This window comes from Camellia sinensis, chromosome 5, assembly GCF_055761805.1.
Source record: "Camellia sinensis isolate YWXY chromosome 5, ASM5576180v1, whole genome shotgun sequence".
Lineage (NCBI taxonomy): Eukaryota > Viridiplantae > Streptophyta > Magnoliopsida > Ericales > Theaceae > Camellia > Camellia sinensis.
In genome coordinates this window covers 216,129,913-216,202,001 of record NC_138965.1, presented here as the reverse complement: position 1 = coordinate 216,202,001, position 72,089 = coordinate 216,129,913, and the positions used below count along the sequence as shown (strand labels likewise).

The 72,089-nt window shown below is 37.5% G+C and overlaps 1 protein-coding gene and 1 long non-coding RNA gene across 4 annotated transcripts; one reads left to right on the top strand and one right to left on the bottom strand.

The window, feature by feature from the left end:
- The first annotated feature begins 27,078 nt into the window (after positions 1-27,078).
- Positions 27,079-32,128, top strand: LOC114265708 (uncharacterized). 3 transcript variants are annotated; one of them, XR_014331048.1, is made up of 6 exons: positions 27,079-27,318; positions 28,256-28,324; positions 30,337-30,618; positions 30,731-30,893; positions 30,979-31,214; positions 31,346-32,128. It is a non-coding gene; the product is annotated as an uncharacterized LOC114265708 (long non-coding RNA). The 3 variants fall into 3 exon arrangements; XR_014331047.1 differs by having other exon boundaries at positions 27,079-27,310; positions 30,731-31,214; XR_014331046.1 differs by having other exon boundaries at positions 30,731-31,214.
- A 21,793-nt stretch (positions 32,129-53,921) lies between these two features.
- LOC114265707 (uncharacterized) lies at positions 53,922-57,168 on the bottom strand. Its single transcript, XM_028206518.2, has 4 exons — positions 55,724-57,168; positions 55,464-55,565; positions 54,927-55,382; positions 53,922-54,476 (listed from the first exon to the last, which is right to left on the bottom strand). Exons 1-3 carry the CDS (start codon positions 55,805-55,807, stop codon positions 55,119-55,121), a joined length of 450 nt encoding a protein of 149 aa, XP_028062319.2. The 5' UTR covers positions 55,808-57,168; the 3' UTR covers positions 53,922-54,476; positions 54,927-55,118.
- Positions 57,169-72,089: the final 14,921 nt, after the last annotated feature.

Here is a 72,089-nt window from a genome sequence, read left to right as displayed (position 1 = left end):
CATTTGCATACATTGTTTTGTGTGGGAGGAGATAGGGGATGTACTCCACGGTTTAGGGGAAGATAGGGGATGGACCTCTAAACCGGATTTTTGTTTGGGAGGAGATAGGGGATGGACTCCATTAGCACCATTTTTATGTGTGCTTATTATATTGAAGTGTTTTTACATGATTATTGATACAGCACTAAAATGTGTATCAAATGGGAAGTATGAAGTATTTTGATATGAGCATGAGTCTCGTTTGTTTTGTTGATATTGGAAGTAATGTGAATATGATATACAATTCACTGTTGTAAGTTGGCCAGGTTCTGAGCCATGTTGATAATAATGGAAAGTGAAATGTGTCTTAGACATTAGTGTCATGAGACTGTTTAATGATAAAATTGATTATCTTAGTTAACCATCTATTGAATGCTATAGCTTTATTCAATGCTTATATTTGGTTTAGTATTTTTCTACTGGGCTGTGGCTCACCCTTTATGGGAACATCATTTTCAGGTTCAGGTGATAAGCTACCTCCACGGACTTAGCCTGGAAGGATTTGATGTTTGGGATTTTGAAGACTTGTCTTTAGTTATATGTTTTATTTTGTTATTTTTGAGATTTCATGTAAACATTCAAGCCTAGGGCTTAACTTGTAAATGAGTTAGTACTCATCCTTTTTGTGTCCAAGTGTTAGCTTGGAAAGATGTAAGCCCTTAGGGCATTTATTTTGATGTTGCAGGATGTTACATGTGATGTCTTTCAATAAGAATACTCTGATGAATAACTCAAATGATTCATTTTCTTTTATAAATGCATGTTAATGTTATGGTTATTATGGGTTTATTTTGAGGGCGTTACAACTTGGTATCAGAGCGTACCGGGTTCGAATACTTTGGGTACGTGGGAAGTGATTAGTATCACAATGGGTTCGTCTCGCTTGATAGAGACTTAGATGTACTGTTATGTGCTTATATGATAGCATGTTTATGTGATTATGTGGGTATGGAACGTAGTTTCTAGGATGTTAATTGGACCCTTGAGTTTCTAGTAGTCTTGTTGGAAAGGCACTTGATCAATGCTGTTTCCAACCGGAACTATAGTAACGCTTCGGGACTATTATTATCCAGGAATGAAATTCGTAGGTGCTTATGTGATTATGTGCTTACGTGGAATGAATTATTTTTGTCCAATGCATTAGGACGCGAGTGTTTAGTTTCGGCACATTTATTAATGTGCTAACGTCTTTGTTTGTTTCCTTTATTAGGATGTCAGGGCGAGGACGAGGACGCGGTAGGCGTGGTAGGCCGGGTAGGCAGGAGGTACCGGTGCCAGAGGAGATTCCGGCAGTTCATGAGGGAATTGGCCAGGCCAATGTGGCCGAGCCAGTAGGCCAGCAGGCTATGGGCGCTTTAGCCCGAGAGATAGCAGGGGCATTCAGGGAGTCAGTAGGCATTCTTAGGGCTGAGAATCAAGCCCAGGTTGTTGTTGCGGATGCAGGACCTTCCTTTCTGAAGAGGGAGTTCTTCCGGTCTAATCCGGATGAATTTGTGGGTGATCCTAAAGAGCCGCTTAAGGCAGACGAATGGCTTGAACAGACAACGAAGACGTTTGAGATGCTTGGCATCGAAGACGAGGGGTTGAAGGTGACCTTGGCATCATTCCAGTGAAGGGGGATGCGGGTCAGTGGTGGAAGTTCACTAAGGGGCCTATAGGAGGTACATGGGAGGCTTTTGTGAATGCTTTCCAGGAGAAGTTCTTATCTCCAGCAGTTAGGGAGAAGCTGAGAGACCAGTTCTGCCAGCTTAAGCAGTCGAGTTCTTCAGTGGCCGAGTTTGAGGCTGCATTTACTAGTTTATCCAGGTTTGCACCTGAATTGGTGGCGTCTGAGGAACGCCGTTGTATTGAGTTTGAGAGGAAGTTGAGGCGTGGCCTCAAGCTGAGAGTTGGGGGAACTATGATTCGGGATTATGGGCGTTTGGTTGATGCTGCAGTCCACATGGAAATCATGATGCAGGAGGAGGAGGAAGGACAGAAGGGCTCCCAAGAGGAGTCAGGATGGTCAGAGTGATGGTAGGAGACAGAAGGGTTTTAATCCCCAACAGTCTCAGAGTAGCTTTTCTAGATCGACTTTTCCTGTGCCGAGTGCTAGTTCGGGGAAAGGCAGTCAAGGAGGCATTACCTGCTTCAAGTGTGGCCAGCTGGGCCACAAGTCTCCAGTTTGTCCTCAGAGGGGAGGAGTGCAGAGAGCAGCATCATCTTCGGCTCGATCTCAGAGCCAGAGTCAGGGTAGAGGCCAGCCACTCTCGTGTTATCAGTGTGGTCAGCCAGGGCATATGAAGAGGTATTGCCCGCAGTTGGGTGGCACACCTGGTGCATCTGGTTTGAGGCAGATTCAGGGTCAACAGCCAGCTCAGTCGGGTCAGGCCTTGAGGGCCAATCAGGGGGCTTCATCGTCTCAGTCGGTGCAACAATCTTATGCTCCTAGGGGTGAGCAGGTTGATCAGAGGTCATTTGGGCGCGTGTATGCTGTTACCGCGCAGGATCTTGTACCGGCTCCATCTGTTGTGAGAGGTACTTTCTTGTTTTGCAACTCGGTTGCTAATGTTTTGATTGATACGGGTGCATCTCATTCCTTTGTGTCTGCTGCATTTGCATCTGTTTTGGAGTTGGAGTTAGCACAGTTAGCATCTCCTATTTGTGTAGTGTCGCCTCTTGGGGGTGAATTGATTTTGAAACACGGTGTTAGGGGTTGTGATATAGAGGTTGATTACCATAGAATCCCATTTTCCTTTGTAGTTATGCCTATGAGAGGTTTCGATGTTATTTTGGGTATGGACTGGTTATCATCATACCGGGCAGTTATTGATTGCTACCGCCAGAGAGTCACTTGTTGTACCGTGAATGGTGAGTGTTTTCATTTTCTGGGGGACCGTGTTGGTAGTGTTTTGCCACCGGGGTATGTTCCGCGAGGACGGAGTGAGCTTAGTGGTCTACTTGCTAACCTTTCGATTAGTGAGGACGGTGAGACTCAGATTGTGTTGCCAAGGGTGGTGTGTGAGTACTCGGACGTTTTTCCCGAGGATCTTGTTGGTTTGCCACCGCATCGAGAGATTGAATTCTCTATTGACTTAGTGCCCGGCACGGCGCCGATTTCTATGGCACCCTATCTTTTTGCCCCAGCTGAGTTAGTTGAGTTGAAGATCCAACTCCAGGAGTTGCTAGATAAAGGCTTTATACGTCCTAGTGTTTCGCCTTGGGGAGCACCGGCCCTCTTTGTTAAAAAGAAAGGTGGTGCTTTGAGACTTTGTATAGATTACCGGAAATTGAATCGGGCTACGGTTAAGAATAAGTACCCTATGCCCCGTATAGATGATCTGTTCGATCAGTTGAAAGGTTCCCGTTGTTTCTCGAAGATAGACTTGAGATCAGGTTATCATCAGTTGAGAGTCAGGGAGGAGGATATTCCAAAGACGGCATTCCGTACGCGGTATGGCCACTATGAGTTTTTGGTGATGCCATTTGGGCTCACCAATGCACCGGCAGTATTTATGGATTTGATGAACCGGATATTCCGGGAATTTCTAGATCGTTTTGTAGTCGTCTTCGTGGACGACATCCTTATCTATTCACCTTCAGAGGAAGAGCACGAGGAACACTTGAGGGTGGTGCTTGATTTACTTAGAGCCCATCAGCTTTATGCTAAGTTTGGGAAGTGTGAGTTCTGGCTAGAGGAGGTGAAGTTCTTAGGCCATGTAGTTTCTAGGGAAGGGGTGTCTGTTGATACATCCAAGACAGAGGCAGTGCAAGATTGGGTACAGCCTAAGAGTGTGTTTGAGATCCGCAGTTTTCTGGGATTAGCTGGGTATTATCGCCGGTTTGTAAGAGATTTCTCCAGATTAGCTTCGCCTTTGACTAGATTGACTCGGAAGGGAGTCAAATTTGCTTGGAGTGAGACTTGTGAAAAGTCGTTCCAGGAGTTGAAAGTTAGACTGACCACTGCTCCAGTCTTGATTATTCCGGAGAGAGGGTTGGGTTATGCAGTCTATTGTGACGCCTCACGAGAGGGTCTTGGTTGTGTGTTGATGCAAGAGGGGAAAGTGGTTGCCTATGGCTCACGTCAGTTGAAAGTTCACGAGAAGAATTACCCTACGCATGATTTAGAGTTAGCAGCTGTGATATTTGCCTTGAAGATTTGGAGACATTATCTTTACGGTGAGAGGTTCGAGGTATTCTCGGATCATAAGAGTCTGAAATATCTGTTCACATAGAAAGACTTGAACTTGAGGCAGAGGAGGTGGATGGAATTTATTGAGGATTATGACTTTGAATTGCATTATCATCCGGGAAAGGCCAATGTGGTGGCCGACGCCCTTAGCAGGAAACCTGTTGGTGACATAGCTAGTATAGCCATCCGAGAGTGGGAGATGTTAGGTGCACTTGGAGAGTTTGATTTGCTTCTGGGCGAATCCGTTGAGGCTGCGGCCTTGTTTTCTGTTGTTGCGCAACCTACACTTGTGACTCGAGTGTTAGAGGCTCAGAGGGGCGACCTTGAGGTAGAATCCCTCCGTGAGAAGATTTCTGGTGGGAAGGTTGAGAAAGGTTTGACGGTGTATCCCGACCTGAGTGTGAGATACCGAGACCGTCTGTTTGTGCCGGAGTCTCATCGAGAGGAGGTACTCTGAGAGTTTCATCATTCACGCCTTGCGGTGCATCCGGGAGGTACTAAGATGCATCGGGATTTGGGTCGCCAGTTTTGGTGGCGGGGTATGAAGAGAGATGTGGCAGCTTTCGTATCTAAGTGCCTTACTTGTCAGCAAGTGAAGGCCGAACATCAGAGGCCAGCGGGTTTGTTGCAACCCTTGCCTATTGCCGAGTGGAAGTGGGAGCATGTCACTATGGACTTCGTTGTAGGTCTTCCGAGGACTCAGCGGGGCAGTGATGCTATTTGGGTGGTTGTAGACCGGTTGACTAAGTCGGCGCACTTCATTCCTATGCGCGTTAGAGATTCAGTAGATCATCTTGCCGACTTGTATATTCGGGACATAGTGAGGTTGCACGGGGTTCCAGTGACGATCGTCTCCAATAGGGACCCTCGTTTTACTGCCAAATTATGGCAGAGCTTGCAGAGCGCCTTAGGTACTAAGTTGACCTTTAGCACAGCTTATCATCCTCAGACTGATGGGCAGTCCGAGCGTACTATTCAGATCCTTGAAGATATGCTTCGGGGTTGTGTTCTTGACTTTAGCGGGTCGTGGGAGAGGCACTTGCCATTAGTGGAGTTTGCCTACAACAACAGCTTCCAGTCTAGTATCGGTATGGCACCGTTTGAGGCCTTATACGGCCGACCGTGTAGGTCTCCTGTTTGTTGGGCCAAGGTGGGTGATGCACCTCTGTTGGGTCCGGAGTTAGTGAGGGAAACGACGGAGAAGGTTGAGCTTATCCGTAAGAGGCTTGTTACAGCCCAGAGTCGTCAGAAATCTTATGCCGACCGTAGGAGGAGACCTTTGGTGTTTGAGGTGAGTGATCATGTCTTTTTGAAGATATCACCAAGACGGGGATTGATGAGGTTTGGGAAGAGCGGGAAGTTGTCCCCTCGATTCATTGGTCCTTTTGAGATCCTTGAGAGGATTGGCGAGACTGCTTATCGTTTAGCTTTGCCGCCGCAGTTGTCCGGAGTACATGACGTGTTTCATGTGAGTATGCTTCGGAAGTATGAGCCGGATCCATCACATGTATTGGATTGGACCGATTTAGTAGTTGATGAGGATGTCTCGTATGAGGAGAGACCGGTTCGGGTCTTGGATAAACGGGATCAAGTCTTGCGAGGCAAGACCATTCCTTTGGTGAAAGTTTTGTGGAAACATCACGGGGTGGAGGAAGCCACATGGGAACGTGAGTTGGAAGTCCGCGAGAAATATCCGGACATGTTTATTGATTTGTAATCTTGTAGTTAGATTTTGTAATATTGTCAAACTTTAAAGCTTTTTATATATGTCTTAAGCTGTAAAACATTTAGAATGTTTTGGTTAATGGAAATATTTTGGAACTTGCCTCGAAATGGAAGTTTAATGGAACATTGTATATATTGAATATATTGAAAATTGTTGAAATTGAAAGAAAATTGCATAGTGTTAATGCAGGTTGAAATATATGGTTGTTTTGCATATTGTGGCATGCCTCTTTGTTAAGAGATGGAATGGCCGGTGTTGGGTCAAGTTGTTTATTAGTGAGTTATCATATTGTTGGAATTTGAGAAAAACTTGTTTTCGAAACCTTGTGCTAAATTTCGGGGACGAAATTCTTTTAAGGAGGGGAGGTTATAGCGACCCCGGTCTTTTCTCTTTAAATTATTGTATCCGGACTTAGGTTCCGTGGATCCTGTCATTACTTATTGGTTGTTGTTGTCCTTTAATCTCTTTGTATTTGAAGTATAGGTTGTGTTGGACGGGTCTGTTACAGGTTGGTTGATTTTAGATGCCGATAGGTGATGCCCAGATTTTGGCCTTCACGCTCGAGCGGAAGTTTTAACGCTCGAGCGGTCCCTTCGTTGTTGCTTCTCCGCTCGAGCGGGATTTTTGACGCTCGAGCGGGATTTTCCATCTCCCAGTATTTTGCTCTGCAGTTCTTCCGCTCGAGCGGTAGTTTTTACGCTCGAGCGTGATCCCTTGTTTTTGTTCCTCCGCTCGAGCGGGGAGTTTGACGCTCGAGCGGGTGCAGCGCCTGCAAAACTTCTGGAAGGGTGCAATCGACGCTCGAGCGGCTTTCTTCACGCTCGAGCATGATTCTGTGTCTTACGCTCGAGCGGGGCTTTCTACGCTCGAGCGTAGAGTCGATTATATCAGTCCGTGATTCCACTTTTTGGATCACTTTTTGACCTACTTTTCCTTCATAACCTTCTAAAAACCGCCCCTGGAGTGTTTTTATCTCTCTCTCTCCCTCTACACACCTTCTCTCTTACGATTGATCTACTTAGAGTGAGTTTCTACCTTAGATCCTTTATTAAAAAGTTAGAGTAAGTTGAGGGCTTCGTTTTAATCTGAGAAACTTGGGATTTGGAGCACGTTGGTCTTTGGTCTTCATCTCCATCTTCTCTATACGGATTATTTTCTTCGAGGTAGGGATTTCCTACTCCATTCTATAAGTTTTGTTCTAAGTTTTGGTATTTTGATATGTTGGGGATACTTTGGTAATTTTGGGAAAAACCCTAGTTGTATTAATAAATTAATTTGTATAATTAGTTTAAGGGAATTTGGTTAAATTCATGAAATTGAGGAATTCATTGATTAAATGGTGTGGTGGGATAATTTAAACCACTCGCCTAGTGAATTGTTGTTATATTTATTTCCAGTCTAGAAATAACTGTTTTGGGCTATCGGTGGAGGATAGTCGTGATTGTTGTAGACATTGCATGTGGATTAGGAATAACTGAAACTAATCACATTGGTTAAGTCATTAATTTTGACTATTGCATTAATACAGAAAATACGTGTATTGATTGAGCATTGCATTTGCATACATTGTTTTGTGTGGGAGGAGATAGGGGATGTACTCCACGGTTTAGGGGAAGATAGGGGATGGACCTCTAAACCGGATTTTTGTTTGGGAGGAGATAGGGGATGGACTCCATTAGCACCATTTTTATGTGTGCTTATTATATTGAAGTGTTTTTACATGATTATTGATACAACACTAAAATGTGTATCAAATGGGAAGTATGAAGTGTTTTGATATGAGCATGAGTCTCGTTTGTTTTGTTGATATTGGAAGTAATGTGAATATGATATACAATTCACTGTTGTAAGTTGGCCAGGTTCTGAGCCATGTTGATAATAATGGAAAGTGAAATGTGTCTTAGACATTAGTGTCATGAGACTGTTTAATGATAAAATTGATTATCTTAGTTAACCATCTATTGAATGCTATAGCTTTATTCAATGCTTATATTTGGTTTAGTATTTTTCTACTGGGCTGTGGCTCACCCTTTATGGGAACATCATTTTCAGGTTCAGGTGATAAGCTACCTCCACGGACTTAGCCTGGAAGGATTTGATGTTTGGGATTTTGAAGACTTGTCTTTAGTTATATGTTTTATTTTGTTATTTTTGAGATTTCATGTAAACATTCAAGCCTAGGGCTTAACTTGTAAATGAGTTAGTACTCATCCTTTTTGTGTCCAAGTGTTAGCTTGGAAAGATGTAAGCCCTTAGGCATTTATTTTGATGTTGCAGGATGTTACATGTGATGTCTTTCAATAAGAATACTCTGATGAATAACTCAAATGATTCATTTTCTTTTATAAATGCATGTTAATGTTATGGTTATTATGGGTTTATTTTGAGGGCGTTACATTAATGGTGCATTATGTACAGCCATAAAGGCTGAAGGCTCTTCCTCTCTCCCCTATACATGTATAAATTGAGACCTTCCTGTCAAGTCTCAAACACAGAAATTTTTACTTCCATTTCATAAGTCAGTTTGCCTGAAAGTTCCTACAGTGAGAGAGTGCTGCCACTGTTTTGTTCGCTAAGTTAGACAGAGAGTGCTTCTGCCGTAGCTGGTTTTGACCGTCGTATCCTGGGAGACAGACGCCAGGATTCCTCAAGCACTCGACCAGTGAGGCGGCGAAATCTGTTTTAAGGAAACTGCTTCCGTGCAGGCTTCGGTTTCGTGTCTTTACCCTTTTATTGTTTTGTGTATTTCTGTTGAAATTTAGTTGTAATTATTAGCATGTGTTCTTAGTATATATATAATTTGATTTCTTCATAAATCTATTTATTTAATTTCAAAATTTGAACAACAGTTTTTTCCTACAAATATTTGCCTATAAATAGCCATTCATGGCTACATTGTAAAGGATCCAGAACTCAAATCAAAGACACTTGATTTCAATATTTCTTGTCATTTTCCTTATCTTAGGAGTAGTTTAATATAGATTTATATTTCGAAGCATTTATTTTTAGCATTTTCTTTTCAAAGCATTTTATGCACTTCCTTTCGAAGCATAGGAGTAGAGGTAAGTAATTATTACTTTGATTGTTCACTCAATCGTCTTTCTCCATCTTCCTCATTCTTCTTTTAATTTTTCTTTTCTCTACACTTGGAAATTTTGAAGTCCTCTTTGTTGAGGCAAAAGAACCGTCAACACAATCGCTTGATAATTGACTTGAATTTAATCTGTAAGGATTTTTCAGTCCTTGCTGGCACGCTCGCATTTATGATATTTTCCTTCGTAGGAAAAATAGGCCAACAATTTTTGGCACACCCAGTGGGACAGCCAAGTGTAAGAAATGACAAACGATTTGGATTTCGCCATTCGAACTTGTCAATATGAAATATATTGGCGTGAAAGAAAAATTTTAGATCTTCAAGAAATGATCCATTTTCTTGATGAAAAAAATTTCCAAGTTGTTTATTCATTACCATATTATTTGGTAAAAGAAAAAATACACCACTTAGTTGGAATGACTCATCAACTTGATGTGGAAATTTGCCAATGGAGACATGAGTTATTAACCTTTTTTGTCAAGTCTTTAATGACTAAATTTTGTGGGGTTTTACAAAATGTTTTGAAGTCATTTGTGACTGAAATTAGTGAAAATATAATTTCATCAATGGCTCGGGGGGTCAAAAAACCCATTTTTGAAAAGCCAACTTATGAAAATAACTTTGATAAAAAGTATGTTGTTGAGCCAAGCATGGTTAAAAATAATGTTCTATATAAGGCTCGGGGAGTTGAAAAATTGATTCTTAGAAAGTAAGCCATGGAAAAAACATGTCTATGGAGGATTTTCATAAGCCATTAATGGCTAAAATAAAAAAACAGCCCCATTTGTCTATGAATGAAAAAGTTATTTGGCCAAAGAACATATTCTCAACCCAAACATGGCTAAGAATGATGAACAATTTAATATTCATGAATTTGAATTTTTTGAAATTGTTCAAAATGTCAAGTTGTTTGAATTTTTAAGGCCATCTTGTACTGTGGTTCTTGGTGTTCAAAACCTACTTTGGATTTGTGGATCACACCAAAATATAATTTTGATGATGTGGCTAATAAAATTAACAAATTGTTCTTATGAGTTCGAAGCACTAAGAACAGGTGATGACCATTTAAAATGCATGAACTTGGCTAGGAAAAGCCTATGCTCTTAAATAAGTGGTTGAGAATGGCTTATCTTTTCAAATTGATGGCCAGTTATTTGTATGTACACAATCAAAGCATCGAAGATACATTCGAAGCATCAAAAGTTGTTTCGAAGGTTGATTACTTCACCTTCGAAGCTGTATAAAACTTTGAAGATACATTCGAAGCATCAAGAGTTGTTTCGAAGGTTGATTACTTCACCTTCGAAGTTGTATAAAGCTTCGAAGATACATTTGAAGCGTCAAGCCTAACCTTGAAATTTCATTGTAAGTATTATCATCCTATATCAATGCTTCCAACCTTCGAGGGGTGATGTTGTTCCTTCAAAACTGTGCCGCAAGACCTTCGAACGATGAATTTGGTCTTTTATACCACCTTCGAAGCTTGTTATTGATCATCTAGTCATAATTTCATACTTATTCGAAGCACATTATTAGTGCTATTATATCATTCGAAGCACGTTATTGGTGCTATTATATCATTCGAAGCACTTTGTTGATATTATTCGAAGCATTTTACTGCTTAGATTAGTCATGTGCTTGGTTCGGCTCTTCAAAAATTCAAGTAAACATCATTTTTAAGGGCCGCGGGGGGTAATGTTGGCACCATAAATCTCCAATTTTTATTATTATTTATTATTTATATAATTACAGGACATGTGGCATCCTTCTACTCATTTGGAGGTTTTGAGAAGTTATGAAATGTGAAAAAGATGATGGAGAATAAAGTGGAGAACATGGAGCATGAATTGGAGGTTAAAGAAAGTTATGAAGACATGGAGAGATATGTGGCATTGTGGGAATGAATATGGAAGAATGGGTAGTTTTAGGTGATTATTGGGTAGTTATTGTTGAAATTTTTTTCCTACAAATATTTGCCTATAAATAGCCATTCATGGCTACATTGTAAAGGATCCAGAACTCAAAACAAAGACACTTGATTTCAATATTTCTTGTCATTTTCCTTATCTTAGGAGTAGTTTAACATAGATTTATATTTCGAAGCATTTATTTTCAGCATTTCCTTTTCAAAGCATTTTATGCACTTCCTTTCGAAGCATAAGAGTAGAGGTAAGTAATTATTACTTTGATTGTTCACTCAATCGTCTTTCTCCGTCTCCCTCATTCTTCTTTTAATTTTTCTTTTCTCTACACTTGGCAATTTTGAAGTCCTCTTTGTTGAGGCAAAAGAACCGTCAACACAATCGCTTGATAATTGGCTTGAATTTAATCTGTAAGGATTTTTTAGTCCTTGCTGGCACGCTCGCATTTATGATATTTTTCTTCATAGGAAAAATAAGCCAACAGTTTCATTATGTCTAAATGTAGACCAGGTCTGTTGGTTGAACTGTCTTGACAGTGAACCAGTGCCATCGACGGAGAGCCCATTGTACTCATCAATGGTGAGAGTCATCTGGGAATGAAAGTTTTGAATGAAGGATAAGATTTTATCAAAGAGCTGTGGCGGTATAAGCGTTTTGGAGATGGCCAGGAGTTCATGGAGCAGTGTCCTGACCAGCATTGCTAAGGTAGTCAATAAAATTGATGGCATTGATATTGAAGGGATCATTCTTACACAAAAGGGAAGATATTGTCGCAAGTTTGATAGAGAAAACATGGTTCAAACTTGTTGTGTTTCATAGGATTTGTGTACTTGGTTTTGATTGGAGTTGGGTTTTATAGAACATTTTGCAGGTCAGGTATGAGCTTCCTATTTACAAACATGCTTGCAACACCTTCCTCTCTCTCTCTCTCTCTCTCTCTCTCTCTCTTTGTGATGAACTTTGTTTCATTAGGGGAAAAATAAAAGAAATAATTATACTTTCTTAGATTATCTCCAATCATTTATCAATTTTATTATGATTATTTAATTTGAATTTAAATTTGAATAAAAAGCTTGATTTGATATCAATTCCTCCAATCTTTTCATTAAATTTTTTATCAAAATCATTTAAAAACTTACATTATTGTCCCAAATTTTACTTTTCATCAAAATTGGTAAACTAAACCAGCTGCTCTAATCCTTTAACTTTTAACAAATTTATCAAACTTAGTGGAAAAAAGCTTTTGAAAAATTTGATGAAAAAAATTTGATTTATCCTTGATTTGATACAAGTTTAATGAAAAGATTGAATCTCATTTTAACTAAAATTTTAATCAAATTAAAATTTAATGAAAGATTTAGTGAAGGATTAAAGATACCCTCTATGAGGAATCAATAAAAATAAATAAAAATATGTGAGGGACGGATATGATTGAATTTTTTTTCTTTATAGATTTTATAACCAATTAACATATTTTACAGAGAAATAAAAAAATTTCTTTTTTCACCCAACTTATAAACTAAATATAAAAATAAGGGGAAATTACAAAAAAAAAAAAAAAACCCAGGGTTTAGTGCCTTTATCAAATTAAACCCCAAGTTTCCAATTTTGACAATTTGTACCCCACCATTCCACCCGTGTTGCAATCCGATTCCCCTGTCTATCTTCGCTTCTATTTGTTAGCAAAAGACTAATTTGGGCACCAAAATTGCCCTAATCTTCACGATTTAGGGCAAAAGACACCCTTCCATTGCGATTTACGGCTCCATGTAACCCACCTGGTGCGATCGGTGATTCAACCAGCAATTGAAGCCATGCATCGAAGGAAGACAACAATTTCATAGTTGACTTTCCAAAAAGCTTTGGACTCTGAGATAGAGGTAAGAAATGAGTTGATTTTTGGTTGTTTTATACGGGTATTTTGATTTCTTTTTTCTCCATTGCTTCTTTTTGTCTTTCATTTTTAATCTTCTTTTTCTTTCTATTGTTGACTTTGTTTTTGTCTGCATTGGTGACACTTCTTTTTCTCTTCATAGTCGTGCAAACTGTTTTCTATTCCATCAAAGTGAAAGACAAAAATGAGTGAAGGTAATAGCTGGGGTGAGAATAATTGGGGTGAGTTGACTCGTTGCAACTGTGGGTTAAGAGCGTAGATTAGAACTTCATGGACTCATGCTAATCTTTCTAGGAGGTTTTTGGGTTGTCCTAGTTATGGAGTAAGTGTATACAATTTTTTAGTAAAGTCAGTTAGCAATTTTTCAGTATTTATAGAAAAATTTTCAAATATTTTTCAGTAATGACATGAACATTTGCTCAACTTTGTTTATGTTTGATTGCAATTACAGAAAATGGGTCTTGTGGTTTCTTTTCCTAGTACAATCCACCCACATGTGCGCATAGTAGACAAGTTTTGTCGAAGTTGGTGGATAAGGTTGCAACACTAGAAGAATTTGTCAATGAGGTTGCACAATTAGAGGATGTTGTTCAACGTTATCGTGCACGACATAAGTGGCATGTTATTGCCTTGATTGCTACATTGCTTATGAATGGACTGTTTGTACTCCAAAATAGTTGAAGGAAAACTTGTCTTTAGGCTTGCTATGTAATTGATAATATCTATTTTGGTTGGGTACATTACTTCCACAATGTGTTTTGTAATTGCAATGCTTTTGTTGAACAATGGCAATGTCAATTGTGTTTGGTTTGAAATGGTGAAATTGTTTGTTATCAATTGCAATTGCAATTGTAATGCTTTTGTTTTGTAATGGGGAAGGTTTGTGCAATGCTTTTGTTTTGTGATGGTGAAATGTAAATAAAATGTTTGGTTGGAAATGGTTTGTGCAATGCTTTTGTTTTGTAATTACAATGCTTTTGTTATCAATTGGTGAAATTGTTTTGTTTTGTAATGGTGAAATGGTTTGGATGTGTTTGTCCCTAGTTTTAGCATGCTGTCCCTACATTCATGTATAATGATAATAACCATACATGCATGGTTAAAATTGAAGCCAACCAATTGAAGCAAAAACTTGGTTTTACATAACCATAACAACCACAACAAAGCAAGCATAAAAACTTGTTATTTTCCCACATGAACTTAGAACATAATTCAAGCCAACTAAATATTACGGTTTCAATGATTCAACCATTAAAGGATAATAACCATACAATCATTGTTCAAGGTTTCATAACCCATATGTATAGCATAAGTGTTGAAAAAGCCTATTTTAATTACAAAAGTGGTGAGTAAGGTAATATAAACCATGAACATTGCAAAACCCCATGGAACATTACAAAACCCCCATGAATATTGCGAAAACCCTATTTTAATTACAAAAGTGTTCAAAATCACTTGTTCACACTAGTCTGGTTGGCCATTTCTTGCTTCTTGCCTATGTCTATTGCTACTAATCTTGTCCTCTTCCTTGGTTGCCCATCAGTTGATTCTTCAACACCATTTACTGCTGCTGGCCTCTTCCTAGATTGGCAACCATCAACTTGTGCTTGGCTGCTCCCCTCTTCCCCAAATAATGTAGCTGTCCTAAAGCCCATAAATGTCTGCAAAAGAAGTTTGTAATTAGTAACATGTATTATTTATTACTAAAATAATGTTTATTTACTTTCATTTAATGGAATACTTACACTACTATTGGATTTCCCAGAAGGTCTACTTTTCTTTCATTTCAATGGACCCATGTAAGTTCTTTGATTGTGACCATAACAACCATATTTAGAGCATTTTAGGGTAGACTACCTCTTCTGCAATTTGTATGGATTCTTAGATTCATCTGGGTCCCTAACTCTATGTCTGGAAGGCGTACTAGTTGGTTTTTTAAGCTTGAGAGGTAGAAGATGGTTATAGACTGCCCCGAACTCGCTCCGTGCGCCCCCCTTTCGGAGAGGGGGCAGATTTGGGTTCATAGCTACTACAGTTCGGACTCCTATCACGGTTTTGAATATAATCTCACAAAGTGCAATGTAAGACTGATAAATCACCAAAGAGTCCAAATCCGGCAAATCATTTTGAAAAATCGATTTTAATCAAAAAGCGCCAAACATGGACTGCTTTGCCAGATTTCAGAGTTGCTACCTAAATATTTTATTTTGGTAAATTTAGGAAACCCTGACTCGTGCCTAAGGCCACGTGTCCGTCATCACCAAAGTTCCCTCGGCTCGGGAACTTGGGTACGAGAGGGAAAGGTCTTGAAATGAGCACCACCGCTTACTCGATCAAAGATCGGCGTCTACTAACATGATATATTATTTTTGAAAACACATGTGTTCTTTTTCCGGTTATTAGCTAGCTTACTATGTGATGCGCACAACATACGAGTATAGACTAAATCGCTCGATTTGGAACAAAACATCTCATGTTTGTTTTTCGAAAATGGTTTGAAGATGCTACTCGCAAGTAGGCTAAAACGTGGAGTTGCCACCCTCAAGTGGGCTTAAGAAAACACGATGATTTGCCACTTCAAGTGGACTTAAAACTCGCAATCAATGAATTGTTCCAATGCAAGTAATGAAGCCTTCATCCACAGGCATTCATGTAGGTTATCAACTAAGCAAATAGCCTCATGGCAAGCATGCTAACATGGCAACATACACATCTCATGCAGTACGCTAAAGCGTAAACACTCATAGTGTACTCCGAGCCAAAACAGAAACTAGTTAGTAATCAATGCATGATCCTAGCTATGTCAACGATGCCTAATGCAACACATGCAAAAATGCAACTAAAATAGGCTCGGCTATCTAGAATGGCATATGAATGCAACACTTGGTAACATGCTTTGAAACATGTATTCAAGTAAGTATTAAAATTCAATGCAGTTTGAATGATGCGCCGAGCCCGGTGCATGCAATACGAATGAATGATGCACGCATGCAAAGCATAAGTATGCTAATTGAAACATGCCCTAAAACTAACCATCAGAAGCTGATAAGTAAAAGGGAGAAAGACGTGGGGTTGGAAGACATGCATCACACACACGCACACTTATTACAACATTTGCCCTCTCGACGGATGGTCCGAATAAAATGAAAGCTAACTAGCTACGCTAATTAAGCTAATTATTACAAGCCAACTAGTTAACTAACTATTCTAGCTAATTAATTATTACAAACCAAATTGAATAACTAGCTAATCGAAGTTAATTAAAATATTACAAAGCACTAAGCTAAATTAATTACAGCACAGGTAATTCACTACAACTAGCTAACAAAAGCGAGAAATGGCCTTGCGGGAGAGGGAGATATGCATGCTCGGTTGCGTCCTCCAGGAAATCCACCACCTTGCCTCAAGACGCCTCTGTTTGCACTCTTTTGAACCTTTGAAAATTACACCGATTTCCATATTGCTTCTTTCTAATCTCAAGAACACCTTGAGGGCTGAAATTCCTCCTGTTGCTGTAACAGAGCATAGACAGAGGCAAGACAGTGTATTTGCAAGGAAATGTATGCACTTCCACACTCCTTATCATATCTCAAGCTCAAATGAGTATGGCACTTGACTCTCGAGACGCCAACCGAGCATTTTCAATGCATGGTGGCCAAAGAATCAAGCTTGTGCAAGCTTAGTAAATGCACACATAACACACAAGACTCAAGAGGCCTCCACTCTATCATGCACAATCAAGGGGCACGACGACCGAGAAATGAGGCACGTTTCATCACTTCAAGTATGAAACGTCTCTCATTTCTTGTGTTTGGACTAACGTCTGATCCAAACACAATGCAATGCAAACAACATATGCTCATCTTTCAATGCTAAAGTGGCATGCACAAGCCTCTATCATGCAAGCAATGCATGTATGGCATGTTTAAAGGCTAAGGCATCAAAACTAGTGAAGTGTATTACACATGAGGCATGCAATATCAAGCTTAAACAACCAAACCAGCCCAAAATAGAGCTACAACATGGCAAATTAGTGGCAAGAACTTGCTCAAACCAAGGCTCAAAAGAGTAGAAAATCATGCTTCTTTGGTAGCTCACAAATAAAGCACAAAGACACAACTCTCAAAAGCTTTCAAGGAGTGAAAGAAGTGAGAACATGACACATGTATATGCTCTGAAATTACATGCTAAATGATACCAAAACATGCAACCATCACAAATATAGCATGCTAAGGTGCTCAAAACTCAAGACTAGCTAAAGCACTTGCACCATAGCCATATCAAGCAAGCCCCAAAGGACCAAGATCACTCAAAACAGTCCTAAGGCATGTCAAAACAATGCTAGAAACATGATGGAGTGTAGTCAAAACAAGCTAGAATGGTAAGCTAAAACACTAAGCATTCAAGGCTAATGAGTGAGATTACACTACAAGTACCAAAACCAAGCAAGAGGTGACTCCATCAACCAAAATCAGAGTTGTAATATGGCAAAATAAGGCCAAAAACATGCTGAGATGGTAGCCCAAAAGCGTAGACAAGCATGCATACGTATTGGCTCATAAACAAGGCATGAAGCACAACTCTTAATCACAATTAAAGAGCGATATATATGAGTGTATGATGGAAGTATATGCTCTGAAATTACATGCTAAAGGATGCTAAGACATGTAAACATCACAAGCCAAGCATGCTAGGGGCCTTAAGACACAAGGCTAGCAAAGGCACTTGCGCTATAGCTATGCAATACAATCCTCAAAGGCCTAAAACCTTTCAAAACAGTCCTAAAACATGTCAAAACAAGGCCAAAAACATGCTTGAACATAGCCAACATATGCTAGAATAAAAGGCCAAAACACCAAGTAGGCTAGGCCAATTATTGAGATTGCACTACAAGTACAAAAAGCAAACAAGAAGAGGCCAAACCAACTCAAAACAGAGTTATATCAGGTCCTAAAAGTCACAAAAACAAGCTCAAACTAAGCCTCAAGAAGGGAGAAATACATGCTCATTTGATAGGCCAATAACACATGCAAACAAGAAATAAGGAGGGGAGGCCAACCCCTCCTATTTTGGACCTCAAAACATGGTGTCCACCACTGAAATACCTCTGATTTTCAGTTGTAAAAAGGCCAAAAAAAAAATTGGATTTGAAGGTGGTGGGAAGTTGCACAAAAGGCCTCACAAGCCAAGGAAAAAAAAGGGAGAACAACCCCCAAACTCACCAAGCCTTAAACTACCATTTTTACACCTTAAAAATAGAGTTTTTGACAGTCCAAAAATAGCCCCAAAATAGTCCAAAACAATGGAAAAAGGATGGTGAAGCAAGTATGCAAAACAAGCTTAAACAAGGAAAATATTATACCTTTGAAGCAATGAGCACTTTAGGCACCAAGGAGGCAACAAACCAAGCTCAATCCTTCTTCTAGAGCTCAAATAAGGCTCCAAGTAATCTTAGCCCAAATATGGTCAAGTTTGGTTAAGGATGCCTTTGCAAAAGTGTAGAGAATTCTAAGCTTAAGGCTCAAAAACAAGAGGAGAATGAGAGAATTCTAGAGAGAGAGAGAGTTTGCTCACAAATCTTCTAGAGAGAGAGGATTCTAGAGTGAGAAGCTTCCCCAATTTTTCTAACCCTTGCAATATATGAGATATGGCTCAATATATAGCAATATATGAGCATTTGGTCGAAATATCTCAATTCAGAAATATCTGGGACAGTCTGGAACAACTAGAGCAAAATTCTACAATTTCTGAGCTTTCTGGGCACAAGTGGTCGACCGACCACCTCAACTGGTCGACCGACCACTTTTTCTGGTCATCAAGGATCATTTTTGGTCGGCACCCTCCATTTGTGGTCGGCACACTCCCTTAGTGGTCGGCAACAAAAATCAGTTTTGGTCCCCGACTTGAAGCAAGCATAACTCCTTCATCTGGATGCCTTTTCAGGTCATTCTTGAGCCTAAACTGAAGCCCCGGAAGTATTCTTTCCAATAGTAGAACCCTCACATAAAAATTCCAAGTGTGCTAAGAGATATCCCTCTTTTAGTGAAGCCTGCTCAGTTTCGGTCCAACCGGATTGATGCCTAACTTCCAACAACCATATCTCTCCCATCCGGACTCGGCTAGAGGAGGTTCTTGAATAAAAAATGAAGCCCCGGAAGTCTTATTTCCAACTGTGGTGGCCTCATAGCTGAAATTCAAGTGTGCAAATGGATAGGCCCAATTTAGTGAGGGCTGCTCGACTCTCTCTTAACGGTTCATGCCCATCTTCTTTCCCAACTTAGTTTCTTCCCTCTTCTCCTCTTTTGTTCAACTCCAAACCCATAAGAAAGGTGTTTTGAAAGATTTTTCAAAGATTTCATCTCTCTTTCATTCATTTCCACTTTGTCCTTGCTCGGTTTACCGAAAAGCGCAACATTTGACGAAATGCGAGCCTCAGAACATCGTAGAAGCATTTTCAAAAATGTTTTGAAAGAGAGGGTTTTAAGGTCTAAAATCTTTGGTCAAAAGGCTTTGGTCCACAACTAGGGTGTGAGGTTGGGATTTGACTCTCTCTCCTTGTCGAAGAAACCGAACCTTTGCACTACATAGCCTACACCATCAGGTAAGCCATCAGTAGTGACGCTCAAGTCTTAAGGGCGGTCAAAAATGGGGTGTCTACAATGGTCACACCCTATTTTAGGCCACAAATCTGGCCCATTCCTCGGATTAATCAATGGCTCATAAGTCCTCAAAAAAGTTTCCTTCTTGAATATATGAACATAATCTTTAACCCTCTCATTCTGAAAAGCTATAGCAGTTACCCCTTGGGGACAAGGGATTCCAGTGAGGTCCCACTTAAAGCATGTGCATGTTTTATTCTCTAAGTTCACTACATACCCATCCCCTCCATGTCTTACTTCAAACTCAGCACCTCCTGACCATGTAGGTATTCATACTCTGGACTTCAGCTTCCTCTTTTCAACTTTGCATCGTATCTTTCCACAAATGGGCCCTTTGTACTTCAGCATGTTGTCCCTACATTAATGTATTCTCACCATCAAAGCCCTCCTAATCATCTCTATCATGGTAAGGATGTGTTTGTCTCTAGCTTGTATCACCCATGAGTTAAAGCATTCAGAGATGTTGTTTAGGAGCCTATTGGATTTGGTTCTTGGACTAAACCCAAACCTAGACTATTGGACTGGGTTCACTCTCATCATCTAGTCATATGCCTTACTATCTACTTCCTGCAGTTTAGTCATGTGCCTCTCCCATTCAACCATTGTGTATTCTTTTGTTGCCTTCCAAACACAATCCTTCAACTCTTTTCCTTTAAACAACTTCTTGAAGTGTGCATACAAATGTTTGAAACAGAACCTATGATTGGCTTCAGGGCATACCAATCGCAAGCTTAGAACAAGTCCTTGTAAGAAAAACAGATAGCATAGCCAAACAATTAATTGACAACATTATTCTAGGAATGAAATAATGATAAGAGTATGTCAAAACATAAGGAATACATAAAAATATTTACCTTCTGTTGATCAGTCATAAATGTCCATCCCTGTTCTTCAATTGAGCCAATATCTTGTAACAAATTGTGCAAAAACCAAGTCCAGCTCTCCTTACACTCTGCCTTAGCTACAACATAAGTTATTGGATACATTTGATTGTTTCCATCCCATCCAACTGTTGTAAATAACTGCCTTTGGCAAGGTCCTTTCAAAAAACAAGCATCCAACCCAATTAATGGTCTCACACCAGATAGAAATCCTCTCCTAATTGCACCAAGGCATACATAAATTCTCTGAAACCTAGGTTTAACTTCCAATTGAGGCCTCCACACATTTATGTCAACATTAGTACCCTCATTGGTTCTTCTCAACTCAGCTGCTTTATCCCATACCCTACTATATTGTTCAATATTCCCTCAATCTTCCGAATTGCTGTATTTTTGGCTCTATAAGCTGTCATTGTTGACACACTTACAACAAAATCCTTTTTGATAGTTTCTTGAAACTCGTTCACTTTCAATGTTGGGGTGGTCCTAAATTTCTGGACATATTTCTTTGCCAACCAAGAACTAGTAATTTCTCTATTCTTGTAAGTTCTATAGCAAGAGTGTTTAGGTTGATATGTTTTTATCTACAAAGTGTTCTCTCCAGTCATCTTGGATGCATGCGGTCTCCATTTACACCCAGCACTACAATTCACTTGAACCTTCAATTTTTCACTTTTAGTAAACTTCACATCATACCCCCCTTTCACTGCATATTCCTTGACAACATCTTTGAACTCATTTGCAGTACTAAACAACATTCTTATTTTGAATTCTGTGTTCTGCATATCAACCTCAGGCCTAAATTCAGGGTACTTAGGCCTATTGTTATTGTCCTCATCATCAGAGCCTGTAGGGGTAACCAGTTCTTCCTTAGATGAATCTCTATCATTCACTTCACACTCATGACCTTCTTTAAGCCCGTCTTCATTGATATCTCTCTCAACATTACTATCAAACATAATGTCATCAAGCTCAGGATCATCATCATCACTACTATCTAAGAAATCCCTGTTTGATGGGTCATCATTGCCATCACTGTCACTGTTTGAGTCCTCTTAACAGTGATCATTGTTGTAATTTTCATCATTTTCCACATCCTTTACAGGCACATCAGTAAGGAATAACACAGGATGAGCAATATCTATATTATGTGGCTTATGATGCTCAATAGACAGCTCTATGGTATTTCTATTTTCCAACAAAGAATACATTTCTCTAATATCATCATCGTTAGCCAACACTCTTAACCCTAGGACCAAATTTTTGTTGGGAACTATAGAAAATATGCTTGTAATAAAAAACACGTAATTTCTTCAACATGTAGGTAATCTTTGGGACAGATAATTTATCAACATCAACTGTATCAAATACATCAACATTACCCCCAACATAACTCCTTTCATCATTCTCAATAAAATAGCCACTGTGATGTATCAGAACTTTAACAAAAGTTGTCATTACTGCATCCGTACATAAACAAAACAATGACAATAACTATGGGTCCACTTGCAAAACAAAGCATATTAAAAAAACAAAACCCTCATATGAAGCAACTTGGCCCACATTTCTCCATTATGGAGACAAAATATGACAGAAGGCAGACACACAAGAACCTAAAAAAATAATGGAGACCCTGGGACCGTAATGTATTCAGTGATACATAGGCATGTATACAGTCGGAGACAACAACAATGTCACAAAACAATAAACAAGAAGTGTGCATCGACAATGGAGAGAAAAACAATGTCATAAAAAAATAATAAAAAAAGAATGTCAACAATGGAGACAAAACGAAGGTCAACAATGGAGGAAAAAAAATCAGAAAACCGATATAAAACAACCAAAAATCAACCCATTTTTTACCTCAATCTCAGAGTCCAAAGCTTTTTGGAAAATCAACTATGAAATTGCTCTCTTATTTCAATGCGTGGCTTCAATCGCAAGTTGAATCACCGATCGCACCAGGTGGGTTGCACGGAGCCGTAAATCGCAATGGAGGGGTGTCTTTTGCCTTAAATTGTGAAGATTAGGGCAATTTTGGCCCCTAAATCAATCTTCCGTTAACTAATAGAGACGGAGATGGGTGGGGGGATCGGATTGCAACACGGGTGGAATGGTGGGGTACAAATTGTCAAAATTGGAAACCTAAGGTTTAATTTGAAAAAGGCACTAAACCCTGGGTTTTTTTTTTGGGTGTAATTTCCCCTAAAAATAAAAAATAAAAAGTTTTCTATTTCATCCTTTCTTTCTCATTAATAAATCAAGCCATACAAACAGATTCTTACAAAGAGAGAAAAGAAAGAGGGAAGAAGGTGTTGTGAGGTTTTGTAAAGAAGAAGGAAAGAGAGAGGAAGGTGTGCTTTGTGGTGTTTTCTTTGTGATTTGACACAGTTGAGCTCTGAATGTACCAACAAAGCTGAGCACGAATTCACACCAACACTCACAAAGAAATTGCAGAGAAGATACTTGGGATGACGCCCTAAATTGCTAGGAAAGCCGATTGGATGACAAAGCAAGCACGCGATCTCACATCTCTGCGTAAATATGAGTGATTGATCTGCTTTATTTTCTCTGCCTTTAAACTGTTTGATAAAATGACCCACCAAGTTAGAGTATCTCAAATTCTTATTTATTATTACTTTGGATAAATTATACTGACCTCCTTCAGGTTTAAAAAAAAGAATAAAGATTGAGAGCTCCAATTTTGGCTCTCTAAAGAGAGCTCTAGTGATGTGGCAAGGAGTGAGGCTCACAGGTGATATGATGTGTGTGTCTATCTTTTTTTTTTCCCTTGCCATATCATTAGAGCTCTCTTTAGAGCTCCAAAATTAGAGCTCTCTATCATTGTTGTAAAAAAAATACACTCGAAGTGTCAAATCCTATGTGGCACTGGAATTCAACTGATATGTCAAATGCTAAGTTGGTGTTTGGTATGAATTCAACTTGTCAAATTTGACATGCTCCAAGTTGTTGCCAAATTTTAAATCCATCCAATAAAATAATTTCATATTTTAAAATAATAGAATAGTATATTTGACGTATTGGGTGAAGTACTTTTATGTAAAATTGATATATGCTAATTTGTCACCTAAACCTTTAAAAAAAATTGACACACTAATTTTTGAAGGTTTGGATGGAGATACTCTAAGGTCCACAATTTTGACGTATTCTAATACTTAGCCTCATTTTCATTTTCATTAATAATTTGTTAGTCATTTAAATAAAATAAAATAAAATAAACGTTATCATCTATCTATCTATATATTATATAAGGAAAATGAGATTTTTAGGGAGAAGCCTTCTAGGAGCTCCAAACCCTCATTCTAAAATTATTGAATTTTCTTAATTTTAAACAATTAAGAAAATTACCATTGACTAGCTTCCATTTACCTTTTATTTTACAATCGCACATCGAAAAAATAAAGAATAAGTGAATTGTTTCACTTACATAAAGTGAATTTTATACTCCTATTTATACAAGCAAAATGAGATTTTTAGTGAGAAGCCTTATATATCTATATATTATAGAAGGAAAAATAGGGTTTTTAGGGAGAAGCCTTCTAGGAGCTCAAAACCCTCAGGGTGCTTTTATTTACACACCACATTTAGTCTCAAGGCACACCATTACTCAGTTCACACCTTTAATAATTTGAAAAAACATAATTTTTCTCAACACACACCACAATGTTTCATTTTTGCCCTTAGTCCCACACAACTTAGTACACACCTTAAACAACCTACCTGTCTATATATATATATATATATATATTTCTGCCATCCCATACTCAACATCACAACACTATACTACACAACCTTTCACACAAACCAAACCAACCATTCGAAAAATAGAAAACACTACTAGTTGTATTATCACAGCTTAGAACAAGAAAATGATGAGCCTCGGCACTAATGGTTATGCTTCACCGGCGGCGAGGAAGATGGTCGGAGCAGGCTACGATGTAGCGGAGGGCGTCGACATAAGGGGACGATACATCGAAGAGTCTGGAGGATTTTGAAAAAGGATGCTTTGCAATTTGTCGTTGAATTGCAAAGGTTGTTTAGGAACCATTTTAAGTATGCAATGGAGTGTAGGAAGGAGGCCAAGATGAGGTATAATGTTGGGGCGCTGCCGGGGTTTGATCCGGCTATGAGTTGTGTGAGGGAGGGGGACTGGACATGTGTGCCTGTGCCGTGATCTGTACTCTCGCAATCTTCGAGGTGATGGGGTTGATAGAGGGTTGACGGCGGCGAGGGTTTGTGGTGATGGGAATTTGCTGGAGCTGAAGAGGGACGACGAGGCAGTGACGGTGAAATGGCGGCGGTTGCAGCAGTGGTGGCTAGGGTATGGTTTGGATTTGTATTCAACTAAGGTGTGTATTTAGTTATGGTCATTTTGGTCATTTTAGGTAAGGTCATTATTGTAATAAAAAATAAAAAAAATTAATACTGTGCCTTGAGACCAAATGTGGTGTGTAAATAGAGGCACACAAACCCTCATTTTAAAATTATTAAATTTTCTAAATTTTAAACAATTAAGAAAATTCACATTAACTAGCTTCCATTTATCTTTTATTTTACAATTCCACATCGGAAAAACATTACAAGAAATCTAGGCTATTGTGATGAAATTTGGTGACAAAAATTGTTTTTGTCTTAAAATTTAACCTAAAGATGACGAAATATTAATTTTGTCATGACGAAAACAAATTTTTGTCTGCAAATATGAGGCACTAATTTCGTTTGCATTAGTGCTAATTGTTTTAGCTCATTGGAGACGAACATTTTTGTCACAAAATATTTTTTTTTTTGCGACGCCTATAAATTCCCTATTTATTAAACGATGTTGTTGCATATTTCCATTTATGAGGCAACAAATATATTTTTGTCTACGAAGGATAAGTTATGGAAGACGAAAATATTTTGTCACCAATAAACACTCCATCATGCAGTCAATGTCGTTCATCTTTCTATTAAATGGGTGACAAATATATTTTTGTTTCGGAAGAATAAGTTGTGGGAGACGAAAATATTTCGTCACTAATAAATTTTGATTGATTGTGCGACGAATATATTTTTCATCTCATAAGGTTAAGTTGTGGAAGACAAAAATATTTCGTCACTAATAATAAATTCTCTATTCTTGTATTTAAGGAGACAAAAATATTTTATGACTAATTATTTCTCTTTATTAAAATGCCGTGGTTTTGTGTTTGGGAGTACTAAAACCGTGACCCCAAGAGACATACTCTGACCCTTATCACTTATTTTCATGTACACGGACACTGAAGTCGTGACCCAAGAAGACACTTTCTACAAACCCTCATTTCTCATTCGCACTTGAGCCTACTCATCTTTCATAAGTATTGGTATCGTGACTCAAGAAGGCCTCTCTTTTGTCTCACACTTAAGCCCTTCGTGCATGCCAGTATTGAAGTTATTATCCAAGAAGGCACCCTATGCAAACCCATTATTTTGTCTCACAGTGAAGGCCCCTGTTGCACGCAAGCATTTTTTTTCATTATCTGAACCAACTCTACCCTTTCTATCTAGAAAACCCATTTTGGAAAAATCGAAGGTCAAAACCTCTCTCCACAAAAAAAAGAAAGAAAAAAAGATAATTAATGTAGCTATTTTTTTGTGAGAAAAAATACAAAGAAAAAAAAATAATAAAACATTTTTAATTTTCGAAATTAATAGAAAACATTACCTTATTTAGTATGGAGTTTTCAATATTTAATCCGTATTTTTTTAGTGAGCATTTTAAAATATTATATATATATTTTTTTCTTTTTTTACTTTGTAGATCTCTTTAATTTAGATAAGGGCAAATTGCAACAATTGTCTCTGTATTTTGGTCCTTGTGTCATATAAATGGCATGTGCCATATTTTATTAACCTTGGTGAGTTAATTTCAATCAAACACTAACGGCATTATTAATGGATCAAATTGACACAAATTTAAACTTAAGGATCAAAATTGTGCCAATTGAAAAAATAGGTGACCAAAATGATACAAAAGACAAAGTATAGGGACTACCTGTGTAATTTGCCCTTTAGATAAACTTAAAAAGTAAAAAATTTACGAAAAACTAGAAAAAATTCACTACTTACCAAAAGATATAAAAATTTAGTATATTGCCATTTTTTTTATTGATTTTTTCATAAGTATTTTACTTTTTAAGTATTTTAAATTAGGTGTATCTAAAAAAAAAAAAACTCCAACTTGATTTTTTTCATATTATTGTTGGCTAGTTTTTGAACTTTTAATTTTTTTTTGATTTAAATTCTCATAAATTATTTTTAAATGGATTTTCGTTTGTCTTTGTTGAACATTTTTCATATTTTAGTTAATTTTTATTTTTTACTTTTTAGATGTACAACTAAAATTTTTAAAAAAGAGACTAAAATATAAAAAAAAAAATACTAAGGCTTGCAATTAATTTAAAAACTATTTTAAAAAATGAAACCAAATAAACCCTTTTAATTTTGTTATAAAAATCAAAAGAAGGGATTTTTTTTTAGAGACAAAAATTTTAATTTGATAAGAAATTTTTTTTGTCACCAATAGAAACTAAATATTTGGCGCCACACAAAAAAAATTAGGCGCCCAAACTTGGTGATTGGTGACAAATTATTTTGTCTTAAATTTTTTTTTTTTTTTTGGGGCCTATTGTAAACAAGAAAAACTTCCTCACAAAAAATATGTAGAACAATTGATACATATTTGAAGACAATTTGGCTAAGAAGTTGAAGGGTTGTGGATATTCAAGACCATCAAATTTCATTTGTCTCGCTTGTTACCTCGGCTCTTTCTCTGGTTTCCTTGGCTCTTTCTCTAGTTTGCTTACCGTTGCAACCCACGGCAGAGGGACCAGCTCTTTACCGAAGCATTCTTCCACAATCTGATTGGAAGGGACTCTCACGGTACACATGTATCTCTGTTTCCTTCCCTCTCTTCCCTCCCATTTTGAACCCTAGGTTTTTTCTCTGATATTTTCATTTTGTTTCTGTTGTTCGTGTGTTGTTCTAATGGGTCTGAAATGCTTGGATTTTCTCTGTTCTCTGTTCTCTGTTAAATAAACTAAGCTATCGGTTTGTCATTGCGAATAAAATAAAATCTGAGCACAAATTTCAAACCAAACTACTCCCAGATTTCATGATAATTTAAAGACCCAATTTTTGGATAGCTTTCAACATGTAAATCACGAAGCTCCCAAGTTAAAACATGACTAAAAGTGAAATTGCATAAAATTTTTTTTTTTTTTAAAATTCGTAGGTTAGTTTTGTACTGTCTCTCTCTGTTACTATTTGTTGTTCTTATTTGTTGGAGCTTCTCTATCTTTATTTATTTACTCTTTTTTTTTTTTTTTTTTTTTTTTTTTTTCTAGATGAATTGGAATTGGAGTTAGTTAATTGTTATCTCATTTAGTGAACTTACTGGGTTTGTGGTATTCTTTTGCAATGTGGGAATTATAATTGCACTGGGTGTTTGCTAAGAGAGAGATAGATGAATAATAATGGCTTGTTTGGGTGTGATGTGAATTGTTCTTATTTTTTATCTTGTATCATTGCCTTAGGAAATTTTTTTTTCTTGGCTGGAATAGTTCTATTTCCGTCCTAGGCACACAAACAAACCCTCTTTCCTTCCCTCTCTTAAGCCAAGAATGCTCCATCTAATTGTGTGCCTGTGAGGTCTTTGTTAAAAGTTGTAAGCCAATTGGCGTTTCTTCCAAATTTAGGTCATACCATGCATGTGTCACTTGCCTGCTAATATGTAAATTCTGATTTGAATCTTTTTTACATATGACCTAGTATATACTCTGCAATGGTGGATTTTGAACCTCTTTCCCTCTTTGATTTTGGCTGCAGTTGGGGTCTGTCTGCTACAGGAGTTGTTGGCTGCTGTGTCATAGGGGAGTTTGGTTTTGTAATGTTGCTGTAATGTTGTTGTGTCCCTGCTGCTACTGTATTGGTGTTGTTTTTTTTTTTCATTTTTTCTTTTTTTCCTTGGTTGCTCTTGATTGGTTTGTCTTCCTTTGTTGCTTTCTGTGTAGTGGTATGTTTTTGCCAATCATTATGTTCTTGTCATTCTCTGTGGGTAGTAAAACATTATATATATAATACAAATAATGTATATAATAATTTAGTTGTTGTTGCTGCTGCTACTGGTCTGTTGCTGGTGTTAGGTTTTCTGCTGGTTTTCTGGGCTGCTACTAGGTCTAAAAGTTCAGGAACCAGAGCACCAAGCGCTGCAAGCATGGCCCAGCGAGCATGCAGTATTTCAAAGCTGCAAAAAAACAAAGACAAAACAGATCACTGGGCAGTTACAATTTAGGTAGAAAATATCGTTCACCATCACTAGTAAGTATAATTACAATATTCACCCTCAATCAAGCCTATCATATCTAGGACATCATACTGCATTTTACAAACTATAAATAATGGTAACATCCGCTTTTCTCCACAGTAATACATTCATGTCACAAAATTCTAATAATTGATTAGGATATTTGGTTAGCCATTGTTTGAAACAAGTAACGGTTACTATTTCATTGCTCATGTAAGACCTCCCAGATGATAGCCACACTAAGTCTGCACTGCAAACTCTATGCCACAGTTCAAACTTTAGTGATAGGAAATCTGCATTCATATCCATAAACTGACTCTGTTGGCCAAACATTAACTACACATAGCCACATAAAAATTAAAATTAAAATTAAAAAATTTGTTGTGCCAAGAGACAAACATTAAGAAAAAATGATACATACTTGAAATATTTCTGGAAAGCCACAGGATCCCTACTTAAACCTGCAATATCAAAGCCATAGTTCCGAGGTAGTTCTCCAGTCAAATATGAAGGATAGTCTATGAAATTGGTTCCTCACCAACTTTCTTGGCTTGAGCTTGTTTATGTTTGTTCTCTTGCCTCCTCTTTATTGATGTAATTCATATATGTTATATATGGCTTTCTCATCAATAAAGTTTCTTGATTTGCTGATCAAAAACAAATAATATATATAATAATATGAATTTCAATTTTGATATAAGCTCAAATTTTTTATAAACAATTCAATTATGAGTTGGTTTGTGATAAGAATATAATATAACTAATAATTGTTTGTCTTTTTAATAGTTTAATCTTTTGAATGAGTTGGTAATTAACAATTTAATATAATATCAAAATAGATAATGATTTTATGTTTAAAAATATTTTAATAATTTGATTGTATACTTGAGATAAATTAGAATTTATTTATGGATCAACTAAGAAAGAAAGTTGAGCCTAATAATTTATTCACCATTAGTCAATATTGTACTTTGCAACTTTACTACTTAAATATATTCCATCTCAAGTTATGTTATATATTTGGAGAACTAAGGAGAGATACTCATGGATTTTTATTAGAGATAGACGAAGTCATATGATTTTCTTTGTATGATACACATTGTGCATTCCTAAATGGAATAGGTTAATAGTACACATGATGCATTTTATGACATAGACAAATTAAAAAATAATGATAGAGAATAGAGCTGACGAACAAAATGAAAAGGCTGACGAACCTGATGTGGATTACAATATGGATCTTGATGTGGCCTAGGATTTGAAGTTATTTTGCACTTTCTATATGAACATTGTTCTTAATTAATGTAGTTGAATTTCAGTTGTGGGGTTCATCCACTGTTATGTAGGTTTATCGTTGATTGGTCATATTATGTGTCTGATGGTTTTTTAATTTATTTGTTCTATGATATGTAAAAGGTAAAAACAAAAATCATCCATCTCACTCTAGCCATATTTCAATGATTTAGAGCCTATATAATATATCCACTTGCTGAGATTGTTGTTACTTTATGCTTTATGTGTAGAAATATATAATTATCTTTTATTTACATCTAATGTTCAATTATGCTTATAAACCTAAATAATGTTCAATTATGCTTTATAGTTGGGCAAAATGGACACTACAAAAAAACAGTTGACCAAACCAAGTACCTCAACTAAGAAGGTAGCGAACTATGAGAAACAAAGAATGAAGACAATTAATAAAAACCGTGAGAGAATGAATGCTCTAGGAGTGAAGAATATAACTTGTTTGAAGGTTGCGGTTCAACATAAGAAATTGAGGAAGGAAAAACAAATACCAATTGAGGAAAATGATGATGATTATCGACCTTCAGAGGCCGAAGATGGCAATGACACTGAATCCTATGATTCGTTTGAGCATGAGGTACTATGCATTTATGCATTGTGAAATATATTCTTTCTTGTTACTTTCAATTCATACACACATATACATGTATATCTTTGTACATATGTTTATATTTTATTATGTTTTTCAGTTGTTAGAGATACCATCGAGAGCCCGTTCACAATCTCATCTGGAGGCATTGACCCACGCATCAGAATAGGGGGATACCTCTTCACGTCCTGAGGTGGGTAGCCATCCCTTACCACCTCTCAATGTGGAGCCTCAACTTGAGGTGACTACTAGTAATACTATTGGTAAGACACTCTTTATTTACATTGATTTGAGATCTTAATTAAATTTGTTCACATACTATTTCAATATTATGGCTTTACAAATCAGCTACTAAGCGTGTTCGTGGCCCGACTCGAGGCAAAGAGGTTCAAGGCCTTGTTGATAGAGATGGAAAGCTTAACGTGCCTATCCCTCTAGAATTTCGTGCACCGGTAGGGAACTATGCCTCAAAACTAGCCTCAAAGATTGGTGTAGAAGTGCGAACATGTTTACTAGATTGAAGTGTTCGTAGGTGGAAGTATGTTGATGCCTCCGTTAAGGAGGCGATGTTTCAACGTTTGAATGTAAGTTCACTGTCTACTCTGTTATAGGACATTTTACTCATCTTTATAATAGGTTAGAAATCTTAATTATTTATTGTAATTTTTTTTATTTTTTATTTAGGAATTATCTATGACTTATCTATTTTTTGCAGGATCAATTTGATTTACAAGGAGACTCAGTTGATATAGAAAAGGCAATGAACAAAAAATTTGGTCGGAGATTGAGTAATCATACCTATAGGCTGCACAAACAATTCATGGAGTTGAAGGAAGCTAAAGGGGAGGAGTACGCAAGAAACCACCCATCGAAGGATGTCGATCTTACCAAGTGGATAGATCTTATTGATAAAAAGTGAAACACTAAAGAATTTCTTGTAACATTTTCGTTTTTTTATTATATTAGCGAAGAAAGAATTTGATTAGAATAGGGAGAGATTCCAAAAAAACTAGAAAGAACACAATCAATTTAAAGGCTCACATAATAGGAAACATAATAAAAACCAAATAAGTGAGAAAATGAGAAAGGGAAACTATTAAACATGGATTGAAAGGCTCACATAATAGGAGATTAATTAATGGTTCTTTAAAGTGCACCTTTCACATCTTAGAATAAAGAACTAAGATTTCTGTTTCTACGATTGTATTTATCTAGAAAACTTTTTCTATGAACCATAGAGTGCATGCTTTGAGTTAGGACAATCGTTCCCAACTACTGTAGAGTATTTGGCCTGGTATGTGCCTTTACTATTTTTTGGTTGTTCTTGGGTTTGGTCTAAAGCTTCATGATAATGGTAAGCAACTAGCTGAGTAACTAATACAGGGTATTGAGACAGAACTTGAGATTTGATAGAGTTGTGGAAGAAAGAAAGGGTTATGAGTTTGGTGTCAGTAAATGGTCCATATCTTGTGAAATGCAAACGGATTTTTTTCACAATCTATCTTGCCCATGCTTATATGCCCCCTATTTGTGAATGGTGTAAATTTCTCTTTTTTTCTTTTTTTGCCCACAAAAATCATCTTATGATGAAATCTCACCAAGTCCTCTAATCTATTTTTCAAAGAATTGAATGATACTAGTGAATAATTTGAAATATCTTTTAAGTTGAAATGATATATAGGAAAAGGATAGAGAGGAACAATGCAATTCTTTCTAGGAACTCAATTGGTACCCTAGCATGTAGATTATTGAGTTTGGAGCAGCATATTATGTGATAATTGGCATGCATCAGTTTTCAAATCTCATTTGATTGTGTAAATTTCTTATTACCAAGTATGTGTCAAATCTGTCTTATTTAGGTGTTCGACATAATTTTGTGTATTGTGGTTGTGGTATTGTTGCTTTCTTGAATACTTTGCAGTTTGAACTTATATTGGTTTCCATGTAACTTACCCGAACATTTTTATATATTACTTTATTATCAAGCATTAAATTTTTCTTACTAATGATACATTTCATTGTTATATTGGTACATTCTTCCTTACAGGAATAATCAAAAGCCAACATATTTGTCTTACTAATTATACATTTCATTGTTATATTGATCATTCTTCCATATAGGAACAATGAAAAGCCAACACCACAAACAGAGGAAAGATGAGTACAAAACATAGGTGTGGTTCTAGGTCAATCCCTGTTAGAGTAGAAAAACTAGTATGTATCCTAGCACTTTAAGAATTATATTAGATTCTTAGTTTTATTTATTGAATATTTGGTCTATCAAATTAGACATGAGAAAAGAAGATGCTACCTGATCTAGAAGAGTTTTATAAGGAAACTCATTATAATGAGAAAACACATGAGTGGATCTCGTCTAAAGCTCAGGGTAATTATGTGAGTATATATCACAATTTTTATTAATAAAATTTTAGAATACTATTTGTTATAATCTTATTTAATTTTCTAATAATTATTTAATTATTTAATATTTGATAGAAAAATATGATACAGACACAGGCTGATTATCTCTCACAATTGGGATCAATCTCTTTGACTGCAGAAGAATTGTTAATCAAAGTTCTAAAGCCAAGGTCTGGCTACGTGAAGGAACTTGGCATGAGATCTTCATCCTCTTTTAGGAGGACCATTACCATATATGCTGAAATAAATGATTATGTGAAGCGTCTTGATATGCAAATAGAGACACAGAAGGAACAAATACAAATGCAGAACAATAAAATAAAAGATCTTGAAGAGGGTAGGAAGAAGCAAGGGGAGATAATGGCAGATGGCGTCAACTTTCTGAGGAGGAAAGGATTCATTGGACACTTTGGAAGTGGAGGGGACTCATCTACAAGTGAACATACTTCTTGGTAAAGTATATTAATTTTAATATAACAAATTTTATAAAAGAATATATGTTTGAAGAATTAAGAAGTAATGAAAATATGCATAGGACACCCAATTTGTACAGGTGCACTGGATATATAAATTGTGAATTAGTCTAAAAAATACTTTTTTCTCCATACTTAAAGCTTAAAAAAAGGCCGTCGAAATGCTAAATTATCACACAACTACAGATTTGTACAAGAACCAACAGAAACACCTTAGAAGGAACCAATATAAATTGTATGAACTTACAGCACATTAATGGGATGCATCATTTGTGAATTAGCCTTAAAATTAATTTTTTGTTTCATAATCTCAAAAAAAGTTTGTTAGAGGGATAAATTGTATAATTGATCTAATTGTAAATTCATTAGTTACTAATGTTTTTAATCTTTTGTATAATTGATTAGTTACTAAAACTTTTTAATTTATTTTTTTGCAGATTGGATAGGGTGGCATTTTTGACGTGCAACAATGATCTAATTTGCTTGAATGTTCATTTTTGTTTGATAAGGATACACATACTTTGTGGAGTTGCACTAGCTATTGTTGGATGTTTGGTGGAATTGCACTAGTTATAACTGTTGGATATTTTGTGGACATTGCACTAGTTATAACTGTTGGATATTTCGTGGATATTGAACTATTTTATTTTATTAGGATGAAATTATTTGTAATGATGAATGAATATTTTCATTTTGTTAATTCGTAAATGTATTGATTTATAGCGTGTTAAGTTGTGATAGAATTGTTATATTAAAAAGGTTTCAACATGAACATGGTTATATTTGTTGAACTAAAATTCAGATTTTGATAAAATAAGTATATAATGTAGAAAAAAATATTATGGAATTAGTGACAAAATTTTTCATCCCTAAAGAAGGTTTTTTTTGTCCCTTATTTGGACTAGGTGGATGACTAATTTTGTCATGAATTCTTTATTTCGTCACTAAATGAATTTGTCATGACGAAAAATAGTCACATTTTGTCACTATTACTCTCAATGTGTGACGAATTTTTTTTGACATTATTTAATAATTTTTAATGATGAATTTTTTTTTTGTCTCTATTGGTAGCTTCTTTGACAAATTTTTTTCCGTCTTCGTTTATGTTAAACGCGACAAAATTATTGTCTCTACTTCTTATATTTATGACAAAATACTTTTGTCTCTAATTTTTTCTTGTAATGACAAAATATTTTGTCACTAATTACTTACAAGTACGTTCCCAATAGAGTGTATTGGAGACAAAAAAAATCGTCACAAATTTATCCTTTTCAATGACGAATTTATTTTTTTGTTTCTAAGACCTTTTAGTGACGACACTTTGGCAACAAAACAGGTGACGAAAACTTTTCATTGTAATTAGTTTGGGTGACGAAATGTGTATATTTTGGGACAAATTTGTTTCGTCTTTAAATCCCAAATTTGTTGTAGTAAGAAAGAAAAATTGAATTGTTTTATGTACATAAAATGAATCTTATACTCTCATTTATATAAGTAAAAGGAGATTTTAGTTAGAAGCCTATGATCAATATCTCATACTAATTTTTTTAATTTTAAACAATTAAGAAAATCCCCATTGGATAGTTTTTATTTAACTTTTGTTTTACAATCCCACATCGAGGTTTTGATTTTAAAAATAATTTTGTATGAGGTTATGAAACTCTCATAATATCTTTCCTTAAAAGTATTTTTTTGTAAAATATACAGATATATTGATAATCTCAACAACACTCTTACTGCTCCTTAATACAAAAATTATGAGATAATTATGATAATTTTAAATTAGTATTTAAAATTTATAAATCATGGAATAGATTATTATAATTTTAAATTTATATCGTGTTAATTTTAATTTTAAATTAATAGCTTGTTTTTAAATTTTAATAAAATAAAATTTAAAAGTTTTAATTAATTAATTTTTGTGTAAGTTGGTTGATCTTTTGACCTAACCGGTTAAGCTAAATCATTTTTGATTTGAATGATTTGCTGGTTTAACTGTGATTTTACCGGTTTTACCAAAATACACTCGTTAGATTTATTTGATTCGAAATAAATTAAAGATTGACTCAAATAAAGATTGAAAGGTTTGGATTGCTTGATTAGAAATAAACTTTTTGCTTAAATAATTGTTAATTTTTGTTTTACAATCCCACATTAGAGAAAAAAGAAAAATAAAAAGTGAATTATTTCACTTATATAAAGTAAATCTTATAAAGAGGTTTTGAGGAATAAGCCTTTTAGGACCTCCAACCTCTCCTAAAATTATTGAATTTTCTTAATTTTATATAATTAAAAAAATTTGCATTGGCTGGTTTCTATTTACCTTTTATTTTACAATCTCACCTCGGGAAAAAAAAAAAAAAAGTGAATTGTTTCACTTACATAAAGTGAATCTTATGCTCCCATTTATATAAATTATTGAATTTTCTTATTTTAAATAATTATGAAAATCCTCATTGGTTAGCTTCTATTTAACTTTTATTTTATAATCCCACATCAATAAAAGAAGAAAACAATGAATTATTTCACTTACATAAAGTGAATCTTATGCTCCCATTTATATCCATTTATATAAGCAAAATGAGATTTTTAGTGAAAAGTCCTATGATCAATATCTCATACCAATTTTATTTATTTATTTATTTATTTGTCTTAATTTTAAACAATTAAGAAAATTTCCGTTGGCTAGCTTCCATTTAACTTTTATTTTACAATTCCACATAGAGGTTTTCATTTTAAAAATAGTTTTGTATGATATCTTGAAACTCTCATAATATTTAACTTTAAAATAATTACAATCCCATATCGAGAAAAAAAATGAAAAAGTGAATTATTTCAATTGCATAAAATGAATCTTATACTCCCATTTAATATTGTAGTATTGTGCATGTTTCAGTTCAAGATGGTTTAAATTTTAAAATAAAATTTAAAAGTCTTAATTAATTAATTTTGCTATAAATTGGTTGATCTTTTGACTTAGCCGATTAAGCTGAATCATTTTCGGTTTAACTGATTCACTGGTTTAACCGCGATTTTAACTGTTTTATCAAAATATATTGCTCAGATTTATTTGATTTGAAATAAACTAAGATTGACCTGTTTAAAAATTAAACGACTGAAATTGCTTGATTAGAAATGAACTTCTTGTCTAAACAATTGTTAACTTTTATTTTACAATCCCACACGTCTAACCAACTGTTAACTTTTATTTTACAATCTCACATCAGGTAAAAGAGGAAAAAATGAATTGTTTCACTATATAAATCTTATACTCCCATTTAATATTGTAGTGTTGTGTATGTTTCAGTTCAAGACAGTTTAAATTTTAAAATTAAAATAAAATTTAAAAATTTTAATTAATTAATTTTTGTATAAGTCTTAATTAATTAATTAATTTTTGTATAAGTTTGTTAGTCTTTTAACCTAGCCGATAAGGTAAGCCGTTTTCGGTTTGACTGATTTACTGGTTTAATCGTGATTTTAGCAGTTTTTTCAAAATATATTGGTTAGATTTGTTTGATTCGAAATAAATTAGAGATTGGCCAAATCAAAGATTAAACGACTGAGATTGCTTGATTTGAAATAAACTTTCCACCTAAACAATTGTTAACTTTTATTTTATATAATCTCACATCGAGAAAAGAAGGAAAAAGTGAGTTATTTCACTTATATATAAGGAAAATGAGATTTTAAGAGAGCAGTTTTCTAGGAGTTTCAAACCATCATTCTAAAATTATTGAATTTTCTTAATGTTAAACAATTACGAAAATTTTCATTGGTTAGCTTCCATTTAACTTTTATTTTATAATCCCACATCGGAAAAGGAAGGAAAAAGTGAATTGTTTCATTTACAAAAAGTGGATCTTATGCTCTAATTTATATAAATTATTAAATTTTCTTAATTTTAAACAATTAAGAAAAATTCTCATTGGGTAGCTTCCATTTAACATTTATTTTACAATCTCATATCGAGAAAAGAAGGAAAAAGTGAATTGTTTTACATAAAGTGAATATTATGCTTCTATTTATATAAGCAAAATGAGATTTTTAGTGAGAAACCTTATGATCAATATCTAATACTAATTTTTTTAATTTTCTTAATTTTAAACAATTAAGAAAATCCCGATTGGCTAATTTTCATTTAATTTTTATTTTACAATCGATATAGAGGTTTTGGTTTTAAAAATAATTTTGTATGAGATTTTAAAACTCTTATGATATCTCTCCTTAAAAGTATTCTTTTGTAAAATATATGGATATATTGATAATCTCGACGTCACTCTTACTACTCTTTAATACAAAAATTATGAGATAATTATGATAATTTTAAATTTGTATTTAAAACTTAAAAATCATGGGATAAATTATTATAATTTTAAATTTATATTTTGTCAATTTTAAATTTAAATTAATAGATTGTTTTTCATATTTTAGTGACTGTTTAAATTTTAATAAAAAAAATTTAAAAGTTTTAATTAATTAATTTTTGTTTAAGTTGGTTGTTATTTTGACTAACTAATTAAGCTAAATCATTTTTTGTTTGAATGATTTGGTAGTTTAACTGTGATTTTAGCTTTTTTACATGTTACGATAAATTTTTTCTTACTTATTAAGTTTTTAATTTTTTTTTAATTATTTCCCTTTCAAAAACCAATATGACAATTTTTTAAAATTCATATATTTTTATTCTAAAATAATGAAGTACTAGAACTATGTCATTTTTTTTTATAACAAAACATAATTTTAGTTATTAATTGTCAATGCAACAATTTTAATCTATCTATACTATATATTATAGTAAAGGAACATTTAAAACAAAATTCTTAAACTTATATATAAAATTTTATTTACGAGAGATAAAATATAAAAAAAATTAAATATAATTATTGTATTTTTAATAAATAATATATTATTTTATTCTGTACATAGCACGGGTGATATCCTTGTATCCTTTATATAAAAATGCATATTTTATGTTGTTTATTTTTGTGTTTTTGCTTCATATATATGTATTAATTTCGGTCTATTTGTTCTTATTAAAAAGAAAATCAATATAATTATTATATCAAAATTGTCATATTTATTGTATTTTTTCAAATCTGGGGTCAATGTAATTTACCCTAATGTTGTGTTTGGTTGAAGGATTTGGCGAGGGATTTGGAAAAAGAAATGGAAAAGGTAGGTGAAATATGAATAAAACATACCTACATTTCATCTAGTTTCACACGCCTTTTCCATTTTTCTTTCCAAATCCCTATTTAAATTTCCCAACCAAACACAGCGTAAGTATTTTTTATATTAATCTTTCCAGTGAAATTTTGGTTATTTTTTCTATTAAGCCGTTCAACCGAAGGGATTCGCGCACAAATAGATTTCTGATGCGTGGAACATTTAATTGATGGAGAACTCATTAATGTGCTCATCAATGATGAGAGTCATCTGGGAATAATATTTTCCTATGAGGCTTTCTAGTTTGGATAAGAGGAGCTGTTGTGGTATAAGCTTTTTGGTGATGGACAGGGCTTCAGTGAGCAGAGTCCCAAGTTACCGTCACTGCTAAGGCAGTGAACAAAACTGATGATATTGATATTGAAGGCATGTTTATGTTTTGTAGAAAAACAGACATGGGGTTTCTCTAGGGTTGTATTGTGTTTGGTTTGCTTGAGTTCTGTCCACTTTGGGGAGATATGGGAATAAATAAATAAGAGAGGAAGAAAACAAGGGGAGGAAGGTTCTGTAAAAGAGAGAAGAATGTAGAGAGGAAGGTGCTAAACTGAGTGAATTTGGGGCAACTGCTGTGCAGTGACTGTAGTGCGATTTTTGAGACCAACTTCGAGTCAATAATCTGCAAGGGTTTGTAAAAAAGAAGGAAAAAGGGACGAAGGAGAGGAGAAGTTACGAGAAATTTCACATTTCCATTTTTTTTCTTTGGTTGGCTTTTTTACCCCAGATATCTACCTTTCTTTCAATTCATTTTATTCCTTCTACATGCTCAGCCAGTAAATGGATATGATGAGCCACATTGATTTTAATATTAAACTAACCATTTTTTTTATACATATTTTAATTAAAATAATAAGCTAGAGATTGTCAAACGAAGGACATTATGTATCATGATGATATACTCTACATTAAACTTTCATTTAGTGAAATAACAATATTTATTTCAAATGGAATTCGGGAGGCATTGTGTTGTGTGTCCGTTGGGGTATTTTCTGAATCTATTCTAATGATACAAACCATTCATATTGTAGAGTTTGTTGAGTAAATCATTCATACAAAAACTCAAATCAATTATAACGAGACCAAATTTATGTTTGAAAAAAAATAAACGGTTAACATAATTTTGATAATTTTTTTAAAAATAATTATGATCCGATCATGGAGTTACACATGTCTGATTAACCTCATTTTTTATGTGAATGATATACTCAACGAATTCTATAATATAACGATTCAAATTATTAAAATAAAGTCCATACAAACCTCAATCAGGTCATTACAATAGGGTGTTATGACCGTACCCTCCCCAAGTCCATTCTAAAATAGTGTGTATTTTGAAAATACAAATTCACAAAACAACATGAATTTGGAAATTTTTTAAAAAAATTGCTTGAATTTCAGAAATGTAAGTTGACCCCGCTAGCTTAGCCTAACAAGTTGAGATTTAAGACTTACTTTTTGAATTTTTTTCACTTTTTTTCCTAGTTACTTCATAATTTTTGATGAACTCAAGGGCCATCTAATAGGCAGGTGGTTCAACAAGTTGGGCCGGGCTTCAAACCCACCCCAAGCCCAATCCATGCCGCATTCAAGATAGCCCGACTGGCCTAGGGTCCAGGTTTAGGCGATAGCCCAACTTGCCCAGGGTCTAGGTTTGGGCCAACCGGCTCTAGATTTGGTCGTGAGCCTTCAGACCAAATAATAACCCTTATTGTTAACGAAACTGTTATATTATGTTTTAAAAGTGCAATTTTATGAAGATACTTAGATAGGAGAAATAAATTTAAAATTATTTTGTTTGGTTGATTTTTTTTATTTTTTATATTTAATAAAAACAAAACTAGTTCGATAAAAAAAAATAAAAAATAAAAACGCTTTTTATTTTTCTGTGATTTTATATTTTGGGGTGAATAATTTTAAGAATTATTAAAACATATTTTTTATGTTTATTTTTGTCAAAATAACTTTTAATTTATTAAAAAAAATTAACAAATTCTGAAACTAAAAGTCACAAATCCTCACAGGAGAGCACCGTCCTCCCACTTTTTATTTTTTATTATGATTTTTAACACTTACGTCTTGTTCAAAAAAAAAAAAAAAAAAAAATCTAATTAACGTCATATGTTCCTAATCTTTGAATCAAAACATGACGTCAAATGTCTTCTAAACTTAGCTGTTTTGTTTTTCCATCGGTGGATTTTTGTTTTTGGTATAAAGATTCAAGCAATCAAATAAAACCCAAAAGTTTGAACCATGTTTTTTCTGTCAAACATGTCTTCAATAACATGAATTTTATCATTGGCGTTGTTTGGTTTTAATTTCAGAATCAGTTTTTTGAATTTTTTCAGAAAATATAGAATTTATTTTGAGAAAAATATTTTAAAAATTTTAAAAATGATGAGTGATTTTGATTTTATTATTTTTTTCATTGAATTAGTTTTTATATTTTTCAAAAAAATTTAGAAAATAGTTTCTGAAAAACAAACTATAGGCTTTCACCAAAAAGCTTATACCCCAACTGGTCGTCGGCTTGGGCCTGATGACCCATTAAGCCTGTCCAAACCTACTTATGATTTGTAGGCTTAAGATAGAATGCATGCCCACAAATTCGGGAAGGGCAAACTTTTTAGGCTTTATTATTATGTGGGTGGGCTTTTAGAAGAGTGTTTCAAGCCCAGCTCAGGCCCAACCCATCCATAAATCATAACACATATATGTTTTATATTATTTAACTTTATTTTTTTTTTAATGAACATAAATTATAGGAGTATATCACTAGTCATATGAAAGAATTGATTATCCTTTCCGAAGTACCAAAAAAAAAGAAAATAAAGAATTGATTAGAAAATTTTAACTACCAACTTTGAACAGGTTAAAGAGGCACCCATACCATTAAATTAAAGTAACTATATATATTAATTTGATAATAGAATAAAAATATTATATTATATTCATGGGATGTGGACAAGCTTGAGATTTTTAAATAGTGTTTGGTAGAGTTTTAGAATTATGATCTGATAATAGAATTGTATTTTGAGTTTGTGAGTTTTGAAATTATTATTTGAGTGTGGAAAATTTGTTTGGTTATAAGTTTTGAAAATGGTTTTAAATTGAGCTTGAATTGAGTGATGTCACATATGATATTTGATATAAAAAATTATAACTCATAACCAAACACACAATCCAAAATTTTATTCAAAGTTCTTAAAAAATTTTAAAAAAATTTCACAAATATTTTATTACATAATATAAACATAATAGGTGCAAAAAAAAAAAAAAAAAAAAAAAAACTGAACACTATTCCGGTCAACCGACCGAACGACCGGTGGGATGATCGGTTAGCCCAAATTTTTTCACCTTGAAAAGAGTTTTCAAAAGTGAGTATGAAATTAATTTTTAAATGCAAATAAGCACCACACTCAAAAGTGAGTGTGGAACCATATTTTGAAAGCTCCACCAAACGGAGCTTTTTTGGGATGGGTTTGGCAATATACTATAGGCCCGATTTCTGATCAGACTGAATTTGGAAAATTATTTTTGATTGTAGGGATTAGAGTATGTGATTGAAATTATTAATTTGTGGATTCAATAATTTTGTGTTTGTTTTGAAATTTTGTTTCAGGACTATTAATCTAATGGATAATTAATCTAACAAATTTGTAAGATTATTAGTAATGGAGTAGATGTGAGATTATATATGCTGAGTTAGAAAATAAAATAAAAAGATTCTTTTACCTTTGACTAAAAATTAAAATATTTATTATTTTTATATAATTTTATATTTCAGAAGGCTAAAAATAATTTTTAAAAATTTAAAAATATTTTTTGATATTTATTTTGTCAAATTAGTTTATATTTAAAAAAAAAAAATTAAAAAACAAACCAAACATGGCCTTTATATTTTGTATTTTTACTTATTTATTTATAATTTTTTTCAAAACCACTTTTATGAAGAAATTTTGATAAAGTAGAGATTGTGAATAAACATTTATGAAGGGTAAGATTAAAAAAGAAGATAAATATAGCTGTAATCTTACATTCATATATTTTATTATCTAATGCAAATCAAACAATGAATAAGAATATAATTTATTCTACTAATCTAATTGAATAATGAATATTACACTAATTTAATGAAATTATTAATATTTTCACCATTAACCTTATGAATCAACCATAACGTTTAAGTATTATTGTATAGAGCAGGCCCAGCCATGTCCACCCAATAGCTCCTAGAGAAAATCTTATCCAAACTGGGAGGTCTCATAAGAAGCTCTTCATCCCAAATGAGTCCTCATTGATTAGTCTATTAAGATTTGGTTGTATTATGAATTTAAATAGGGATTTAAAAAAGGAAATAAATAAGTTAGAAAAAATAGAGAAGAAAAAAGAAATAAAAAACTTAAATTTCTAAATAAGTTAGGAAAAATAGAGAAGAAAAAAGAAAAGAAAAACTTAAATTTCATTCATATATATATATATATAATTTACTTTTTTCTTAATTGTGAAGAATAAAATAACAAAGAGGAGAGAGCAAGAGGGAACGAAAGTGAGAAAGAAAGAAAGAGAAAGGAGGTAAGAGGAACTATACACAAAATATATTAACACATATTTTTACATTTCTATTATAATATTCACATATTTATTAATTTTGTTGGATCATTTTAATATCTTTTATTTATTTAAAGGTTATAATAACTTCACATTACAGAATGATGTTGATATGGATCACATAGTCTCTCTTGCATGGTCTTTTCGCCTATAATGCATCTGTGGGGAAAGAGGTTTGGAAATACTCTTTAGATCCTGGGAGACGTTAGTGATCCTCAGCTAGTCATCTGAAAAGATACAAATACTCCGGTCGGGGGTGCCGGAATTAGCACTCCGACGGACAAGTCAGTTCAGACTCTCAGGATAGCTTGTTTACTAAGTTAAGTGAAGTCATTCTTGCATACATTTCTTAATCCATTGTTCCTGTATTTATACCTGTTCCTTTTGATCCTCGGGGCCAGGGCCTACTTTTTAATCATTGTCCTTTCTATTATTCGGCTCTAAGGATCTACACTTATTCGGCACATGTATTGTATTTGGCTTCCCATTCTCGTAGGATACAGCCGATTAATATCAGTCTTCTAAGGTACGCACCTTCTGATCTTGCCATTTTTTCGGCTCCCACAATTGCCCCCCAAACTCCCCATTGACGGTAGTTAATCGGTGTGTTTGGTCTTGAATTGGAAAAGTCAAAATAGGTCAGGCGGTTTCACGTGCCCCAATACAGATGTCAGAACGCGCACACTTTTTTGGTCATCATTACACTTTCCCGCCTCATTCGTGCGTCTCGTGTTTGTTGCGATTTGAAATTTCAGTCCTTTCGAGTGCACATTTTGTCGAGTGTTCGAGACTCTTGGACCGCCAGCGAGCAACCCTTCTCTGACTCACGTTTTCTGCAACTCTTCTCCGTCTATCCTTGCCCCGTCTACTCGTAAGTCTTCTTCTCTCTTCTTTGCAACCCTATTTTCTGTTTGTCATTTTGATTTCGGCGGAACCTTGAATCCCCGCGAAAATGGCTAAACACTTGAAAGACCTCCTTTCTGAGGGTTGTATTTTCGGATTCCGGTGACACTTTTCCATTCCCGACGATGTCCACTTATCTCTTGTAACGGACAGTACTCTTGATATGGAGAGGGAGGATCCAAATACGATCGTCTTCTCTCTCTTATCTATAGCGGAGGGCGGAGTCCGTTTTCCCCTACATCCATTGCTTAGGGCCGTCCTTCGCTATTGGAGTCTGATTCCTTCTCAACCCAACGTAAATTTCTTTCGAATCATTATGGGGGTGATAAAGTTGAACCGACGCCTTAGGATCAACCTTGGCATTCCGGCGATTCGGTACTGCTACGCTTTGGCCAAATCTTCCGGTCGGCTGGGGTGATACTTTCTCAGGGCCAAGGACACTGACCATCACTTGATAACCATGCTTGCCAGTTCTGGTAAGAGAGTTGACGACGTAATGGTCAATGTCCGAGGTAATTGGGAGTTCGGTGAAGGCGAAGACTGCCTAGACCCTATTCCCAGACGGAAGGGTGATCCAGGTTGCCATGTAACGCCTTGTGTTTGTTGATCTGCCTTTTATTCGGCTTTTTTCCTTTAATCACCCCTTGCTCTTTACAGGTAACAGATTGAAGAAGATTCTTTCCTCAACTGACGACGCAGTCCTTGAGGAAATTAAGTCTGCACTCAGATACTTCAGCCGTCCAAACGTACAAAAGCAAGGGAGAGCTGCTCACATACTCCTCCGATACGAACCTACTTATACTACATTCTCGGCCGTGGACGGCATTCCAATTCCATCCGGCGATTAACACCTTTCGGCTCTTCTTTTTCCCAGCTTCAAGAGCCTTAGACAAATTGGCCTCGAAGATTTGGATTCGGGGGAAGACGCGGAGCCGGTGGTAGAGATAGTTGCCGAACCAACCAGAGAGGTCGCTGAGGAGGCCGAAGAGGTTGACAAGGAGATATGCTCGGCGTTCGAGGCTGCCGGACTTAACCAGCCTTCACCGTCCACTTCGGGTCGGGCAGAGTTTTCTTCTGGAGATTTTTTGCGAATTTGGGAGACCTACCCAGCGATTTTTCCGAAGGTATGGCTGGGGAAAGCCTTACGCAGATGGTGCGAAAGAAAAATGCCGAGTGAATGGCTGCTCAAAAGAAGGCCGAGGCCGCCCATTCTGAGCCCACCGTGATTAAAACTTTCGTACCCGTTATTGAAGAGACGGCTCGGGTTGCTGCGGCTGAAGCAGGGAAAGAGGTTGAATAGGTCATTGACGAACGTCTGATTCCGGAGGAGCGGGGCAAAAAGCATAGTGGCGAGGGAGAGACTGGGTCGGAGATTAGCCCTGCTTCCAAACGGCCTCGTTTAGAAGAGTCGGATGTAGTTGCTTCTTTTATTGTTCGGCCAAAGATCAAAGATACGCCGATTTCTTCTGACGCTTTAGCCAAGGGTTACCAATCGGCTCATCAGTGCTGCGCTCGCCGATCGTGAGACGGCTAGTATGTTTGCAATGGAGTCTGCGAAGGGGAGGGCCTATGAAAAAGGTTTTCATGAAGGCCGAAAAGTTGGAATTGAAAAGACCAAGGAGAAGCTTGCCGAAGAGGTTTGCCGATGTGAGAATCGTGGATCTAGGCACGATTGGATCAAGGCATCTCAAGCCGCGAAAGCTTTTCGAGCGTCGGGCATTGATTCAGCATCGCCACTCTACCACAGTAAACATTTGCCGTTTTCCGCTTTTGAAGTCGAGAAAAGTGAGGATGAGGGTGATGCCATATAAGAATACGCATTGTAAGGTTGAATCGTAATAAAAACTATGTAATTTATTGTTGGATTGAATAAAAACGTTCTATTATAAATATTCCGTCGTAGTTCGTATTCAGTATATACGTGTTTCGTTTTATTACATGGATGTTTGAATGAATGTACAAACATTGATCGTATAGTGATACGTCGGCTTATAGGCGGGGTCGGCCCAATCATGATGGCCGTTTATTCTTGAATGTGGCCACTGTAATTTCAAGAGGCCAAAAGCTAGTTCGTGGAGTGGCTGTGGCAAATTCCAATCGGTGCGGGGTCTAAATGCTTGGTCGGTTGGATTGATAGCGCTGCCCCTGTCCCAGTCAATGCATGTGTTCCAAAAAGCCGTTTGGGTACCTAGGCCGTGGTGAATGTCAACCGACGTTCGTCTCTTGGGGTTTTGGTGTTAATGAAATTGCCTCGGGGTCACTGCCAGCATTTGAAAATAAATGGAATGGACTCTTCGTGCCAGTGATCTTATTAATATAACACCATTTGTTGCGTGGGGTTATATAATATTGTGGATGTAAAATAGAGTTTCTTTAACCAGCCAAACTCGAACTTTGGCCAAGCTTGATGCCGCAATGGATCGCAGCAGAGAATTCTCCGGTGTGGGAGGTAGGTCGTTAAAAAAAGAAACGGGAGGCGCGTCAGCCTCCAAGTCGTCGAAGCAGATCGCCCCGAAAGGAGACACAATGACCGTTGCCCTTAACCTTCCTTGTCTTGGATCTTGGCCTTGACATTGTCGATGGTGTCAGAGGGAGGTTCAGAGATACGCTAATTTGGGCACGGTTGGATCAAGGCATTTTGAGCTGCGGAGGCCTTCCAAACGACGTGCATTGATTCGAGGCCTCCGCTGTATCAACGTGATTAATTCCCCTTTTCGCCTTAGAAGTTAAAGATAGATATTGAAATGTTCGAACGTGGATTGCGTCTATGTAACAATTGTTTGATCAAATAAAAAGTTTTATTTCAAACATTTGCGTCTTACTTTGGATTTTTTTTTTTTTTTTTTTAGCTAAGCACCTTATTTCTAATGTTGGCATGTGTTGTTTCGTTTTGTTCATGCCGAAGGGTGCTCTGAATTCGGAGGTACGATCTACCCTAAGGTGTTACGCGTCAGAGGCGCTGTGAATTCGGAGTCTTAATCGACCCAAAGACATCTTGTGCCGATGGGGCTCCGTAACCAGCGTTTCGATGCGGAGACTTTAATCGACCCCAAGGTGTAATGCACCAGAAGGGCGCTCCGAATCCGGAGTCTTAGTCGGCCCTAAGGTGTCATACACCAAAAGGGACTCCGAATCCAGAGACTTAGTTTGGCCAATCGTGATATCCACGAAGGGCGCTCCGAATCTGGAGTCTTAGTTGGCCCTAAGGTGTCATGCACCAAAGGGGGCTCCGAATGCGGAGACTTTAATCGGCCCTAAGACATCTTGCTCCAATGGGGCTCTGTAACCGGCGTTTCGATGCGGAGACTTTAATCGGCCCCAAGGTGTAATGCACCAGAAGGGCGTTTCGAATCTGGAGTCTTAGTCGGCCCTAAGGTGTCATGCACCAAAGGGGGCTCCGAATCCGGAGACTTTAATCGGCCCTATGGTGTCATACACCAAAGGGGGCTCCGAATCCGGAGACTTAGTTTGGCCAATCGTGATATCCACGACGGGTGTTTCAAATCTGGTAGTCTTAGTCTGCCCTAAGGTGTCATGCACCAAAGGGGGCTCCAAATCCGGAGACTTTAATCGGCCCTAAGGTGTCATACACCAAAAGGGGCTTCGAATCCGGAGACTTAGTTTGGCCAATCGTGATATCCACGAAGGGCACTTCGAATCCGGAGTCTTAGTCGGCCTTAAGGTGTCATGCACCAAAGGGGGCTCCGAATCTGGAGACTTTAATTGGCCCTAAGGTGTCATACACCAAAGGGGGCTCCGAATCCGGAGACTTTAATCGGCCTTAAGGTGTCATACACCAAAGAGGGCTCCGAATCCGGAGACTTAGTTTGGCCAATCGCGATAGCCACGAAGGGCGCTCCGAATCCGGAGTCTTAGTCGGCCCTAAGGTGTCATGCACCAAAGGGGGCTCTGAATCTGGAGACTTTAATCAGCCCTAAGGTGTCATACACCAAAGGGAGCTCCGAATCCGGAGACTTAGTTTGGCCAATCGCGATATCCACGAAGGGCACTCCGAATCCGGAGTCTTAGTCGGCCCTAAGGTGTCATGCACCAAAGGGGGCTCCGAATTCAGAGACTTAGTTTGGCTAATCGTGATATCTACGAAGGGTGCTCCGAATCCGGAGTCTTAGTCGGCCCTAAGGTGTCATGCACCAAAGGGGACTCCAAATCCAGAGACTTTAATCGGCCCTAAGGTGTCATACACCAAAGGGGGCTTCGAATCCAGAGACTTTAATCGGCCCTAAGGTGTCATACACCAAAGGGGGCTCCAAGAAATGAACTGAGGGACGAAGAAAAATGGTTTGTATTGCAGAAGTGATATATATACAAGTAACAAAGCCCACAGGTCGGGTCAGTGATAGGGTTTTCATAAAATCTCTGCTTGTGCCAATTGCGGGGAGCTACGGATTTCTTCAATGCCATGGGCTGTCGGGAAGCGCACAAGCTGATGATAAGTGCTTGGAACGGCCTTCATAATATGTAACCAGGTTCGCCCCATGATGACATTATACGGCGAAGGGAGCTTTATGACCAGGAATTCTACTTCGACCGTTCTGGAGCCCGCTTGAACAGGTAATATGATCTTCCCTAATGGGTACTCAGGATTCGTATTAAAGCTGAACAATGGGTGAGGCGCCGAAGATAGATCTGACTCATTGAAGCCGAGTTTGATGAAAGTTTTGTAATACATAACCTTTGAAGTACTCCCTAGGTCTATGAGAATACGTTCAATGGTGAACCGTTTTACGCGTAATTTGATGACCAACGGATCGATGTGGGAGGCTGTTGTGCTGCTAAGATCGGAGTCATTGAAAATAATTGTCGGAGCTTCTCTGGGCCATTTGGTCGGAATACGTTGCTTTTGGGAGATTAGATGCGATTGAATTGTGTGCACGGTTGGGGACACAGGCAGGCTGTAGATTATATGGATCACGCTAAGTGGAGGTGAGTCCTGCCTCAAGGCTAATGCCTGGATTGGCTTTCCCTTTCTCACGTACTGTTACAGTCGACCGTCTTGCACCAGTTCTTCCAGGTGATCCTTTAATGCGTAACAGCTCTCGGTTTCGTGGCCGTGATCTTTGTGATACTCGCACCGCCTATCCCTTCTTCTCGTGTTGGGTGGCCCCACCATCTTTGACGGCCATTTGAAGAATGAAAGGTGTTGGACTTTGGTCATTATTGCAGTGATTGGTTCTGACAACTCTGTGTACTTCTTGTCGGCACGCCTCGAGCGCCTGCTGTCGACTTGCAGTTGTTCATTAGTCCGGTGGGAGCATTGATCGCTTGATCAGTGAGAATCTCGCCTTTTGTCTCGTTTAGCGTGTTGCCGTGGCTCAAGGCTCGGAGGTGGCATGGAACTTATTGGTTGAGCACTTTCGAGGGGGGCTATTTTGTTGGACATTTGTCCGGCTTTTATTCTCAAGGCATCATCTTCCACTTTGCAATACTCTTCAGCTTTCTTCATCAACGCCCAGACTGTTTTGGGGGGTCTTTTGGTCAAGGAACTGCGAAGAACACTGTCAGGATGTAGTCCCATTTTGAAGGCGGTGATGACCATGGAGTCGTTGCAAGCGTCGTCGACGAGGTTGAAGCACTCCCAATAGCGCGCTGAATACGCTCTAAGCGTTTCTCCTGACTGGATCTGCATAGCCCAGAGAGAGTCGGCCTGTCTCGGCTGTACCTCGTTGGTGATGAACCTGGCCCTGAAGGATTTCTGTAATTGATGGAAGCTTTTGATCGAAGTTGGCTCCAGCTTGTAATACCACCTGACAGCTAATGGCCCTAGGCTGCTGGGGAATATTCGGCACATGAGGGCTTCGTTGTCTACATGTAATGTCATGGCCTGCTTGTGGTGACAGATATGATCAGTGGGGTCTGATTTTCCGTCGTAAAGAGTGAATGACGGAGCTTTGAACTTCTTGGGCAGGGCCGCCCTTGCGATCCGTCGGACAAAAGGATCGTGCTGGTCTTCTTCGTCTGAACTGCTTCTTCTGCACTTGTTCCTTGTATGTAGACTCTTTTCAGAGGAACTGGAAGTTTCGGATCGTCCCTTCTTGTTGAGCTCCGTGGGTGATGAGTTGAAGTCGCTATCGGTCTCCTTTGGTCGGGCTCGAGGTTGTTGTCCACCTGCCGTCAGAGGTCGTTCGGGATCTTGGCGCACGACTTCTTTGGATTTTGCTACTTCCAGGGCCAAATCTTGACGAAGACGTTCATTTTCAGCGATCATGTTCTCCAGCCTTTGTTCATTCTGCTTTGCTTGTTCCATGATCGCTCGCATTGTCTCTTGCGCTGAAGTCGTTGGTGAGTCGAAGTTCAAGACGCGTCTTGCAGCGATGGTTTCCTTTTCGAGCATATTTGCTGGAGTGAGGTCATCTCCCTGTGCGGTCTCGTCAGTGGCTATCGGAGGATCTTCAGTCACGTCTGCCATGGATGCATTTGAGTATTCCCACAGACGACGCCAGTTGTGGGGAAAGAGGTTTGGAAACACTCTTCAGATTCTGAGAGACGCTAGTGATCCTCAGCTAGTCACCTGAAAAGATACAAATACTCCGGTCGGGGGTGTCAAAATTAGCACTCCGACGGACAAGTCAGTTCAGACCCTCAGGATAGCTTGTTTACTAAGTTAAGTGAAGTCATTATTACATACTTTTCTCAATCTATTGTTCCTGTATTTATACCTATTCCTTTTGATCCTCGGGGCCAGGGCCTACTTTTTAATCATTGTCCTTTCTATTATTCGGCTCTAAGGATCTACACTTATTCGGCACATGTATTGTATTTGGCTTCCCATTCTCCTAGGATACAGCCGATTAATATTAGTCTTCTAAGGTACGCGCCTTCTGATCTTGCCATTTATTCGGCTCCCACAGCATCGATGTCGTTATTCAGTTACAAGATGACCAAGATGTAGAAAACGTTGACAGTTCGCTTTGTAATGTACAGTCTGTCACATGTCACATAAACAGGAAGTCCGACGAGTCGGATGTGGATGATGAACCAGATTTGTTGGCCAAATTCTGTCCCCATGCCGATAAGGTTTTTTTGTTTGCTATGTGGGCTAATGAGATTCAACATGTTAGTCAATGTTTTGAGAGGGGTTCTTCTAAATTCCGAATGGTTCTGCGCAAATATGCGGTGGAGTGTGGGTTTCGTTTTAAATATGTGAATAATGATTCTATTTGGATTACAGTGGTATGCATGATGCGGGAATCTAAAGGATGCATGTGGTCTTTACATGCATGTGTCTTAAATGCCAATGGATTTTTTTACCTTTGTAAGTGGAATAACGAGCACATGTGTGGTATGGCTGTGCGGACACCCAAAAATCCGAGGGCTGGTTCTAACTTAGTGTCTGGTGTAATCGCCGAACGAGTATGTGACAAACCACTCACACGACCTACCAATGTTGTGTACAACTTGAAGAAAGATTACGGATTAGAGGTTAGTTACCGAGTTGCTTGGTTAGGTGTTGAAAAAGCTCGCAGGAAAATGTTCGGTGCACACTCCATTTCATTTAACCAGTTACGGTGGTATAGTAACATAGTTATGGATACCAACTCGGGAAGTTACATCAACATGGACTACGATGAACAAAAAAACCGTTTCATAAGGTATTTCATATCATTCAAAGCATGTATTGATGTTCAACCATTGTTGGCCGTTACTTTTTTCGGATGTGACGTTCCTCAAAGGGAAATTCAAGGGGAACTTGCTAGCGGCCACTGCAAAAAATGGTAACCAAGGTATGTTTTATTACTGCACAATTGTGCCACACTGTTATGGTTTGTTATTTAATTTCATTTCACTCTATCCATTTTTTGCACCACATGGTATTTTTTCCTACATGTGATGTGTCACACAGTGGAGTGTGTGCCCTTATTACATTCACATGCCATTTTCCTCATATTGTTTGTCTAAACCCATATACAAAACGAATCGCAAGACTGTTCCCTTTAGCCATCGCAATCGTTGATTCAGAGAACTCGGTCAACTGGTCCTGGTTTTTGGGACATCTCGCGAACGTAGTAGATGGCCATAGAACACTTATGTCCGTATCGAACTGATATACTGGATTGCTGGAATCAATACCCATCATATTTCCTACCGCGCATCATGCATTCTGCTTACGACATCTGCAACGTAACTTACAAGACAAAATGCGATATGTAAACAGTTCATATCGATTTGGGTTGTTGGCTAAATTCCGACTGTGCGCATATGCCCAACGGTGACTACTTTCAACCATAGTTTGGAAGAGTTCGTCAAATTCGGCCGTAAAGTCGCACCAGCATTCTTAAAGGATTTTCCACCGGAGTGTTGGTTGAATGCTTTTTTTTTTGGTAAACACTATTAATCCATATTAATCACATATACATTATGTTTATGTTCTGTTTACTCTAAGCTGTCATTCTTTAACGTTGTCAACTTTTTTTTTACATCATGTTCTTGTTTATTCCGCTAGTGGTTCACGTTATGGCGAGATAAGTTTAAATACCGTCGAGTCATTCAACTTGTGGATACGGGATGCAAGATACCTCCCAATAACTCAAATGATCGACAATATTCGGACTCAAATTATGCAGTAGATGGCCAAATGAAGGCGCAAGGCAGAAGTGTGGCATGGTGTTATCTGCTCAAAAATAGAATCTCGTTTGGTTAAAGCATACAACAAAGGTAGATCGTGGCTTGTAAGTCAATTAAATGATGATTTTTACGAGGTTCACTCGTTCCCATCAGTAATGGTTGATGTTGGGAGACGTACATACTTATGTTTCCAGTGGCAAATCAAAGGATTCCCGTGTGCTCACGCAATGGTTGCCATCCACAACAACAACAAAGACCTGTATGAATTAGTCGATCCGTACTACCATGTTGCAGAGTATCGATCTTCATATGCACACAACATAATCCCTATTCCGACCATCGAGAAACCACCATTCAACGCCGAAGATTTCGTCATACAACCACCTATTGTCAAGAGACCACCAGGAAGGCCCAAAAAAAAAAAAATGGATGCTTTCTAGGGGGAAACAAGTGCAACAAATTCGGTGTAGTCGGTGCCAATGCATGGGGAACCATAACAGGAAGACATGCAAGGAACCAATTTAGGAATCAAGTTAGGCACATAGATTACTAATATTTACTTCTTTTTTCAAAATGTTTTTCTTGTAATAAGTGGATGTGCCAAACAAACCCATTCAGCATGATGTGCTGATTACATGATTCATATTTATCAATTTTCATAATCTTGTGAACAATCGTCAAGTTCCATGTTTCGCGTATAACTCATGATGCAAGTTAGCTCATGATGTATGACATAATGTGTAATGTGTGTGCTATTGGGAAACCCACAATCTATTGTGTGTGTGACATTGATGGTATGATTTGGTAAATCTAATCCAATGATGCAATTGTATATGTGGAAATGTGTAATGTGTATGGTACAACTGTTGCGAGTGTTAGAAATACCCCAAATACGTTCCCCCCCACCCCCTATACCACAAACCCACCTGTTCATAATTTTCAATTTCCCAACACACTTCTACTTCACACCCAACATCCGTGTTCATCATTTCCAATTTCCCAACACATATAGTCAACAGGCATGTAACTACGCACATGTCCGTGTGACAAATTACATTTGTGAAGCAAGAAACAATATTCCATTTTTAATTATGTACATATACTCAATAAGCATTTAACTTTATACATGTACCTTCACTAAAGATACACTTAAATTGTTTTACACATCAATACGATACATTCATCAAATTCACACCACGAATTCCCACAATATACGTCCCAAAAAAAAAAAAAATACTTATTTCATTTCAAACACATGGTAAGTATTCCACACCAACAGTATACAATACACACAAGAATGCATTCACAATATCCAAAAAACAGCTATACAGCCTACCATTCAAAAATTTAAAACAAAAATAAATAAACCACCTTTCTAACAAAAACTAATACTAGCAACATATTGTTCACCACTATATGTACCCAACAATTTGGCACATATCAAAAAATCCAACCAATCAACCACTACCCAAACATATCTACTCATTCACTCCCCGAATTGGATCATTCACGAAAGACTTGACCATGTTTCCACGCAACACGCTACAATTAGTATCTTGCAGTGACCGATCCACATCGCAATGGTACACGTATTGCCGCATTATAGCACATACAATTATCTCACAATCAAGCCTGCATACGAAACCAATTACGTGCAATCAATCCCATGTTCAACAAATTAACTATAGTGTACCCAAAATTGTGTGACACACTTATTTTGCGGGTCAAGGATTCTCTGTGATAAAAATTTCTTTACATACTATAACACTACTAAACATAGTATGTAAAGAAATTTTGGGACATAGAATCCTTGGGCAGTGTTTGTTACATAGTTTTAGAACTATCACACAGTTATAGCCATGCAGCGGTGTTTGTGAAATAGCCCAAACACGTTTTCCCACCTCCTTATGCCACGCTATAACACATTGCATAGTATGTTGATAACTCATGATGCAAGTTCACACGCTTTTGTACGTTCGCAATGTAAAGTGCAATGTGTTACATTGTGGCACAAAGAAATTTTGGGACACAGAATCCTTGTTCAACAAATTAACTATAACATTACTACACATATTGGCTTACGATTCCGCTTTCTTCTATAGGCACTGTGTGACAGCCTCCAATGGGTAGCTGAAATCTGCCTCAATGGTACACTCATCCATTCCAAATGCACGCAATGACTGCTTCATAATGTTAGTCACACATTCCTTCTGCCACACAAATTACAAAACTAAAAAAAACTCATCACAACAAAATCAAAGTGCCAATATTATCTCACAACACACAACACATATACTGCCAACTGATTTCAATGCTTTCTAGAATTACAGCTTCGGTGTAATGCACGTCTGTCTGCACCGAACATTGCCTCATTGGATTGTAATGCCTCCAACTCCCATAATCAGTATCATACACCACAAGTGTCCAGTGCGCGTCATGGCAAATCAGGAAATGGATGTATCGGCATGCACTACCCTCAGTTACATTCCTTCTCACATACTTCTCCATCGCACGGGTGTCCTTCTTTTGCACCATATCCTACAACACATTCAATAACCAAATCACACAATTGTAAAAATTAACAAAAGCAATCCATGTTCACACACACCCAACACTCACCAGGCAAATGCTACTGAAGAAGTAGGACTTGTCCGCAATATCATCATTTGCATACATTCTATCTTGCTCAGTTTTCAACAACTCCGCATACACATCGATCACCTGTCGTGCACCGAAACCAAGTTTAACATTTTTCAAACAAACACATTATGACAACCAACTACCACCATAATGCAAATGGTAAAACAATAATAATCAAACCAATCAAAATGAATAAAATAAATAAAAAATTGTGACAAAACACAATAATGATAGCTCACATTGCCACGGACACTAGGTTGCCTAACAAGATCCTTAACATCATTAAAGTACACTACCACGACATTTGTACTGCCAGCCCACATGACGGCCCTACAAACAATGTAGATCACAAAAATCAGTTCAGCTCATGTTCGCATAAACAATTACTGTAATGAATTAATTACATACCCGTCGCCGTACCGATCATAAGCCATGGTGATCTTTGCCTTCTCTTCAAGCGTCATCATTTTCTAGACACCCAATCGATTGTTTATATCAAATCCAGACCACTTTTTATCAGGCAACACAAATTTGTTGACATCAATTACAGCATTATCTACGACACATTTGTTCTTCCCTCCAACTTTACCCTCTATCTTGGCCGTTTTATTACAATGACCACCCAATAACGGGTACTCAAACTCTGGAAATTTATGCTCTTTTCTTTAATGTTACGCACAAACGAATTTTGCACATCCACACCAGTAATGCCCTCCTTCATGTACAGTACTATTTCTGTATCAGAGTCATACATGTTGTTATTGCTCGGTCCATTCACCTGCAACAGGTTGGGATCCACAGACACGTTCGCATCACCTCCCACAACACTACCTACACGCCCTTTAACTGCACGTAACGGTATTGCCCCCCAAATTTCTGCCCCACCAATTTCAAATCTATCTCTGTCAATGCCACTACCGTAACAACCACTATCTATCGTTCAGAACGCTTAGGTCACATTATGAACATCATTTTCCACCAATTGGACTTCGAGAACTGCTATTTTTTCCCGCAATTCCACATTATCCTTTTTAACTTCCCCACCTCTTCTTCTTTCATTTTTAGAACACAACGAAACTGTAGCTCGACTTTTTTGCAACCCTTTTCGGAAGTTCGAAATAAGCCCTACAATTCGGACTCCCGCGGTTCTGAATCTAATCTTACAAGTGCAATGTGAAATTGATAAACACCAAAGAGTCCAAACCCGACAAATCTTTTGAAAAATTGATTTTGAATCAAATTGTCAAAAATAGACTGCTTTACTAGATACAGAGTCGCCATCTAAATATTTTTAAAAAATTTAAGAAACCCATGACTTGTGCCAAAGGCCACGTGTCCGTCATTACCAAGATTGTCTTGGCTCGGGAACTTAGGTACGAGAGGGAAAGGTCATGAATTGAGCACCCCACTCGCCCGATCAATGATCGGCTTCTACTAATCATGATATGAATCTTATGTACATTATATGCTCTTGTTTCAGTTTATTAGGGTAGCGTTACTATGTGATGCGCGCACACACAAGTATAGACTAACTTTGTAAGTATTGGAACATCTCGAGTCATGTTTGTTTTGAAAATCATTTCGAAATATTCACTACTTGAAAAAGTGATATAAACATTGCTCAAATTATTCCAATTCAAGCAATAAGCCTTCATCCGCAGGCATTCAAGTAGTTATAGCACTAAAGTACTTAGCCTCATGGAAACCATGCTAGACATGGAAACATTCACATACATGCGATATGTTAAAGCAAATAAAAGCTTACCTAGTACTCCAAGCTAAAATGAGCAAAAGAGTTAGAAAAAATGCATGATTCCTAACTTATGCAATATGACTAATGCAACATATGCGATATACAACTAATAGGCTCAGTTACTAAACATTGCATATGAATCATTGAAATAGCATGTAGTCTACTAAGCATGTATTCAAAGAAGTATTGAAACAACAATATAGATTAGAATGATGAACCAAGCCTCGGTGCATGTAATACGAATGGATGCAAGCATGAGTTATGCTAAACGAAACATGATGTCCCTAAACTAACCATCATAAGCAGTTAAATAAAAGGGAGAAAGACGTGAGGTTGAAAGACATACACATTATTACATTGCACTCTCATGAAGAAGAGTCCGAATGAATAAACTAAGCTAATTAACTAATTAATTAAGCTAAACTAATTAGACTAAAGTTAATTAAGCTCATTAATTAGAATAAAGCTAATTAAGCTAATTATTACAACACTTGAATTAACTAACTAGTTAACTAACTAATTAAATAATTACAACATAAGTGCAAAATAAGTAATTTAAACTATGCAACTAACTACTACGCCTCGGGAAACGAGGGATGTTCATGCGCATGCACAGTTTTCACCCAAAAACACCGCTGTTTTGTTTCTGAATGCCTCCATTTGCATAGTTGAACACCAACATTGTTGCTCACTCTGCTCTGCCTTACAAACCCACTGCTAAATTTTGCATCAGTGGCCGGCTGACCACTGGTAAAGACTGTCGACCACGTGTCGGCCAACAATGGTAGTCTATCGACCATGAAAAGTGGCCTACCGGCCACTGCTGCATAGGTTCATCTTGCTACAACAGAGCACATACAGGGCATCTTCAAAGGTTTGTTTGCACAACTCTCCCCTTCATTTTCATGAGCAAATCAAAGAAGTGGAGCACTTAAGCCACAAACCACCAACTCAAGCAATTTCATTACATGATGGCTTGTGACTCAAGATGTGCAATTTCAATAAATGCAAAACAAGACACAAACCTTCTTCCTTTCATAAATGATCAAGGGAAGAAGTTGACCTTGGAGACTTGAATCATTTCATCATTAACAAGTATGAAATGGTTCAAGCTTCCATGTGTTCAATTAACGTTCAATTGAACACAACCAAATTATTATCTTTCTCACTTTTAGTTCCAAGTTTTAGTTACTCATTTTAATTTACCAACCATTCCTTAATCCAATTAAGTCCAATGGTTAATTAAAGTCCTCTAATGGAAAGAGGGCTTAAACTAAAAGTTTTCTTAGGCATGAAAGAGACATCATACCGTTGGTAATGAACCCCTAAAAGGGATTAAACCATTAAGCATGACATCTCAAACTCATGCTTTAAACAAACAATTTGTTTGAACCACTTTCAATGCAAAACAAAAAACCAAGAAAGGATGGAGGTTGCAGAGATTATTAATGCTGAAAATGAATGAGAAAAGCATAAATAAATGCAATCAACTCAAAGGAAATGGTGTCTAAGGTCTAGAACACCAAACTCATGAGGACTATTACACTACAAGCATGTAAAATAAAGCTCAAATGCAACTAACAGCCTAAAACAGTGCTAAGACAGGTTAAAAGTAGTCCTAAAACATGCTGGAATTAAGACAAAAAAGGGTAGAAAAATAAGCTAACACACAGAGAAAACTAGGCTAGTAAACAAGACACAAGTCCAAATTTGAACTTCAAAACATGATTTTGGCCACTGAAAAAGCTCTAAAAATCAGTTTTTAAAAACTTGGGAAAAGATAGTTAAAGGGTGGGAAACACAAGGGCAAAGGTCTCCAAAACAAGGTATAAAGAAGGGCTATCAACCCCTTAACCTTTAATGACCTTAAACCCAAGCTTCAGCCCAAAAAAACACAGAGTTTTGACAGCCCAAAACAATGGAAAAATAGTAGGGATCAAAGCAAATAAAACAAAGCTACAAGCAAAGTCTTATACCTCTTGAAGAGAATAAACAATTCCAAGCAACAAAACAAGCAAACAACGCCCTCTAGAGCTCAAACCAAGCTCAAAAGTAACTCAGCTCAAAGGTGAAGAGATTTGATTATGGATGTATAGGCAAAGGTTGAAGAATTATAGGCAAAAGTATAGAGAATTGGTAGAGAGAGAGAGAGAGAATTGTAGAGAGAGGAAAATCTTTAAGCTCAAAATTTTTTAACCTTCAAAACAATATAAGGGGTCTTATATATATAGAGAACCAAGCAATTCCCTTAAAAACATCTAGCCCTACATATGGGTGAAGATGCATGCATCTGTGCAAATAGCTAGCACAGCTGGCATGAAATATCTGTAAACACACTGGTGGTCGGCAAGCCACATCAGTGGCCGACAGCTCAAAAGTGATGGTTGGCAGCCCAAAAGTGGTGGCCTGTGGCTGCAGGCTGGAAAAGCTAGGCTTGGTTCAAAACTGAGACAACAAAGGTATAGGGTTTGAAAGGCTCAAAGTTGTGGCATTCCGCTGAGGATTTCGAGCACTTGGCAAGCATATAAACTCATCATCGGGTGTGCATGCAAGGACGTCCAAGTCGTACGGGCCGTCAAAAATGGGGTGTCTACACAAACCCACCAACTATATTAACGACTCGCATCTCATTTGCACTCTTTAACTTTGTTGCCTCTTCTTCAAGCATTACAATTTTACTATCTTTGCTTTTGTTATCCATCTCTAGTGATGCTACAACATTCAGTGCTTCTTCAAGTTTGGCAATATCCATCATGTCATGCATTCGCGCACTTGTGGGTTCACGCATATAGACTCGACTTTCTTCGCGCCCCCTTTCGGAGAGCTCGAATTGGTCTTACAGTTCGGACTCTTATCACGGTTCTGAATCTAATCTCACAAAATGCAATGTGAGACTAATAAACACCAAAGAGTCCAATCCAGCAAATCATTTTAGAAAATCGATTTTGAATCAAATAATGCCAAAATTGGATTGATTTTCCAGATTACAGAGTCGCCACCTAAATATTTTATTTTTGAAAAATTTAGGAAACCCTGACTCGTGCCAAAGGCCACGTGTCCGTCATCACCAAAGTTGCCTCGGCTCGAAAACTTGGGTACGAAGGGGGAAGGTCCTGAAATGAGCACCCCCGCTTGCCTGATCAAAGATTGGCCTCTACTATCATGATATGTTGTTTTATAAACACATGCGTTCTTATTCCGGTTATTAGCTAACTTTACTACGTGACGCGCACAAGAAAGTATAGACTACATCACAAGACTTGGAACAATTCAACTCATATTTGCTTTCGAAAATGGTTTGAATTTGCCACCCTCAAGTGGGCTAAAATGCGGATTTGCCATCAAACATGATGGGCTTAAAACATGATTTGCCACTTCGCAAAGTGGGCTTAAAACATACATTTGTTTAATCATTCCAATTTAAGAAACAAAGCCTTCATCTACGGGTATTCATGCAGTTAATCAATTAAGCAAATAGCCTCATGGCAAGCATGCTATCATGGCAACATGGCAATCGCACTCATGCAAGCATGCTAAAGCATAAAACTCACCGAGTACTCCAAGCCAAAACAAAAACTAGTTAGAAATATGCATGATCCTAACTATGTAAGATGCCTAATGCAACACATGCAATATTCAATTAATAGGCTCGGCTACTAATATGGCATTTGCAACACTTTGATAGCATGCTTTGAAACACGTATTCAAATAAGTGTATTGAAATTGCAGTGCAGTTTGAATGATGTGTCGAGCCTCGAGGCATGCAAGACAAATGAATGATACAAACATGCAAGTATAAGGTATGCTAATTGAAACATAATCCCTAATCTAACCATCGAAAGCGGATAAATAAAAGGGAGAAAGACGTGGGGTTGGAATACATGCACACACGCATGCACACTTATTACAACATTATGCCCTCACGAAGGAGGGTCCGAATGAATAAGCTAAGCTACACTAAGCTAAGCTAATTATTACAAAACGAATTAATTAACTATTCTAAGCTAATTATTACAATACAATTGAAATAAATTAACTAACTATTCTAAGCTAGCTAAAATATTACAAACCAAATTAAACTAATTAATTACAACCCTTGTATTAATTAGCTACAACAAACTAATAAAGCAATTAAACGGCCTCGAGGGACGAGGGATGCATGCATGCTCGGTTGCTCCACCAAAAAATGCCTTTGCCTTGCCATCGGATGCCTCTGTTTGCACTCATTTGATCACCGAAAATTGTACCAACTTCCAGATTGCCTCTGCACTAACACAAGAACACAATTGCACAAAAATTCACTGGTGGCTAGTCGGCCACAAAAAGTGGCTGTCGGCCACCTTAACTAGCCGGTTGGCTAGTTTAAGTGGCCGGTCGGCTACCCTCATTTTCGGACTTCTGCTTTTGCTGCAACAGAGAGCAAACAGAGGCAAAGCAATGCATTTTCAAGAAATGTGTGTACTACTACCCTCCTTATCATCTCTCAAGCTCAAAGGAGTGTAGTTCTTAGCTCTTAAGCCATCAATCAAACATTTTCAATGCATGATGACCAAAGAGCCAAGCTTTTACAAGGTCAATGAATGTACAAACAAGACCAAAATAACCACCACCCGATCCAAACACATGCAATGCAACACAACATGCTTATCTTGTTCATGTCTTACTTGTCAAATTTTGTTTACACATTTTACATTACCAAATCATTCTTTAACCGGTTAAGTCCAAGGTGAATGTCCTCTGATGAGAGAGGGGTCAACCAAAGGATGACTTAAGACATGAGAGAGATCATGCCGTTGGTTAGTAGAAACCCCCAAAAGAGGATTAAAACCATTAAGCACAAGTCTCAATCTCAAGCTTAAACACAACCTTAAGGCTAACCAACCTCAAAGAAAATGGAAAAGTGAAGAAATGAGGGAGGTGGCAGATATTTCAGTGCTGAAATGGCATGCAAAATGACACTAAATCATGCAAGCAATACATGCACAACATGTTACAAAGCCTAAAACATTAAGCTAGCGAGAGGGATTGCACAACAACCATGCAATACAAGCCTTGAAGGGCCAAACTAACTCAAAACAGAGTTAAGACCAGTCAAAACAGTGGCCAAAACATGTTGAGATTAAAGCACAAAAGGCGAGAAAAATATGCTCACATGTTAGCTTGCAAACAAGACTCAAAGCACAACTCTCAAAAGCAATAAAAGAGTGAAACAAATGAGCATGTGATAGAGCTTTATATGCTGAAATTACATGTAAAAAGACACTACAACATGCAACCAACTCAAGCAAAGCATCTTTAAAGGCCTAAAACACTAAACTAATGAAGCCATTTGCACTATAACTATGCAAAACAAGACTCATATGACCAAAGCAGCTCAAAACAGACCAAAAATAGTCCAAATCAAAGGCAAAAATATACTGGAAATAAGCTAAGTTAAGCTACAAAAACATGCCACCATGTGATGCTAACTAGGCATGCAAATAAGACACAAGGAGGGGAGGGTAACCCCTCCAATTTTGGGCTTCAAAACATGTTTTCCACCACTGAAATAACTCTGAATTTCAGTGTTTTAAAGGCCCAAAAAGTTTGATTTAAAAGTTGTAAGAAATGGCACAAAAGGCTTTACAAGCTAAAGAGCAAAAAGGGGAAACAACCCCCTAGCTCAAAATAGGCTCAAACCACCATTTTAGGACTAAAAAATAGAGGTTTTTACAGTTGAAAACCAGCTCAAAAATAGTGTGAAGAGATGGCAAAACAAGCTTAAATAGGGTAAGTTCTATACCTTTGAAGCAAAGCACACAATAGGCACAAATCTGAGCTTAAACCACCATCTAGAGCTCAAAGGAGGCTCCAAGAGAGCTTCAAGCAACCTAAGCCCAAAGATGAACCACTTTTGTTAAGGGTTGATAGGTTAAATTTCAAAGTATACAAGTTTCTAAGCACAAAAGCTCAAGAGAGAGAGAAATCTAGAGAGAGAGAGAGAGAGAGAGAGATTTTAGAGAGAGCGGCTCCCAAACTTTCTAACCTTAAAAACAATAGAGAATGGACTCTATATATAGAAATACAAGAGCTCAAGTCAAAAATATCAATTCAGAAATATCTGGAGCAGTGTGGGAGACAGGTGGAGGATAATATCTAGAAAATTTGAGCTTTTTTCACAAGTGGCTGACGGCCAGAAGTAGTGGCCGGTCGTCCACTTGTGGTGGTCGGTCGGCCACTAATGGTGGCCGGTCGGCCACCAAAAATCTGCTTTTAGGCCCGATTGCAAACAGGCATATCTCCTTCATCTGGACTCCTTTGCAGGTCATTCTTGTGCCTAAATTGAAGCCCCGGAAGTCTTGTTTCCAATGGTGGAAGCCTCACATAAAAATTCCAAGTGTTCTAAGAGATATCCTTCTTTTAATGAAGACTGCTCAGTTTCAGTCTAACCGGATTGATGCCTAACTTCAACCAGCCATATCTCCCTCATCTGGCCTCGGCTTGAGGAGATTCTTGAATGTAAAATGAAGCCCCGGAAGTCCAATTTTCAACGATGGTGGCCTCATAGTTGAAATCCAAGTGTACAAATGGATAGGCCCGATTTAGCGAGGGCTGCTCGACTCTCTCTTAACGATTCATGCCAATCTTCTTCCCCAACTTGGTTTATTCTCTCTCCAATTTTCTTCAACTCCAAACCTCTAAATAAAATGTTTTAAAGACTTTTTCAAAGGGTTCACCTTTCTTTCATTCATTTTCACTTTGTCCTTGCTCAGTTTACCGAAAAGCGTAACATTTAACGAAATGCGAGCCTCGGAACATTGTAGAAACTTTTTCAAAAACATTTTGAAAGAGAGGGTTTTAAGGTCTAAAATCATTTTGGTCAAAATGGTTTTGGTCCAAAAAGGGGTTGTGGGTTGGGATTTGACGCTCTTCTTGCTGAAGAAATCGAACATTTGCACAAGATAGCCTATACTATCAAGTAAGCAATCAGTGGCGCCCAAGTCTTATGGGCAGTCAAAAATGGGGTGTTTACAACGCACAAGTTTGTTCTTCGTGCCGCACTTATCCCCATCATGCTGTTGCATATCCCCCTCATTGTGCGCCCTAGTTTGTTTACTGTTACCCACTTCAACAGTACCCCATGCATCCCACCATCACTTGTCGCAATTTGCTCCACCTCCATCTTAACAAAATGTTCATCAATATCATTTTCACCCACGTCAACATCATCTACGACTCCTTTAATCACTTTAACATCTATGCCCATCAAATCTCATTCATGCTCAAAGGATCTCAACCTGTCGACTTTTACCTGCATGGATCAAAAGCATACTCAAACGGTCACAGCCAAATGACGGTTATATGTAAACAAATACTGCATGGCATACCACACAAACAAACACATGAGCTATACCTGGAAACTGACGGGTCTAGAAAAATCCACCGATTGAGTTATACTGAGCAATGTCCCAAGGTCCTAATTTAAGAACCTGGGAAACATGTTATCGGTTACCGGCTGCACAACAATACAATGTTCGCAAAGCTAGTACTGCGTGACAAACAACAACCATTAGTTCATGTCTTACAAATATGAACAAAAAATTTACGTAACACCAACCAAAAAAACAAAATAGATACAAATAAACCTAGTTGCACTATGAATCATACCAGTAATGCAACCACACAGCTAGTCACTTTGCCCGAAGTGCGATGAAACTACTTTATTGATCTCATCAATGTTGTAAGTATCGCACCAGTCTAGTCATACATCCTAGCAGTATTAAGGTCATTCATGTAGCGAACAAACGCCCAACTTATTGTCTCCCTAGTGTTGGAGAAAAAAAGCTTCCCACAAATGTACAATGCTAACAACTTCGTTGCGTCTTCTTCATCTTGTCTTGTATTATCACTAACCGCCTCTAAGAATAATGTCTTCACAAGTTTAGACGTTACACGAGAAACATCACGAGCCCTACGCTGTATGAAGTCCGAAACTGGCCTTTGACCGGGTGACAGATCAATACGCCTCTTTCCGCATTGCAATCCGAATATTAACCTTCTGTCGCAGTTACCAACCTTCACATTCGTGCCACTAATGTTAAAAGCATTAATCCAGGGATTGTACGACTTTATGATTTTGAATATTAGGTTGTCACACTTTCTAAAATCGTTGTGGTTCATATTATTGATGTGTATTGCCTCAATCATGATCGAAAACGGCATCATTTTCAGCTGCCTCAGGTGTGCCTGTGATGCCCCGATTCTACACTATAGGTTGCAGTCAAGGGAGAGTCACTAATGAGTCTTATGGTCAATAACCAAGTAAGATCCCAGATCGCCGGAGAAGCCAAAATAGCATCCCTTCTAAGTCCAGCTTTCTTAGGCAGCGCACTACCCTTTTGACAGATCTTAAAAGGTATTGACACATGGTCTCATAAGTAACGAAAGTGTTCATACATAGAATATATAACAATCAATATATATATATATATATATAACTCAAAAGATAGTTCCATTACATTACATTCCAGAAGAAAGCTTAAGTCTTCAAATGAGTCTTTACAAAACATCCAAAAAGAAACTTCTAATTTTTTTTAGGATAACCAAAAGTCTTCAAAAGTTTCGGGCTCGTCGTCTCCAGCTATGAGTTCCACTTCGTCACCTGGCATGATACGCCGTGAGCTTTGAATGCCCAGTAAACACACACACACCCTACCCCTTTTTCCCAGTCCAATACACAATCACAATTATAACATCAAGTAATAAAGCATGATACTTCAATAAATAAATGAAGGGTTAAGTTAGATGTTAGCAACTAGAAATCCCCCAAAGAGATTTCGTCCTCCCAACCACAAGAATCGGACGCGGATTATTCGGTATGCCCCCTCTTTTGCTGCTTTGTTGCAGACCTAACCTCGGATGCCTACCAATAGTTATGTACCGTGTAGCGCCAACCGCAGGGCCTCAAAAGAGATGGTAAAATAGGGCCTTTCCCGAAATCCCTCCTTACACCAAACAACCTAGGGTCCGAATACAACCGCTCCGTTCAAGGGTTCCGAAAACCACTTGCGCAAGACTTTAAATTTCAAATAGGGAGCGCATCCCAACAATCCATATATCACATTTCTCATCTTTTCATTACTCAAGTGCGCGAAAACCCAATACCCTCCCAATTAGGTTTCCTGTTAAATTAAATGCTTTAAATCAAGTTAATTCAACTTGCAAGACAATAATATCCACATAGGCATGCATCCATAAAGCGAGGAAGATAAACAACATAACCATAATACACATAATAACATGCCAAGATATGCTCATATGTAAGTAGGCAATTTCATGAATTCAAGGGCATAAAACATCCATACAAAACACAGTTTCCAGATTTAATGTCACATGAAGATTGAGATAAAAGGACTATTTTAAATCTTCCACCGGACTCGGTCTCCCTATGGTTCGTAGAGAATTTGATCTAGTTTCTAGAACACTTTTCGGAAATGGGATTGGTTTTCCAGATTTTAAGTTATTTAGAAAATATTCCAGCGCTGTCCAGAATCTGTCCAGATCCGTTGACCGTTACGAAAATTTGATTTTCTTGCAAACCGCTTGATGTTTTTCGATGAAACCAATTTTAGTTGAAAGCTAACATCTTAAGGAAGGTTTTTACACAAAATAGAGGTCCAAAATAATTTTGTACATTTTTCTAGAATTTTTGGAAGTGGGCTGCAAAAACAGATTTTAAGGTACTATGCCCAAAACAAGAAGTTTTACGAGGAAAGGGTTCCACCAAGGGAAAGTTTTCGTTTCTTTTGAGAAGAAAACATGATAAATAACATATACTTAACTCAAAAAATTTTCTTGAAAGAGTGCCCTTGGAAAGTTGAGAGATTGGTATAAAAAAAAGATGGTTTTGTGCCAAAATAGAGAAAATACAAGAGAGATGGAATCAATACTCAACTCTTAGCATTTTTAACATAAGACCTCATTAATAACAGATCTGAAAACATTATTTAGAACCCTTAGAAATATGTATTGAAAAAAAGGAAAATGAAAGAGAAGGTCGTGTTTGAGGCTTACCTACTAAGCTTTGCACAAGAAGCTCTCTTCTTCCTCCTTCTTCTCCTCTAGACTTCTCTTTCTTTCTCTCCTCCCTCTCTCTAACCGAAATGTGTGTGTGAGTGAGTGTGTTGTGTGTGTTTGCAAGCTAGGTGGTGTGTTGGTATTTATAGACAAACCTTTGAGGCAAAAAGTCCTAAAAGTCCCTTAGTTGGATATGGATGGAAAGGTTAGGATTTGTTTGAATTCTAAAGGAATTGAAGGGATTTTGGGAGGCTTGTTCATTGGTTTAGGCAACTCCTAGTTGTAATGAAACTAGTTCTTGGATTTTGCATCCTAGGTCTAGGTCACTAGGTTGTGTTTTCCTAGAAGTTCATGATGGTGGTTCTTGAAAATTGGCTCCTCCTTGGGGAAGTGTGATGGGGTTATTATTTAAATCATTTTAGGTTCTAGGAATACTCCTCTAGGTGTATATATATATATATATATAACAAGATTGATGGTACTTCAAGGTACAAGGTACAAGTACTAGTTCTTGGGTAAGTTTAGAATTGAAATAAAGAATGAGGGCTTGGAGTTAAATACATATAACTTATGTAGAATTAAATTAGGTTAGGGATCCTAATCCGGTTAGGGAAATTCCTGTTTCGATAAAAATAAAAATAGTAATGCTAACTGACGAGATTCGAATTAATTCAAGTAAACGAGGGGCTTTAAGAAAATAATTCAAACATTAGGGTTTTTAAAGTGAATACATATTTCAGGGGCTTCACAACCTATCCCCCTTAAAACAATTTTGTCCCCGAAATTCAACTACACACTGTCTTCGAAAATCTCAGGGTAGTTTGCCTTCATCCAATCCCGACGTTTCCAAGTAGATTCCTCAATTCCCCGATGACGCCATAGCACTTTTACCAAGTGAACCGTCTTGCCTCTAAGGTTCTTTTCTCGACGATCTTGTATTGCTACCGGTCCTTCTTTAAACGTAATATCTTTGTCAAGACTGATCTCTTCAAATTTGAGGATGTGTGTTGGGTCAGCGATGTATTTTCTCAACATAGATATATGGAAGACGTTGTGTATTCCTGCTAACTGCGGGGGTAGAGCTAATCTATATGCTACTTCGCCCACTCTTTTCAATACCTCAAAAGGTCCAACATATCGTGGCGACAGCTTCCCCTTTCTCCCAAAATGTACGACTCCACACCTGGGTTGCACCTTTAGAATCACGTGGCTGCCTACTTCAAACATCAATGGTCTTCTCCTCTTGTCTGCACAATTCTTTTGGCGGTCTTGGGCAGTCTTTAACCGTTGTTGGATCAATTTGACCTTTTCAGTAGTTTCTAGAACAAGTTCGGGTCCTATCAGATTTGCATCACCCACTTCCGTCCAACAAATCGATGATCTGCAAGGTCGTCTGTATAATGCTTCAAAAGGCGCCATACCGATGCTAGCTTGAAAGCTGTTGTTGTAGGCGAATTCAACTAGGGGTAGGTGTCATTCCCAACTTCCTTGAAAATCCATCGCACATGCTCCTAGCATATCTTTGAGTGTCTGGATAGTGCGCTCAGATTGTCCATCTGTCTGTGGGTGAAAGGCGATGCTAAAAGATAGCTCCGTACCAAGAGCTTCCTGCAGGCTTCCCCAAAATCAAGAGGTGAATCGTGGATCACGATTTGACGCAATAGATACCGGAATTCCATGTAGTCGAATGATCTCCCCAATGTAGAGTCTGCACATAGACTCTAAAGTGTCGGTCATCTTATAGGGTAAGAAATGCGCTGACTTGGTGAGGCGGTCCACTATTACCCATATAGCATTGCGTCCTCTAGATGACTTAGGCAACCCTGTCACAAAGTCCATCGTCACGTACTCCCACTTCCATTCGGCTATCGGTAGAGGTAGCAACATTCGCCCTGGTTTCTGATGTTCCGCCTTCACTTGTTGGCAGGTCAGACATCTTGCTACAAATTTAGCCACTTCCTTCTTCATTCCATTCCACCAATACTGTCTCTTCAAATCTTGGTACATTTTAGTCCCTCCTAGATGTACCGCGAATGTAGAATGATGACATTTCTTCAGTACCTTTTCTCTACGCAACTCATTACTTGGTACAAACAACTTACCTTGGTATCTTAAACTCCTATCGGGGTGAATTACCCAATCGGACATGGGCTCTCTTGATTCCAGACGTCCCTTGATGTAGGCTACCTCTTGATCGTGCTTTTGGGCCTCCATGACCTCATTCATCAACTTGGGCATCACCTTCTGCGCACTAAGATATGCTTTTGTATCTTGAGATTCTACTTGGATCCTGAACTCATTGAGTGTCTTAACCATATCCCATTCCTTGGCGGAGACCTTACCCATCATCCGCCTGGTCTTGCGACTTAGAGCATCTGCTATTACATTGGCTTTACCGGGGTGACATGAGAGAGTGAACTGGAAATCCTCAAGATACTCCATCCATCGTCTCTGTCTCAAGTTAAGGTCTTTCTGCGTGAATAGATACTTCAGGCTCTTGTGATCTGTGAAAATCTCAAATTGTTCCCTGTACAGGTAATGTCGCCATTGCTTTAGGGCAAAAACTACGGCTGCTAACTCCAAGTCATGCGTGGGGTAGTTGCACTCGTGAGGTTTTAACTGCCTGGATCCATACGCGACTACTTTTCCATTCTACATGAGTACGTAACCTAATCCTTCTTTAGACGCATCGCAATACACAGTGTACCCTTCTTCTTGTTCTGGGATGGTCAAGATTGGCACACTAGTTAGCCTCTTCTTTAGCTCTTGGAAGGATTTTTCACAAGCTTCATCCCACTCATACTTTACTCCTTTTTGCATCAAGCGAGTCATTGGTTTAGCTAGTTTGGAGAAATCTTGGATGAACCTCCGGTAATAACCGGCCAATCCTAAGAAGCTGCGAATTTCTGACACGGTTTTTGGTTGTCCCCAATCTAATACTGCCTCCACCTTGGTTGGATCCACCGCAATCCCATTCTCTGATACCATGTGCCTTAAGAATTTTCACTTCATTCAACCAGAACTCACATTTACTTGCCTTGGCATATAACCGATTTTCCCTAAGAACTTGAAGGACAGTCCTTAAATGTAGCTCATGCTCTTCTTCAGACCTTGAATATACCAAGATGTCATCAATGAACACTACTACAAACTAGTTAAGGCATGGTCTAAAGATCTTATTCATTAGGCTCATGAATATTGCCGGTGCATTGGTTAGTCCGAAGGGCATTACTACAAACTCATAGTGGCCATATCTAGTACGAAAGGCAGTTTTTGGTATATCCACCTCCTTGATTCGTAGTTGAAGGTAACCTGACCTGAGACCGATCTTTGAATAGCACCTTGAGCCTCTAAGTTAGTCAAAAAGGTCGTCAATCCTTGGGAGTGGGTATCAGTTTTTAATTGTGACTCGATTAAGTTGACGATAATCGATGCATAGCCTCAATGACCCATCCTTCTTTTTAGCAAACAACACAGGTGCTCCCCATGGTGAAGTACTTGGTCTAATGAATCCTCTCTCAAGCAATTCCTGTAGTTGTGTTTTCAATTCTCGTAGTTCTACTGGTGCCATGCGATATGGGGCCATGGATATTGGGGTGGTTCGAGGTTGTAGCTCAATATTAAAATCGACCTCTCGGGTTGGTGGCAATCTTAGTAACTTCGTTGGAAATACATCTGCATATTCGCATACTACGCGTGGAAGTTCTCTTTCTCCTTGGCCCTCCTCATTTAGAATCAGACTTGCTATCCTACCCGTAAGTTGATTGCGCCACTGCATCCTACATTTTGTTAAAGCCATGGGGTCTTGTCTATCCCCCTTAAACTAGAAACGTGTTCCGTCATGCGTGTGAGCTACCACTTTCCTCTGACGGCAGTCGATCACCGCTCGGTGGGCAAACAACCAGTCCATGCCCAAAATGATATCGAAGTCCGACATTTCCATGACACGAAGGTTGCAAGTTAAGTGTAGGTTCGACATTCCTATTTTACAGTCCTTACAGATCAATCTTATCCGAACGCATCCTCCCATAGGTGACATTACATCTTGTGCTAATTATTTCCACAAAGATGGTAAGACTCCTCCAAAATTTGATTCTTGATAGGGTTCAGGATTTTAGCCACGGTTACTAGTCCATTCTTAAGGTTTCGATTTCCTGGTACTGCATTTCTATTGTTGCTTGCAAGCTCATGTTATTACTTGTCTCGAAGTATGGTCCACTATTTGTTATTCTTTGAATGGGGTGAGGCGTAAGTCAAATTCTAACTACAGAGGCAATCCCTTATGGGTAAGCAACTAATCTTAAGTTAGAGTTTAATTATCCTAGGGTGTTCACACAGCACAACTTCATATATACATAATAATAATTACAAGATTCCTAAAATTGGATTGAAGTGGAGACGAAGAATACGAAGCAGTTATGGTGATAATATCAGGATTAACTGACATATGGATGAATGGTATGGTGTTATGGTTTCGAACTTCAATGTGATCAAGGTTATAGATATAGTGACTAAACTAGATATTTAACTTGAAACTGCGTTGGCCATCCGCATTTCAAACTGAATATCCAAGATTCATCACCGAGTAAAGAAAATGAAATTATTTACAAGAAGTCTTGGGCTAAATAAAATAATCAAGGGTCAAAGGAGGTCGAATTTACAAATAGTAGTATATAAAACAAGACCAGATGGACAAGACTTAATCTTGGAAAAGGATGACATTGAATAAAGGTTATGAATACAAGATGAGGGTACGACAATCGATAGAAGACGTGTAGAACTAATAGTACCCCCTA

Bases quoted from the DNA above. Each gene is read 5' to 3' on its own strand.
- LOC114265707 (XM_028206518.2), bottom strand. From the start codon at position 55,807: ATGTGGGCTGGCAGTACAAATGTCGTGGTAGTGTACTTTAATGATGTT. The intron at 55,566-55,723 runs GTGAGCTATCAT...GGTGCACGACAG, and splicing joins AACCTAGTGTCCGTGGCAAT to GTGATCGATGTGTATGCGGA. The intron at 55,383-55,463 runs GTGAGTGTTGGG...AATGTGTTGTAG, and splicing joins TCTTCAGTAGCATTTGCCTG to GATATGGTGCAAAAGAAGGA.